The following is a 72,089-nucleotide window of genomic DNA, read 5'->3' as shown; positions in this document are numbered from 1 at the left end:
AGATGTACACCAGTTGCATCATGAAACATGTCATGTCTTGGAACAAATCTCTATCATGATATCAAAAGTGGTGTAACTCTCCATTTTCAATAAAATTATCAGTGGGATTCTGTGAACTTTTACATGTTGAAGCAGCAGCCAGCAACATATTGGATATTAGCCAGATGCTTTTTGCTGTTGTTAGGGAAGAAAAGGCATTACTAAATCACATTTTATCTGACTAATATTAAATCTGTTCATCAGAACGAGATGATGCGCTTTCTATGAGTTGCTGTTCCTTATATTATTCTACAAAAAGAGACAGAAGCATGCTGTTAGGTAGTTTTCTACAGTACAGATATCTATACTGAAGACATTTTGAAAGCTGCCATTGCTATTTCTGATTGTAAAAGCCTATTTTGAAATACAGCCCTTCAGAGAGAGCCATACCAGGCTCTTATGTACATCAGGTTGTTAAGTTGAATTACCAATTTTCCCTGTGATTTTCCTCAATTCACCAGACTCACCTCTTGGCCACTTTTCCCCCACAAATAAAGCAGATCACATCCCCCTTTCTTCTTCTTGTGAAAAACAAAACAAAACAGAATACAAACAAAAACACATGACTATATCTCTATGTGAAAAGACTAAAGGAAAGAAAATTAAACATAGAGAATTTTCTGTAGCAGACCTGTTCTACCAGTTTATTTGGGATAAACAGCCAGATAGATAGACAAATGAATTTGATGCATCTTCCCCAGGTGTAATCTATTGTTGCTATAACACTGAATTCTGACAAGAGGGTATGCTGCCCAAATAAGATTGGACCTAAAAGAAGAATGAATTAGATTTATATTCTCAAGGCCAATTGCCAGTACCCAATAGTATGTGAAATGGATCACGTTAATTATAGTCCAAAGGCCTTTGCTTGTCTCTTTTCCAAGCTACATAACTAAAGTATTCAGATTAAAATAAAAAAGAAAATAGATCATAAAGGAATTACAATCCCAAAGGTAGTTTACTGAGGCTCAGATGTTCTTGGCAGCACTACAAATGATGTGCATATGATTAGAAAAAACATGGAAAAGATGCAAAGTATAATGACATATTTTACTACTGTGTTTGTTTTTCTTCTTTTTTGTTCATTATGTACAAAATTAGAGCTAGAAGCCACAGCCAGAAAGCAGCATCTCAGTACAAAGTAAACCATACAAGGCTATTCAAATAGCTGGTTGAAATAAGCCAGGAAAACAGGAAGAGTGAATGAGCAACAACAACACAGTATAAAATAAAATAAAATAGAATAAAATAAAATAGAATAAAATAAAATAAAATAAAATAAAATAAAATAAAATAAAATAAAATAAAATAAAATAAAATAAAATAATGAAGAGAGGGAAGGAAGGAAGGAAGGAAGGAAGGAAGGAAGGAAGGAAGGAAGGAAGGAAGGAAGGAAGGAAGGAAGGAAGGAAGGAAGGAAGGAAGGAAGGAAGGAAAGGAGAGGGGGGGAGGGGCGGGGAGGGGAGGGGAGGGGAGGGGAGGGGAGGGGAGGGGAGGGGAGGGGAGGGGAGGGGAGGGGAGGGGAGGGGAGGGGAGGGGAGGAGGTGAAGCTGGGGGGGAACGTGGCAGGGGGGAGAAGGAGAAAGGAAGAGGGAAAGAAGGAAGGAAGGAAAGAAGGAAAGAAGGAAAGAAAGAAAGAAGGAAAGAAGGAAAGAAAAAGAAAATCTCATGCTTCCACAACTTTCATGACAATCAGGAAAATATGTTTTAAAAAGAAAAACGTTTGTACTTTAGCGATTAATTCTCATACTAGCTTCAAGACAAATTCCTAACTGAATTCTGGAAGAATACTTCAGCTTTCTTTCAATTCTGCTGTTACATCCTTCACCTGACTGCTCAGGTGCCCTTGCTGCAGCAAGCCCCGGTACAAGTCACAGTGCCAATCTCTGACATGGAACTGCATGGGATGAGAATTTCACCTCCTTTGTGGTGGCTGCTGGATGGCGGCTCCTGGTAAAGTTAAAAGGATTATGAATGCTATTTGTATAATTTGGCACTGGAGATTATAGGTAGAATTAGGTAGAACTAGTAATATGTTGTTCATCATATACAGTGAATCCAAAGTCTAATAAATAGGCTACAATAGCATCATATAAATTACTTTAATCCAGAAGGATCAAAGGTGCATTTCAGATCAATAAAAGTACACCAAGACTTATGGAAAGGATTTTACCTCAACTATCTCATTACAGTTTCCAGTTTGATTAATAGCAGCTGTCTTCCACCATCTGTCCAACAGAAAACTGATGAAATCATACAAACAGTCATTTATGCTGGGCAGAAAATTCTCTGATCCACCTGGAGAAGAGGTGTGCCTTTATTGTCAGTGCTCATGATTTTGGTGCTTGGAGAGGTTAGAAATGTTGCTTACTCACCGAGCACTGCTGTGAGCGGCTGATGCCAGGGAGAAAAATAGTTTTCCTGAAGAAATTTGAAGGATGAGCTTTTTCCTTCTCAGTATCACTTTTTTCTATGCATACGCTGAGTAATCATCACCAACACAGCCTAGCCACATTACACTATTATCTATGCATTTGTACCACTCTTCTAATCTGAATTTTGAGGTTGTTATAGAAACAGAATTTTCTTCTTAAAAGCAAAACCAACACGAATCTACAAAGAAAGTGTAAAGAAAGAAAGAAGAAATTTTGGACTTGGGACTCTGACTTTCTTCATGATCTTGGGCAAATCAGCACACAGATGTCTGATTTTGTTTTCTGACCATCACAATTTTTGAAGACTCTTTTTCTCTGTGATATGGTGATATCATGAAATCATATTGTCAGAAAGCCTGTCAAAGGAGTATGGGAAAGCAACAGAAGAATATGAGGCTGAATTGCTATAAAAATCACTTGAAACAGAGTTGGGGCTATTCCAGATCAGGGAAGATTACTCTGCCGGTGTCACATCCCTACTATGCATGTAAGGAGGGAGTTTTCTCCAGAAAAAAACTAAGTCACAAGCTGTAAGTTCACAAACATCAACAGATAAAATATTACGGTTTTTACTTTTTTTTCCACTCCTTCCTTGATATAGACTGCATCTGTAGCTTTCTTTTATCAGCTCAGCACTTTCCACACACATACAGAATTAAGGTGGTTGTTAAAGACTTACAGGTTAAAACCATAAATAAGAAAGAGTCAGTCAGTAACAGTAATGTATCCCATATTTTTCTTTTATCAGCCAAGTGTGAAACACAGGCACAGCCATTGAACATGGGCTTAATTGAATCACGGTTACTTAAGCAGTCTCAAGAGATGATAAGTGAAAAAGTGTTATGCTTGAAAGAAATAGGTTTCTGCAAGCTGGAAAAGCAATATGGCATGAGCCTAGTAATAAATTGTTGGTTATCCACTAACATCAAATTGCTACCAATAAAAATTATCTGTGAGCATTGTAACAAGGAGGGAAGAGTAAGCAGAGGCATACCAGGCATTATTTAGTTTTGTTTCCACTTTGTCAAATTAATGCCAGATTAAATGGAGATCTGGTCAAATTATTTATTGAAGATAATTAATCCAGTGAACCCAATTTATCTAGAATAAACATTCCCTGATAGCTGATTGGATGATTTTGTGTCTCCTTTCTAAATTTTCTGAAAATTTATTTTTTCTTGACAAAAATGTTGTCAATTTTTAAATGTATTGGCATTCAAAATTCAAGCTAGTACATTTGCATTCCTAAATCACATGGTACTAGATATATGAAGTTACTGTTTAAAGGTTTACAGGTTTACCAGCAAAAATCTGTTCTATGTTTTTTGGTATTTTATTCTTTCTTTTAGTTTCTGGGGAATATCATTACCTCTATAAAGGTAGTTGATTTCAGCAAGAAAAGACATTTCATTATGTTTCTTACAAATAATTTAGAAATGCTATGGAATAAAACAGGAATGGGGAAATTGAGATGTTAGAGTGAGAATACACACCTATAGGCTCCCAACCTGAAAATGTCATTTTGCATGTGTGAGTTTAGGAACAAATCATTCTGACATATGAAAGATATGTGTTGAAACATCAGATTTTTCTGTTCTATAAGACAAACAGCTAATGATCTTTGAACAATTCTGAAAAGTCACAGATTGGGAGGAATCTTAAAATTTCACTCAAGGAAATTAAAACCAAAAGATTCATACTTAAGAATAAATAAAATAAAATAAAATTATATTTATGTCACTATTTCAAAATGTAAGAAATTCAAGATTTTATTGATAAGGAACAGTATTTTCTGTGGAAAAAAAAATACATTTGTTAATCTCTCCTTTCATTCTGTATCTCAAGAAACATCTTTTGTGTATTTATCTGAGTGGTGGTACAAAGTTACAAGTGTTTCCAGCAGCCAGATATTAACTTTCCCATTTGAACTTACAAAAGAGGTACTTACATAGTGGAACATTTTATAACAAAACAGTAAATTAAGTATAATTCCATTCCATATTCTTTGGCCCAACATCTCAGGATTCATAATCAGAATGTATATACTTAGTATTTTGGGAATGTGATAAAAAACTGTTTCTGCTTTCACATTTATAAGCTTAAACAAAAAGTTTGCAGTTCCGCCCAGTTTAATGATGAAATTTTAGCTGTTAGAACTTCATGCATAAATTCAGCTGTTCTGAATGTGTGTGTGAGTGATAAAGTAGTCTTTCAATCACATATAGAAAACATGAGGCAAAGCAAAAGCACAGCTGTGATTCTTGCTAACACAGTATGTTTCCCTCAGTCCCATCCCTCTGCCCCAAGCATATTTTGTTGTATTCACAGAAACACAGACAGTTCCAAAAGGTAATTTGGTCCTGATGAGATCAGCCAGTCTCTACAAGATGTGGATGCCAATGCTTTCGTTAAAGAACTCTGGTCACATATTTCAGGAATGTTAGGATGAATTTAAAATAAAATTAAATTTAAAACAATTGTTCTCAAGTGGTATGATTTCTTGTATCTGTAAGTGGTTATGTGCTTATCTGACAGAGGAAATGAGTGAGCTTTTCAATTTAGAAAGTATTAATAGGAGATGCATTCTGCTGTGAGAATTCCCCTTAGATGATGATGGTTGCACAACATGTAAGAACAATACTCATCACCATGTACAACAGCAAACCAAACCCAAAAGATGGAATTAAACACCTATTAAGAGCTAATTAACTTATTTATTAAGATTAAGCTGCCATATGCAGAACAAAATCAGCTACCTCGTGTATGAAATGAGGAGTGTGACGTAAACTGAAATGAGAGGCGGATGGTGGACTTCAGGTTTGATATAACCTTGACTTGGGGAACTCTCAGCAGGCAGATTTGGAGTTATTCCTGCTTTTCAAAGGAATAAACCTTTCAAAGAATGATGTGCTTCTGGCTGCTTGAATTAGAATCTAAATATCTCATCATGGCAAAATGGTAATATTTTCAAATTGAAGTTTATAATTCACAGGATTATAACCTTGGAGAAAAGATCGTGATTATCTCATACATATCTCAGCTGAAAGCAGCAGGGAGATAAATACAAAAAATAAGAATGCTAGGTTTTAAAGGGACTTTAACTCTGTAAAAATACATTGGAAAAAAAATCTTTGCTATGAAACACGGCTAGGTCTCAGACTAATCTATCTCTTAGACCATACACAGCACATGCTAGTTTCAAGGCACTTCCAACCATCTAGAACATATTTTGGAATTCATTTCACCCAGCCTGACCATCTATCAATTGGATACCCATTCTTTGTGGTCATGGAGATTCCCTGTGAGAGGAGAGAGACTGATAAGACAAATCACCTCTGGGAAGTCCTGCTTCTAGGAATGATCCACAGGTGTAACGGATTCCTTCTTACCTAAGGAAAGCTGAATTGTTGTACAAGTGCCGTATTTCTAGGTGACTGAAGCATCGTAATGTAACTTCCAAGAATATGCAAATATAGGGTATAAAATGCCACCCAGCCTTACATTACCTGTATGGAGAGAAAGGCTCCTGCTTCTCCAGATAGCCTGCAGCTCAAATGCTTCTTTATGTCCCTAAACTGACATACAGGAGCTATTGGAACACTGGGCATGTACATGATATGTGCTCAGTTAGTTACCTTCTGGGGAAAGTTAAGGCTTCTCTTTTTTTTTTTTCCCCTTTCACTAACTTCTCCTACATATGCTGTTTCAAGTTTAAGGCTAAAATATGGAAACGGTACAGTGTAATTAAAATTACTCATGTGCTTTAAACAACTAACGTTCAGTACGAACAGAATGGAGATCAGACAAGCTAAAGTGTCGAAGTATGTTCTAGTTTTTCATTAAAATTCAGGTTTCTGAGAAATGACACATTTTGAACGTTGATTCAGCTGATTTATTTCCAGCATGTAATGCATCCAATTACTTGCTGGCTGTATTAATGAGAAATTAGATCATTTTAATAGAAAGATCAAAACCCAGTGTTCCGTTCCACTGGCACAAAACCTTCCAAGTAGTCTTGTACTCAACTGCTAGAACACTAAAAAAAACATAATGGGAATATTATGAACATTGTCACTGACTTCAAACAAGGCCAGCTGGTACCCAGTTGTAACACAACTGGTTTCAGAATAAGCCAGAATCTTTTCATGATTCTTCTCAAACAAAATTCATTTTTTCTTTTCTCTGACTATGCCAATTCTTGTGAGTCTTCAGAATTTATTAGGGTTGTGATATACATTTTATTGACATGATCTGGGTGCTTTTATCAAACAAAAAGGATATGCTTAAAGATTAACATTTTTTGTTGTTGTTCTGCTGAAGGGATTTCAATATTTAATCTTCTATTTTATTTTTTTATTTATTTTAACAAGAGCAATTTTTCACATTAATGCTCTATAGTGATCATTGCTTGAATGGGTAAATTCAGAACAGGCATCAGAAATGGATACTACGTTGATTAAGGAAATTACAGTCATATTTATAACACAGAAGTTGAGCAATATTATTGGGATTTTTTTGTGGCTAATCATTTCTGATCCTTGCAGTCCATACACATTTGTACTGCCCACTTCCTATATTTCTCCCCCATACACTCCTCTGTAGATACTTTCTTTCTCTTTTCATTTTATTGCTCCTCTCCATATTTATTAAGTCTTCCCACCTCAACTTCCTGATGAAAACAAACTGCTATACAAGCACACTCTTTTTTTTTTCCCGCCCATGCCACCTCTGTGCAAGCTAGAGGTCTGTTCAGGCAGCAGCCTTGCCAAGTGGAACAAGCGTGGTGTGAGTTCTTGACGTGGCCAGGAACAGAAGTAAAAACAAGAAAATACTTGTGAGAATCCTTCTTTGTTTTTTTTTTTGGCTCAAAGCTTGCTTCCTGAGGTAGTTTGTTGAGGAGGCAAGTGATGGGTGTTGTGTGGCAATCAACATTGCTGTGTGGACAATTTTACATCTTTGGAGCTGTTTGCCTTCGGAAGATAGTGCTCAGGACTGTTTACTGGCAGAAGAACTAGCCTGTGACCAAATAACTCCTGTTTGCTATGGGAGGCTGGGGGATGATACCATTGTATCCTGCAAAGGCAAGATGCAAGTTGGTGCCTCCCTGCTTCCTCTTATCTGCTGCCAAGGCCAGGAAGATAAAAACAAAGGAGTTTCCTGCTGAGGCCCCAGAGCCAGAAGCTGCCACTCAAAGGAGAGCTGACTCAACCACTTTGGGTTTGAGCTGTCACTCCAAAGACAGCTGACTCGACCACTCTGAAACTATTGAAAAGGGGCCATCATCACCATGGTCGTCGCTCATCGTGCTTCGTCGTCGCTGGCAACAGGACAACAATGCCTGACGACCCACCACTACTGAGGATCAAAGACTGAACTACGAACCACGCTGGATCCATGGTGGTGACTATGTCCCTCTTGCTTCCTATAAAGACTCCTTGCTTCTTCTTTTCTATCTTTTCTATCGCCCTCCTTCCCTTCCCCCATTACCCTAATTCATAATAGTGTCCGTTCTCCCCTTCCCCATTTCCCCTGATTAAGATTTGTAATAAACTGGTTGGACCAACATTTGAACCGTTGCTTCTTAATCTCACGCCGGGTATATAGATAATAAAAGAACCTCCTCTCCCTCCTATAAATTGGAGCGAGACAATACTGCTAGGAGTAATTGTGGTCTTTGGGGTCACCTTTTGGACCCACTCTTTTTCAGTTATGCAGGACATAGATTTGGGTGTGTCATTTTACAACATGCAAGATAATTGGAATTACTAAAATGATTTTGAAGCATGCTGGGAACACAGTTATGAACGTTCCCTAAAATCAGGTATTTTGCTCACTGAAAGGATCTAGGTTTAACTATGCTCTGGTTTGGAAATTCAGGTAAGAATACGAATGACTCTATAAGAGTAGGTAGCAAAAACCATAGAAAATTTAGTGCTCAGTCTTCCAGTTAAGTAAGCTGAAGTATTCTGAAAATATTGAAGTCTAATAATCCTTGTCAGTGACAATTCTGTTCCATGTCAGTAGGTAGATTGTATCTGAAATAATTTTAAGTAATGAGAATACAATATTCATATACAACCATATATAAGAAATAATTTCTTTCCAGGCAGATAAAAAGAGAAAGCATGTGAAGATATTGAAGAAGTTAAATACTCATACTTAACTTCTGCAATAGCTGATTAGCAATAGCTAATCGGCTATTAGCAATAGCTAAACAATAGCTGATAACTGTAAAAGTAAAAAATTTTTTTATCATAGAATCACAGAATGGTTTGGGTTGGAAAAGACCTTTAAGGTCATCTAGTTCCAACCCCCCTGCTAAAGCACCAGTTTTGTGTGAAGATCTCTGTTAGTTACTATATCTGTGGATTATATATTTTAGTTTGTACCATAACTTGGTGCTCTGTTCTAAATCATGCCTCTCTAGTCATGATTGAAATAACAGCTAAGAAAAAGAAGCTTATTATTTGGTTGTTAACAGGTAATAATTTCTAGCAGTGATTCTAAGAGAGGTGATATTAATAAAACCGATGTCTCTAGAGCCCAGCACAACCAGCTCATCAAATTCTAGGATATTGCCAAATGCAAGCACAAGTTGTTCAGACAGTGCACATCCCAGCCCTCGTGAGGCATGGCAGACAGTCAGGATGGAGATCCAGCTCACTGTGCCTTGCTCTTGGAAGATAATGAGGGGCAGCTCAGCTCAGCCCTTGGAGAAGCAGCTGCTCCCAGTGGGCTCCTGGAATGGCTCCTTCATTGGCACTTGAATTGCTGCCACAAAGCCTGGCATGGCTCACCAGGGCTTGTCTCTACCACAGCTGCTTCTTTCAAATTGCACATGTATTCTGCCACTGAACCTTAGTTAGCAAGACTATTTTGATTTTAATGAAGGGATTTCTTTTCAAATTTGTTTCAAGTAGCTGAATTAAATCACAGACATGCAGAACCACCTAAGGGAACCCTTTAGGAAGAACGAGCACGTGAGAACCTCCACTGCCCATGCTCCCCACGTACACACACATGCACTCACACATTTGCACACATACACAGTTTATTTATGGCTTTCTTTCCACCTGTGCTGATGTGGCTGGGAATTTACAACAGCGCTGACAATGTTACAGGCAGTACCTCACAAATTCCACATTTTATTGAGTAGCATTATTATGGAACATTTGTCACACGGCCGAATGGTATGTCAGCCCCATAATTGATTTACAGCAACATCTGTAAGAACATTTGAGGAAGAGGAGGCAACCAATGTGCTCGCTAGAATTCACCCTTTCAAAGAAATTGTAGGTGGTAAGAGATTCACAAGGAATACACTAGGAATAAACAACATTTTTAAAGGAGCATATGCTAAATGTTGAAAAAGTATAAGTGCATTAGTTTTCATGCAGAAGAATAACTACAGCGTTTCCAGGAATGTTTTAACTTAGCCATGTAAAACACCTGGCCCTAAAAGAGCATTTTTTTTTTTTCTTTTTTTCCTGAGGAAAATTTGAAGCTGAAACAGGAAGCCCGCAAATCTCCTTTGTGAAAGACCCTATTTAAACAATGAAAAAATCTATCAGATTTATAGAATAGTCACTTTTTAATTACTATGTACCATATAAACAAATCTGTTTTTTCCATTTAAGAATGGAAGAGATGGAACAGTCTGGGGAGAAGGGGGCGTGCTTTTCCCAAAACATTTTCCCCTGCCTCTTTGCCTAGAATAACTTCCTTTTCTGTTTGCTTATTAAGCAGATTCTCTGCAAGATAGTAAGATGACAATTATTAGGAATGCTGGATATGCTTTCCATTATCCTGAAATACAGTGATTTTGAAGATTAAAAAAGAAAATCAAACTTCATGGTGATATTTGTGAATTCATCCAACGTACTTATTGAGAGGCCTGTGTCCTGTGGCCTTTTGGTGCCTCACTTTGATGGGAGTCTCATGCAGGCAGTGTTCACAACTACCCTGAATCTGGGTGCTGCTGCAGCAAGGCATGCCCACAAGCAGGGGCAGCAACCCTAAAAAGTGGCTATATGGGTCTTCCAGAGAGACAACTCCATGCTGCTTCAGAAACAGAGCCACATCAGGTTAATGCAGAAGGTACAGGGATCAGCTTTCTGCAATTCTCCAGGAGTACAGAGACTGGAAAATTTCTAATCATACAGGAAAATATTGAGCCTCACTCTCTACGACTGCAGAAACTTGTTGAGTCAGAACTGCTGGGAGGAAATAAGAGGAGAAACACACTCTGGCAGCAAAGAGAATCAATCCGCAGGGACCCATCGAAGTCAGATCAAACGGATTCTGTGGTAGGAAGGAAACAAGTGATGGCTCTGCCAACAGGAGCCCCAAGCCTGCGCTGTGTCGCCCCGATAACCTGCAGGGCTCCGCGTTCCCTGTATGGAAAAGCTTCTTGAAAATTAAAAAATAAAAATGAAAACAATTTTGTAACAACAAATAAACTTGAAGTGAAAACTTAAATCCCCTTTACATTTCTTGGAATTTTTGCATGTTCTGTTTGGAAAACTTTACGTTAAAATAGTTCAGTGGCTCTGCATCATGGAACTTCCCTTCATGATTTCATCAAAAAAAAAGGAAAAAAAGTTTTGAGTGAAAATGTTATTTCAGATGAAATTGCTGGAGTGTGCTGGTAGGTGAAAGGAGCACAGTCACTGCAAGCCACAGAGCAATAAACAAACACTCTTTTAAAATGAGGCATGTCAGAACCTCAGTTTATGCTAACTTAATGAATAAAATCGTGCTTAAATACAGTTTTCTGATTAGTCATATTTTCCATCATTGCCATCATTTTGCTGTTATACCCACTGTGTGGTCGCAGTTGTGTGGAATTTAATTCGTCCTAAGTGCTGTTTTACACATAGGTTTTGTCCTCGTGCCAAACTGCCAGCAGATTAACTTTTCCCTGCTTACAGCAAATACCTGCGAAGCCGCTGCAAGCACCCTTGACACTTTCCATTCTTCAGCTCACACGAAAGGCTGTGTGAGCTAATTACCATGAGGGCCATGTTTCCCCTTTCTTGAGGGAAGGTTAATAACTGCAAGAAGTTTACGCTAATAAAAAATACGATCAGTGTGTGGCAAAAGCCAGGCCTTGGGCAGTTGGCTGCTGTAGCACTGATGCTTTGTTAATACTGCAGGCGTATAGACCCACAGCAGGTAGCAGCACAAGTACAGTGAGCTAAGCCAGCAGAGTAACTAGCTTCCCTTCTAAGAGCTGCCTTGCTTATATGTCTTCTATCACTTATTTAAGCAACAGCCTCTTCCTAGCTGCACCAGCGACCTCCAGCCATAGAAAGCTATTGCGCAAAAGCCTTATTTGGAGATGCGTTGCAGTGGTCCACAGTATCTTTCTGCTTGCAGTGAGACAGATCACAAGCAGAGGGGAAATTCCCAATGCCAAATGGAGGATCAAGTCTTTTTAGTTATTTCTCAAAGTGAAAACAAACGAACAAACAAACGAGACTGAAAAGCAGTTTCAAAAACTTCTCATCTGTCTGGGAAAAATACTTGCACGTCTTTCAGATGCAGTTCTTCTTGCCACCTGAAGGGCTCTGTCAGCAGCAATTCTGCCATATGTGAATTGAGCACTACAGAAACTTCTCACCAAGTATCTCCATCTCAAACACATTCTGTGTCCTGTAGAAAACACTAGGTTTGGCCCATTCAAGAAACTTACTGAAATTTGTTATAAGGGAGCCAATGCTAAAAACTGCATAAATTATTCTGTTAGGATAAATGGATTATTCAAAACTACTTTATGATATGACAGGGATTTTAGCCATCCTCCCTTACTTACATTCACTTTACAGTGTCTCTAGCTCTGATTTAGAGAAGTGTGGCACACCAGATGGCAGAATTAGATAGTAATGTCACAAGTGAGCACTTCTGAAGAAATCAGCATGAAATCCCACCATTGCTGATGAATGCAAGGTGGAACTCCAAGTTCTCCATGTTATAGCAACACAAAACAGAAGGCAGTCACGTACAAAATATCAACACCAATACCCATTCCACCATCAGTCATTTTCAGTAGATTTCAAAAATAAGCAGACTGAACACTAGGATTAATGACAAAAGTAGCTTCTTTAACTAGATACGAACCGTGTTTTTGCACAGCAACTAGATAGGAAATTACATTTTTGCATCATTTTGCCTCAAATGGAGCTGATGCCTCACTGCTCGAGAATGTGTTCAGTTAGACTCAATAATTTTTGTGGGTCCCTTCCAAATGAAATCATTTTCTTTTTCTATTCTATATTTTAAATCAATACCTGAATTGAGATTATCCAGCAGTAGACCCAGATCATAAATCACAGCTTCGCGCACATCTACAAAAGAAGCGCTGACAGTAATTAAGACAGATTATACACTGCTATGGCAAACAAGGGGCTCTTTAGACTGTGCCACATACAAGTCTTACAGAGTAAAGGCATCACAGCCTCCATAACCTCAAAGCCTGTTTTATATTCGGGGAATCTCATTACCTTGGTCACACAAGTAAAATGTGATCACATTTGACATTTTTGGGGCTTAAAGACATTCACCATCCATGTCAGTTTATACAGGTGTTCAGATTGGAAACTCCCACGTTACATTTGTTGGTGAATAGCTCTCAGTCAACAGTCAAGTGGCATGGATATAACACGAAAGTGCTTTGAAGTGACTGTATTGACGTCGAAGGAAAACTGATCATGCTGAAGTACTATCAGAAGTCCATAAACTAGAGTAATTTATGCTTCAGTTCTCCGTTGTGTGGGAAATAAAATCCTGGATGCAAGTCACAAAGCCTAAATTTGTTTTACAGCCATAGAACTTAAACTACTACCAACTTTGCTTTCAGGTCCTGTTGTTCTATGACATTCCTTAGTCACACTGATCATCAGTCAGTGGACCCCACTGATCACGTGACTCTGGGAAACTATGCACTGCACAGCAATATTTAATCCTGGACACATGAACACACGGAATAACAAATGGGTCTTGTTTCTCAACAGCCAGAAAAGGAGATTTTAGAGGCAGTAAGACACAACACTCCAGATGACATGCTCTTGAGTACATAGCTGCTTTCTGGCATTTCATAGCATTAGAGTGGAACTAAATACACAGAAAGTATTGTAAACAGTAAGGAAATGCATGCATTCTATTATAAATATCTTAAACTCTCTCCTCAGTTATGCATTTACTCCATATTCAGAAAAAAATCTTCCTAAAGCTGTGGCTATTCTGTATTCCCATGCTTCCCCTCCTTCCCCCAGCACTGCTGACTTCTTGCTTTGAACTACACTGTGCTCTGCAAACTGAATGCATTTGTCCTAGCTTGCAACTGCTGCAACGGGGCAAGACAAGAAAATGGAAACAGGATGTCTCTAAAGGACACAGGAGGGGTATTGAACTGCAGTGGAAAAGGCAGCCTGGGGAACAGGAGAGGTGCCCCAGTAAGATAGGATACAGCTGTATATTGTTCTAGTGGAACAAATGAATCCTATTCGCCAGGGCCAAGAACCATGATAAGCACTTTCAGCCATGCATATGTCATCTAAAATACTAAAGCCTTTATTCTGTAACACTTCTAAATATAATACAGGAAGATATATGGAAAGCTCCTCATCTGATTTAAACCATATGTACAAGAAATGTACATAAAGAAAATAATAATAAAAAAGAAACGAAAAAGCTAGAGCATTGAGTCCTGAAATGAATTCTGGAAAAATTATTGAGGTAGAATTCTTCTTATGGTTTTATATGTTCTAAATTGCAACATCCAACTTTCATTTCAGATGCTTTGCAAGTATTCCTTGTGTTGCTTCAGACTCACACTTTAACCTATTCATTTAGGGAAAGTTTGCTCCAGAAAGATTTTGGTAAAGAGTTAATTCAGTTTATCTGTTTAAAATAATTATTCAGTGCTTGCAGAAACTTCTACCTTATCAATTGTTTGTAAGAGTTTAGTGGGTAGAACATTTGTGTAATGCATTAGAAGCATATTGCCTCTAAAGAACATTTCACAAGTTCTATATGAGCCCATGATGAAATTCCAGTTGCTGCTAGTCATAAGACTGCACAATGTCTGTTCTATCATTCAGCAATACTTGTTTCTCATTCTAAGAGTATTCTGAGCTTCAGTATAAGCTTTATTCACTGTTGGCCACAATTTATTTTCTCATCACATCAACTCAGGATTCAGCGTTCAGCTGTGTAAATATCAAACTACCAGCTACCTAATCCCTGGAGCTTCAGAGGAAAGAGAACGAAGGTAATACACTTGCATGGTTTTAAAACAGATGTTTGGTTACACCAAGAATCTATAAGAGAACTATTCAGACATTGCAAGTATCTTGCAGCTTACAATTGCCACTGTATTTCAGCTCAATAAACCTCTTAAACATGAAAGCTCAAACTAGGAAAAAGAGATGCTCATCATCAGCATTCATTTCCATCTCTGTATAATTAAGGCATCAAATAAAGTCACAGCCATTTGCATTTTTAGGCTGCTCAAAGAAATTTCATGGGAATGGTCTAAAATTCCAGTGTTGACCCTGAAAGCTTTATTTAGGTAGAGCGATACATACGCTTCAAAGATTAGGATATTTACTCTCCAACAGAAGGTCTAAAAGGAAAGTATTTAGAGATGAAAGAGATGTAAATAAGTGACACTGTCCCAGTTAGCAACATTAATTCTGGAAGGATGGATGTACTTACTGTTTTTATTTTATTATTATTTTTTAATATTTCAAAAAAGCAATCATGCCAGTCCTCTCCCTTAAAGAAAAAAAAAAAGCTGGGATCTGAGCAGGAGGAAAAACAAAGATAAATTATCTTGAATTATTAATTTAATCGAATTTAAGATTTCTTACCTCATTGATTTATAGCTTTGTGCTTAACTTGGGAAGAATTCATCTCTTTCAATATGCACTTAGTTATAATCAAATACTCATATCAATGTCTGTCACCACATCAGCACATCTGGCAGCAATAGAGACAAATTAACAACAAGAGTCAGAAAATCTGGCAACATGATGATCTAAAACACACAAAATCCTTTCTCTACACTTAGACCACCAGTGACTAAGGATGGATTAACTTCCTGTCTCTAATACTGGCGCCAAAATTAAAGGAAAATTACACTGCAATCTGGGTACCAGGTTTCAGACTACAAACAAGAAAAAGTCTCTAGCTCAGCTGCACCAGGCAGTGAAACCTTTGCTCTAGCTTTAGCTATGTCTGTGATGGCCCCCTCTAACAGCTGCTTTTAATTTAGTTTAAAAGAAGTGATTTGGCAAGCATGTACGTTTGCACCTTCAAAGGAGACAGACTGAAAAAGCCAGCGTCCTGGAATATTAACCATTTTGGAGTCCCACTGTTTTTTTAATACAGTGATGACAAAAGGGTTCACAGCTTTTTAAAATAGTAGGTATCAGTACACAGAAAAATAAGTGTTTTCACTTTGCTTTAATTACCATCTCATAGTAAGCAACCATCTTTCTCTGACTTTGTACAGTTAAAGGCATTGTGTTCCTTACTTCAAATTTAATTCAGCAAGAATTTACAATTGCTGAATTACTAAGGCACAGATTTCAATTATAACCAGAAAAGGACAGCTGAATAAGGAACAGAAGCATGAGTTAAACCAAAGAAAACATTATCTTGTACTTAGATTACCTTCTTATGCTGGGTGTGGCAGTGGTTGCAGAAACAAGAAAGAGGGAGAAAGGGTATGGGAAAGCAAAGATTCAGGCATGCATTGCATATTTGGCAAACATTTAACAGTAAACCCCTTAGAAAAGAGTGGTTGGTGCCAGGCAGATTTTCATTGCCTCTTTTTATTTTTTTAATATTGTTTTCTTTTACTAAGTAGCTCAGTAAGGATTTGAGAATCTACTATGCATATATCCTCCATCAGATGCAGGCGCAGCAGGCAAACAGCATTACAGCCTTGTGTGCATGAAAACAGAATGTGTGCAAACACATCTTATAGTTGGAATGCAGAAAGCGGCAGATCTGCTTATTTATTTTGGCATAAAGGGCTTCACAACCCAACTTACCAGACAGTAACTAAGCGCCTACCCTTGGAAGCAGAACACATTTAACACAGCTAAGTCCAGAGACACAAATGTCAGGCAAATGAAGGTGCAGATATTTAACAGAAGGAACCAGAAAATTTAACACTCCTTTTCTCTATTTACAAACAGAATTCACACTTCTCATTCTTCATACTTTAATGTGGGTCAGAGACCACATGGCAGCATAGTTTATTAAAAGTAATGTGCAAATAAGATGCATGATACCTGCAAACAGCGTGGAGTTTCCATTTGTAAAAAAGATACAAGTAACAGTATAAAATTAGAATGCTTACTACTCATTTCAATAAAATGAAGTCTGACATAGAAATACATATGCTGTATTATTTACACCATTAATTTACAAAAGATATTATTTGCATAAAACAAAGCTATAAAATAATTAGAAATATAGTATTTTTATAAGGAATGCTTTCCCTGTATAAAAATTTAGAGCATTTTGGCAATTATGTTTTATTTGAATAAAAATGCATTTATTTGTTCTGAATTCATTGCATCATGTGGTTTCTTTCTTCCCTTCTTCCTTTCCTTATTCCCCTTTTTAAATAAAATTCCACACTGAGGTAGTAGCGTGTCAAAGTATTTCTTTGGTTCCAGAAATCAATGGCAGGTCCAAAAGGAGCTATGTATCCAAATCACAGGATTGAAAAGTAAAAGTTCTGAAGTTTTCAAAGGACTGTTTGTAATTGTAAATGCTGTTTTCTCCTCTAGAAACTGTCCTTTCCCTTCCATCTTCATCTGCTTCTGGGTCAAAGTCCAATGAGGAATGAGGATTATTATGGAAGGTTTTCGGTTGACATCTTGCTGGCTGTCTACGACTTGAAAGGGAGTCCAGCTGAGGCCTCCATACAGGCTTTCCAAATGTTCCTGAAAGATAGTAAATGAGTGAGTATGGAAACACTGATGCAAACAGTTTTGTGTCACATTGAGGGCTTCATGTCAAAACAGAAGCCAAGGACTGACACAAGCAAAAGTTCAGCAACATGAGATTTTACTCAACTATTATTCTTCCCCTTCAAAGCAAACGTGATCACTACTATAAGGCAATATTCTGAGACATCAAAAAAAGGTAAATTACTTGAAAGCCACACATGACATAACTTCATTACCTTCGCTTTCACAACTACATCCATGCCCATTTTTCTATAGGGAAGAGCACAAAGAACAAACTATAAACAAATCACAAGGCCTGCTCTGATGCAAAAAATCACTTAAGAACAGGACTCAGAGACTCTTTTGAACAAATGACAGATGAAATGTGATGTGTAATTCAACAGAAGTGAAAAGAAACATATACAGTTACATAACACCCTCCATCATGCAACCTAGAATGCTAAAACATTCTTTCTTCTGGTTCATATTTCCCATTAATTAATAACAAAGGTTCTGTCAGCCAAATTCTGCCCTCATTCACACCTGCTCATCTTTCCACTCACAGCTGGCTGGAACAGACATAAGCCCAAAGAGAATTCAACATTTAAATTGAATCTTTATTAATAATAATCTGGATTCACTACCAAGAAAATAATTACTGTGCCCTTCACACATCACTATTGCAAAGGTGTTAGTACAAGCACCTCTGCAAGAAGGGCCTTCTCCGATGCCCCGGAACAGCTGATGAAAAGTATATCCTTCTTGATACTTGAATTATTTTCTGAGCAGAAAATGTGCCATGGGCTGATTTTGAAGCACTCAATTTTTATTACTAACTTTACACTACAACTGTTAACAAATTTTGCACTCAACTGCCATACTTACAGTTTCGCATATTTGCTAAGAGCAAAGGTTTCAAGTAAAACTGTGATTAGAGATGTTGGTATGAACTGATTTGGACAAGATCCATATTTGCATCAATGATGTGTAGAGCAATTTTGTTTCTAACACAACATGAAAAGATGTGCCTCAGCAGCAAAGCTACAAATTAAACCTGTCTTAAAAAAAGAAAATTCAAGCTGTGAACTTTCTGCCTCAGTTATCAGCAGCAATGTCAAAGTCAACTGCCTCTCCACACTGTGGTTGTAGGAGCAAAAAAGGGGGCCAAATTTGAAGACAGTGATGCTAAAAATCAGAAATATGTCAAGAGCAGCCATCTCCAAAATCTAACCACATACTCCTCTGAGCATAGAGTACTAAAGACAGACTGTCCAAGACAGTGATGATGCAACTTGAGTGCTGTAGTAGCTGAGGAAACTGACAAGCAACCTGCTCTGCGTAGGCTATTAGGGCAGAAAGGGCAATACGAGCCTCCAAGGTTGTATTAACTCCTGCGTATGTCTTCACACAGTAGAACCACTTTCTGCAGGAGACATGTGGGAAAGCCTCATCTGCAGAGCCATTGCCACAGCAATAGTGGCAGGCAGCCAGTAGGCTGTGTGCAATCCCAGGACGTCTGCCAGATATGGCATCTGCAAAGTTTTAAGTTCTAAACATCTGTTTCTTGAAGGGGGAAAACTTCAAAACTTTTATCCCCTCCGCCTCCTCCCATAGAACAAAGAGCTCAGTGATGCACATTCCCACAGGTTCCCCTTGCCTGAGTGGGCAGATCCTGGCCCTGGACAAGTCTGCTGACACATGAGCTGAGTCTGCTGACACATGAGCTGGGAAGGAGTTCATGATATCAGTGCTGCACTTGGCATTCAGATATAACAAGGATGAAAGTAGTACATGTGTTTACATGCATTTTAAACAAACCAAACTAATCAGTTCAAAAAATTAGTGAGCTTCAAAGCTAAAGGAACCTTTTTCTTCTTCCTCCTCTGCCTTCTGCAGCCTGAATTAAAACTGTAAACTTAGTTAAACTTCAGGAACTACTCTGTCATTCATACCACCAGAAGAAAGATGGGAGGGGTAGACAGGGCATTTTTCCAGAGTGCTTTACTTTGAAGAGCAAATAGTTGTGGTTGACAGCATACAATATATCCTCATACACCAGCATTGGTCTTGCCACCTGCTCTGAGCCCTCCTGCACACCTTTTTGCCTGGTAGGCAAAACTTCCAGTATGTCTAAAGTCTATGAAAATGTATTTAATAAGAGTTCTAGCATTTATGGAAATCTGCCAGCTACACTAAGATAAAAGATAAAAATCAAACCACTGAAGAGATGTGCAAGTAAGCTATTAAGATCTCCCAGTAATCTGAAATCTGCCCATTGTGCAGTTTTATTGTGATCACTTTTCCACTCCTGATCATCAAACATTTAAAACGTTGTATCAAATATTCCTGAGAAGTCAGGATTCCTGACAAGCAGAAGGCAGCTCCCAGTTAAGGTTCACTCAAGGGTGAACCAACTCTTTGGACCTTCACCTTCAACATGAGGACTACTTTGGCATAGGCCAGTGTTGCTTCTGAACCAGCCCCAATATGCCCACTTTGTAACACAAGAGACTGTGAGGCCTGCTTCCTGCCTAACTTCTGGTCCCATCCAAAGGGCAACACAGTTCAGGAGCATCCAACTGTCCTCATACCCTGTCATGGAGAGGCAGTCTACAGTACAATTCTGGGCACCTCTCTGCATATTGTGTATTTTAAAAATAAACTCTGTCATACAGTAAGTTACTCGAAAAGAAGAGGAGGAAGAAAATAATAACATATGCAAAGTGTAAGAACAATTCTCCAACTGCCTTTCCTCAGATACTTCCTGTCTCTCCTCCTTTCAATAAGTACTTATATTTCACATGATGCATTATCTTGTTCAATTCTCTGACATCTGATGAAAGAAACTCACACAAAATGAGCAAGAATATTTTTTTCCACAGTGCTAGTTACATAAGCATCAAAGCACTACTACAGAATTACTTACTGTAGGAGGAGAAATAAAACAGTTGAGAAAGATTTGCTTGGAGTTGCAACTAGGAAGTGAGAGACAACAAGGACATCAACAGCTAGAATAAAAAGGCGTGAGAACATACCCATGAAAGTGCTACTACTGATAATAGACGAGGGTTCCAAACTTCTGTTTAAATCAAGCTTGTCTGAGTTCAGACTTCTGCTTTTTAGTCCAGTTCCTTCATTTTGAGTATAAATGGAGTTAATCAACTTGCTGCTTGTAGCGTGCATCCCAATAATGCCAATGCACTGGTCAAAGGGATCTTCCAGTGGAAGTGAGTACTGACAGCATTCCTTTTTCTTTAAATATCCAGACTCATAAGGATCCAGGTTTGCTGTTCTTTGGTCAGGGCTGCAATCTAAAGAACATGAAATTACTTTTATATGCACTCATCACAGCACAAAAATTATTTAAGACTAATTTATTTTTCAACTTACTTGGGCTGCACGCTTCAAAGGTCTCAGAGCTGTATGTGTTTCCTTTTAAATACACTGACCCCGATGTACCCAGGTAGTGGCATAGAAATGGATCTGCAACACCATCCAAGTCTGTTTCACTGCCATTATCTAGGTGGCAAATGCCTTAAAAATATAATTGACACATCAGCACATGGTCTTATGATTAAGCTTATACTTTCCTAATTTTTGTTCTGTTAAGAATCCCATCTTTTCAATGAAGTTTCATAGTATATTTAGATCTTGTTTAAGTTTAGGTTAAATTTTTAATGAAAAGGCCAACTGTAAAAAGAGTTTAATTAATTCATCAATTAACAGAGAACATGTCACACTTGACTTCATTACATGGTCACTGGATAATAGAACAAATCCAAACACAGGGATCAGAATCAAGGAAGCCAGGCTTATACTCTGTTATACAGCCACTTTCTAGAGAAGAGAGTGGTAATGAGAAAGTTCTGGATGGAAAAGCCAGAGGGAGACAGTGAGTGTTCATATAGCTCTTCTGACTTTCAGGTCACTGGCTTGTGAAAGCTATGGACATGCTCCATGGCTCTTGCTCTGCAAACAGGCATACTGTCTAAAGACTTTCAAATCATTGCTCCATTCAATCCTGTCCCAACTGCTGATTATGTCTGTACCCCTAGCATTTTCCCAATAAGATGTATTTTCCTTGCTAACTCAGATATGTTTTGGACTCTTAGGCAACAGATGTGTTAAAAATGCTGCAGCTTCCATCATGCAATTATCTAAAATTGTTTATTAACTCTGGCCCTAACAACTTCTCTGACAGGAAATTTCATCATTTGCGTTACGCTACACTTATGCTGGTATTAACATCCATCTCTACATTCCAGTACAACCATTCCTTCCAAACTACAACAGAATAAAACACATTGTTACAACTCCTTCTGGTCACTCTTATTTTGGAAACGTGATCATCAGTTTGAATGTACCCTTGAGAATAGAGAAAAACATTTAAGCAAAGCCATAGTGTCATTTGGATGAGCAGAACTATGTTTCTGTTATTAGCTTGCTGATGCAATCGCATGCAATAAATCTCTCTGAAACTTCACTGAAGATGTTTCACTGGTGTTATTTCCTTAAGTTAGAAAGGCAACACGAAAACTGTAGCTACTCAAGCAAAATGGAAAATTTGCTTAACATTTCGCACTTACCATTACTGTCCCTCTGTTGTAAGAAATACCCTCCCACAGAAGATGTGAGGAACTGATGATGACTACCATTTTCAGATGAACCATATCCATCCTGCCTTTCAGCCAGTGTGCCCTGGGATGACAGGTAACTTGGAATGTCAGCAGGCAAATTTGTTTCATCTGTGGTGAAGCAAAACACGTACAAAAGCCATCAGCATACTTCAGGATTTGTAGAAGAATTTTTATATTTGTCAGAAGAGTGCTGAAAGTAACAAACAACTCACTCTTCAGACTGAGAAAAAGCATACAAATATTCCTACAAGAAAGTGACTGGAAAGCAATCACAAACATATATATTTTTTTCTTTTCAAGGCAAACCTTCAGTTTACATACCTGTATTTGTGATGCTGCAATCTTCATTTCTCCTTCTAGTGTGGTAGATGATGACCACCCACACCAAGGAAGTGCCCACCACACAGCAAACCACAGCTATGATGACAATGCCAACTGTGGCCCATCCATCATCATCAAGTGCTGGAGCAATGTTTTGAGGAGAATCACAGGTGGGAGTAGGAATTACATTAAGACGAATGTTGCCTCGTTCTGTTCCAAGTGTATTAGACATTTCACAAGTGTACTTCCCAGCATCTTCTACATCTGTATCCACAATAATTAATAACTGATTGCTTGCAGCAAAGAAATGTCTTTCTGTTACCATGAGAGGGCTGTCATCCTTGGTCCAGTTCAGGCGGGGTGGAGGGCTACCACCAGCAATGCACTGTAAGACTGCAGTTTCACCTTTTGTTACAGTTCGATCCAGCAAAGGCCGCAAAAATGATGGTGTTTCTGAAAAGAAAGCGTAAGCTTTATATTCTATATAACCTTGCAAAAATGGGGACATGCTCCTTTCTTTCACAGCTCAAGAGGAAAAGCTAAAGAAAATGCACCAGTAAGGCCTAATGAAGCTTACTGTCACTTTCAGAGAAAACACCTTAAAGAATTTGAAGTAAGAGTCTACAGCTTGTTTGTCAGTTGATCAGATTTAGACGCTGACTTTCCTCACAAAGATAAAAAGTCCAAATCATATACGCTTGAGAGTATAAAGAATTAGATTAAAACGGCTAACAAATCATCAGGAAATTAAAAGATAGGAAACTTATTCTTTTCATATATATTATAAATTGTTTCAACTATACATGAGAAACAAATAATTGAATGGCTAGGGTTGGAAAGGACTTTTAGGATCTGTTCCTACCCCCTGCTATAAGCAGGGACACCTCCCACTAGACTAGGTTGCTGAAAGCCCCAAGTGTAACTATCTTTTATTATTTTGCCTCCTAATAGTAATTGTGTGCTGGTGTACATATTTCTAATTCGTAACTATGTCTCAATGTGTAATATTTAAGAATACAGTAATTATTATACACCACTTTGAAAACAATGCAATTTTTTTTTTATCAGTATGTGATTTTAAAACTACTCAACAATAGTTCAGTCCTTCAAGAAGATTTATACTTTTAAGAAATGCCAGTTCCTTACCTAGAACTGTTAATGTCGCATTAGCCGAAATGCTTCCTGCAGTATTTTGAGCTGTACAGCTATAGACACCTGTGTCCTCAATTTTTACATCAACAATAAAGAATACATCATCTTCAGGCATGACATGCATACGCCTCTTGCGTGCTGCTGGAAAATCTGTTCCACCATCTTTCTGCCAAGCAATCTGTGGAACAGGATGCCCAACTGCAGCACATTCCAAACGTGCCATTGCCCCAGCACGAATGGTTAAGTCCATAGGAATCTTCGTAAATGAAGGCAGCACTAAAGAAAAGTTAGTGATACCAAAACAATAATTAATCATAAATGAAACATACTTTTAGGTAGGTTGCTCCAAAAGTAATGACTTCTATTTATTTCCATGGAAATTACAGCACAATAACACTATTGAGAGTAAATTCTCAGATGCAACACACTGCTTTTCAACAGTCTCCACCATTACCTATGCATTTTTGTCAGTAATGAACAAGAGCCTGCATGCCTTGCTCATAAAAAACTGCACCAGCAGAGGTGACCCATTGTTTCATACTTGCTATGACAGCACCATAGCTAGAAAGATGTTACCCACGCTGTCCATCTTTATTGTCCCACACAGACAGCATTCAGAAGGCACCAAATCTGGATTGTATACTGGGTGGATTGCATACTTCAGCAGACACTAGCAATATGCTCCATAGTCTTCAAACTGGCATGAGGCTCAGCATTATCATGTTGCAAGAGAAAGGCTGTCTTCTTCTCTGGCTTGACTCTAGAAGTTCAAGCCTTTAGATTAGTCAACATCACAATGCAGCAGTCTGACTTGGTGGTTTGTCTGGGATTCCAGAAATCTAGAAGGATCACCCCTTTCCAATCACAAATGACTACGCCCATCACTTTACCTATTGAGGGCTGCATTTGAACTTCTTCTCGATGGGGACTGCACAGATCACCAATCCAGGGATTGCTGTTTCGAATCTGGTTCGTAGTGGTGACACCACATCTCATTACCAGTAATGAAGAGATCCAAGAAACCATCACCTTCAGCCTTGTACTGGTCCAACAGGTACTCACAAACTTGCATATAGTATTCTTTCTGTTCTTGTGTAAGTATGTGTAGGACCTATCTGTTGCAAATTTTCTAATACTCCAACATTGTCACCATTGTTTCCTACTCACTGAAGCTGATACTCAGCTCTGTATACAGTTTCCTTATTATAATCCATTGTTTCGCATGGATGAGCTGATTGAGATGTTCTTCATTTCGTAGAGTGACAGCTGTGCATGCCTGAGCAGAAGATGGCTTCTCTTTTACACTGCTGTTGTCAGTGCTGAAACGCACCACCTCACTATGCTAACATTCATTGTTTGGTCTCCGTGAACATTCAGTGTAAATGAATGTCAGTGGATGCATTTTTGAATCTACATGGATTCAAATCCATATCTTTGCTTCATATGCAGTTCCATGTCAGACGTAATTTTGTCAGACTGCCTCTCTGCTGTGATCTGTTGCATGGCAACAAGATGTAATGGAATACTGGCAGCAAGATTCAACCTCTACTCCCTTACCACCAACATTCACCTCTGATGTTGTTGGCCAACATAATAAAATGGGAGTCATAACTTTCAGAACAGCCCTTGTACTTTTTGGCACAACATACTCATTATTTTAACACTCTTCTTGGATCTAAAAATGCTCGAAGCCCCATAACCTGAATTTATCAGCAGCCAGCAAAAAAGAAAGGCATAGTTGTGTAGTTTGTGAGACTACCAAGATCAAAATCTCATTTCTGCTAACACCTTCCTTCAGAATTTTGCCATTAATACTTTGAAATGGAGTATATGGAGTAGAAAAGACTAATATTTTACCATTGTGTTACACAGAGTTTATCACATTTACTAACATTGAGCTTGTTTTTTTTTCCCCTATACTGTGGTTCAGCACAATGGCTTAAAAGGTAAAACTGAATGGTGATCTTGAAACCAGAAACATTTTAAGCAAAAATAAATCAGCTTATTAACGGAGATTTTCTTCTTCAAAGGCTTTTTTTCATTCTTTCCTCAAAGATGCAGATGATGAGAATGCAAATAAATACATTTATGTATCTTGATTAAAATGACTCTATTATCTACAAGCAACAGGTAACATACTTACTGTTTACTGTAAGTTTGGCTTTAATAGAGTAGGATGAACCAAAGTGATTTGAAATTACGCATTGGTATTTCCCTTCACTGCTGAATTCAACATTGCGCAGTCGAAGGATGGTGGTATACTCCATCACTTCACCGCCTTGCGCCCGGAGGTGTGCATAATTCTCCATTTCAGCATCATGCAGTAATTCATTGTCTTTCTTCCATGCAAAGGTCATTGGGGAATCACTGCTGCTGGCTGCCGAACATACAAAACTCAAATTGGAGCCTTTAATTGCTGACTGTGTTTCTGGCTGGACAGTGATCTGTGGCTTAGGAAAATCATCTGTGCAGAGGAGAGAAGGGAAAAAAAGAAAAAGCAACACTGAGAAAGAGTAAAATATATGTGAGCCCTGAGAACTATTTTTAGAAAAGTTTGTACAACTTGTTTTATAGGTTTAAGAGAAGAGTCAAGCAAGTATTTCTAAAATGGATACAAAATGTTTTTGTGTTAAATTTTGTCAGCCCTAGAGCATTTAAAGATGCCATATTTATGAATTTATTGTGCAAAGTCATCTCTTATTGAAGACAAAGAACGTTTAAAAGCAGATTGTGTGTATAGTTTCTTCAAGAGAGAATGACCCCTTGACATCTGGAAGAATTATTACGAATGTAAGTCACGAAGCATACTCTTCATCTTTACAACACCTCAGTCTGCTATGAGTTTTTCTTTATTTAAAGCATAGTTATTCTGCTATCAGAAACAATGTTTAAGTCCTAGGTTTTCCCCAAACTTGCAACAACAGCAAAAAGTACAAAAGTTGCTGTCCCAATGATTTGCTGTTCTCCGGCCTATTTTGCAAACACAGCAGTGTTTAAAATCCCATAAAAAGGCAGCGCACAAGAAATTAAAGTAGTTATTCTCTGGAAGTCTTCTTACTATTGTTAAATTACCTCAAGAATGCTCGAGAATTGCTCGAGAATGCTATTTTGTGAGTTTGCAGAATTAGCTGCCTTCTGAACTACTTATTCTGTCAACTGCATGTACGTGTACAAAAGAAGTAGTTAAATACTTAGGTTCTCAAAACCAGAAGGCCTCAGATGTCTCCTACCTACCAACAAAGATGCAAGCTCAAATTTCATATGCAATGAAAGAAATCCCCCACCCCCAAACTCCTCCTCATTACGGACCCTGATTGCACTGCAGAGAGTTATACTTTACCTTGCCAATTTGTTCTTTTGTCTCATCCTTTTGGAAACTACATACCACAGTCAAATCATAATTTCCCTTAAATGATCTCAACATGGCTTGTTACAGACAGTCTGTACCTGAGCTAGAGGCCATCACCTGAAAGCCTGAAGGTAAGCTCCAGGTACAGAGAAACATGGATCCCCCTCCCTGATCTGAACCTTTGGCCTGGATCTTAAAAATTAACCAGGCCACTTTGTTTTTCTCCTTCATATCTATGCATTGAATCCTCCAAGACAGATCATACTACTTGCAAAATGAGTTGATATTGTCAAAACTTTGCATAAAGATGACTAACTTTTAAGTACTTTAATTAGCCATGTGACAGAGCAGAAGGATATATTTCATTCTATTTCAGTTGTTATCATCAATAAAATAATGAAATGTTTTAAAATGGTAGTTATTTGAGGGAGGGCATGAGAAAGTCAATCAAACAACAAGTAGATACTACAGAACATGAAAGACAAAACCAGTAATGTGTTTCTTCAGGACAGAATAATGTAGGAGTGTTTATTTTAGTGCGTGTCACACATAGATGCATCACAAACAGACACACACACACACTCTTTCACTTTTGAGGAAAGTATTTCTCATTTTGTAGAGGCCACTTGACTATTCTATAATGAAAATCTAGCTATTCATCACTGAGGCAGTACTCTTAGCTCAGCTTTAGTAATTAATTCAGGTCACAAAGACATCTATTTTTATTCCACAGATATCTTTGGTACAGAAATGCTTTGCAATTTAGCTCAGCTTGAAATGCATGGCTTTAGAAAACATAAATTAAATGAATTTTCTATTTTTAACTTCACAAATATGAAACTCTTGTCTAATGTGCTATCCTTCAAAAAATAAAGAAGAGTCTGTAAATGTGTTAAAATTCATTAATTAAAAATGTCATTCAGCAGTTTAAAGAAAGATCACCGTCCCCTGTGGATTAGCAAAGAGATATATATTTAAAACCTCCAACTGAATACGTTGCTAGAATTAACTTCTCATAAATAATTTTATTATATATATGTCTGTATCATTCATATATGAATGATATGTCATTCGTATATACTTCATTAGCTATCAAGCATTCAGTAATTTAGTGTACTATGTCAACTTTTCCTTTTCAGCACTAGCTAAATTATGCATCTTCTATTCATTACTTAACATTAATATATTAAAACATTTGACTGCTAACAGGAAGAGAGAAAAAAGTTTATATAACATTTTATGTTCAGTGCCTGCTTTGTCATTGAAAAAAAGGATATGAGTGGAAACAGTATAAGCTAAGCAATCATACTTGCAATGAAAGGAAAGTTACTGAGAATATAAATGCAGTGTTCAAATTTTCTTTAGTAACAGAAAAATAATATATACATATCAAAAACATCAAATCCAGATAGCTTCCAATATCCTTAGATTTTCAAAGTTTCCAATTAATTCATTAGGAGTACTAAAACACACTTGCATTGTTGCTCTGAATTCCTAGTATATGTACACGATTCTCCCTCATTCATGTAAAAGTCATAATGAATGCTACTCTGTGCAGGAAGAGAAATTTTATCTAAAGGCGGAAGCTATCATCTGAAATCCTCAAGCCTTAAGGTAAGAATATTTTATATTCTCTGTCTGGCATACTGAAATACAAAATACCAATAACATAATTGTGGCAAATTAGAAGTTTTAAAACACAGTTCAAATACAAGCAATAACTAGAGTTCCCATTTTTGAAGGAGACTTTTTGAAGTACACACAAAGAAGTCAGAGTATAGCTATTTATCTTCTACTTTTTTTCAGATTTGGAATAAACTCAAATTTGATGAAATATGAATATAATTTGCAAATAATCAAAAACAAAAATGGCACCTTAAGTTAGCCAAAATATGGCTCACTTAAGAAGTACAGCTTCTGAAATAATATCCATCTTTAGAAGTATATACATTTACCACCACAAACTGCTAAGCTTTCTGTGTGACGTTCTATGTATGTAAGCTGTACATGAAACAAAAGTCAGGAAAATGTCACTACCCATCTTGAAGAAAGCCACAAATTTAGTTCATCTACATCAGTTTGGGAACAGAGAAGAAAATGGTAACAAATATTAAATCCTTTCCATTTTACTAATAAATTCAAAACATATCAAAGAAGCCACAACCAAAATCGATCCATTCAGCAAATTCTTTTCTATGTAATGAGGAATAGAGACTATACTTACCACAGACAAATGCATCCAGGCTAACAGCAAAAATACTTCTCCCTTTTAGTAATTGAGGATGGGCACAACTGGCATTTACAAAGTTCTGAAAGTTGTTCTCTGACATCCACTGTGGTAGCCACTTTAACTGGCAGTCACACAGGAGACTTGATGTGTTTAAGTGCCTAAGAAAAAGCAATTGCATTCAAAGCCTGTTTGCTTGGATTCCTATATGGCAAGTCAATAACATAAAGCTAATTTTTAATCTAAATACTTCCATTACAAGAAAAAGTTACTAATGCTATTTAGCTCAAATGTGATGACACTATTTGTGTCAGAAATTGTGAAATTTTACAAAGCACACATGTTCTCCCTGAACTCCCAGTTTCTGCAACATATAAGCTTTCAGGCAGCTGGACACATTTCTAGTGTATTGGGTACAAAACTACAGTCAGCAGTGGAAGACACACAAAGAGCACTTAGAAAAGCAGTCCAGAGGAGAGGCGTTCTGAATGTTAACACCAAAACAATTCTGAGACAATTTCTTTCCTCATTCTCATTTTTGTCAGAATTTATCTTGTGGCACATACTTTAAAAGGGGAATGTAGAGATGAAGAATAGCCAGTATTGCAAAAACAAGTGCAGAAATGGTTATCAGTGTACCTAACTTCTGTGAATAAATAGCTACATTCACAGAGGAATGAAATAATAAAAAAATAAACCAGAGTGATATTCTGCGAAGCACATACAATCAATAGCTGAAGTAGGAAGTGTTCAGTTCAGTTAGAATGAAACAACTAGATGGGAATTTATACTAAACAATTTTACTTCTGGGAAAGTACTTTCTATCATTTGCTTGTCTCTCGTCTCTCTCATACATAATGGAGGACTACTACGAGATTTGGGAAAAATACAGAAAAAAAACAAAACCAACAACTTTTGACTAGTTACTTCACTGAAGTGTTCAGAGACTGCTATCTTGTAGCATCCCACATCTCCTAAAGCAGTGCTAGCCTGTCATTTCACCACATTTGATCATTCTTCAAATCATCTGAATCAATCCCTAGATGTCAGTCCTGGGCTCCCACTGCTTCTTTTGTGCCACATCTAGCAATTGTCCAGCAGCTGGCTGGCTGAGTTCAATAAACTAATCGATACAACCACATTCAAGCTAAGGAAGAGGAGAATGCCTGGCTACAGATAGAAACATGGCAGCTGCTTTCTACAGCACCTGCAGCTATGTCAGGATATGGTTAACATCAAATTGAACATTAAATGAACCAAACATATAAGGCTCCTCACTACTTTTTCTATTGCACCCAATACCATGTAACAAGAGCTTTATCTTCTTGTTACTCTTCAGTCTGTTGCCACACTATGCAATAGATCAACTCTGAACAACAGATCTGACTATGGAAGGCTGATTTGAATACAGGAAAAAAGAACACGTATTTAAGAGGAAGTATTAACGGTGCTCAAAAAGGAGTAATAGCTACATTTTTCCCTCCAGAAAAATATAGCTGTAAAATCTAATGCCTTGATCAAAAAGTAAGAGTGAGAAGACAAAAAAAAAAAAAAAATCAAGAAGTTCACTAAAAGAATACAGTCTTTCCAATGACCGCTTCATGACTTCTCTGAAGACCTGCCCCTATGCTGCACCAGGACTAAAGGACCCAATTACAAGCACTGACAACTTGGTCTTTATAAAAGAATTACTTTACTGCATTTCACTGGTCCAGTAAGCTTTAGCTCAGCAATAGCACTGCTGATGCTACAGCACATTACATCCAAGTCTCCCTTATCTAGCACCTATTGGAGATCAGCCAATTTAAAATCAGGACTCTAGATACCAAATGTAGCAGAAAATGAACACTCCTTACCCTATGCCATCTCACTTAAACATACATGTCACACAAAGAATAAATAAAAAAACACTGACACCTTCAGAGATATTAATACATGAGTTTATCACCGTGTCAGGCAACAATCTATGAAGCTCTTATTATATAGAATCATATAGTTAGGAATTCAATAGAGGTGAATTTTTTGACAAACTTACAATTCTTTGAGTTTCTTCATTTGTGAAAAAGCATTTCCTTGAACTGACATAATTGCATTATTGCTTAGATCCCTATAAAACAAACAAGAAGGAAAACATGAGAGTAAAGAGTAATTTATTGAACTAATGTATTCAACATGAAGAGTCCAGGAATAGTTTGTTATGTCAGTTACATACAAAGGTTTTTCTAGCTTAAAAACCAAAGAGACAATATTGAAGAGTTTTACAGCATGCTTTATAAACGTGAAGTTTTCTGTATTAATATTGAAATTCATGTTCAGCAGAACTCCATTAAAAACCCTCTTAAGAATACTCTATTTTTCAGAGTAAGTGTATTTCACTCAAAGTCGTAAGTAAAGCTCATCAGTCCTATTTGTTTTTTTCAAACGATGGCTTAAATGAAAGTATTTACTACTCACAGGTGTTCAAGTGCATCCAAGCCAGAAAATGCTTTCTTTGTAATAGATCTAATTCTGTTTCCTTGCAGTATCCTGGAAGAAAAATAAGTACATAATGCAAAAAAGACATAGGCTTTTCTGAAGTCAAACAATTGCATTTTTGGCATTTATTTCCAAACTGTGAATTTGAATATTTACCATTCAACCTTCCTCAACGTAGAAAAATGCCTCACCTTTAAAATAAACTGATTTACTGCACTTGACTAAATATCTTGATTTTACAATGATTTTAAAACTTGCTTAATGTATACAGTTCAGGAATGCTGATTATTTATATTTATATTTTTATTATTTCACAGATGAATATTTTCATATTTTTATGCACATTTTCAAATTATTTTTCCATACCAGTGAAGCCATTTCCATTGGATGCTGCACCACTTTATCAAAAACTATTCCTGGCACTATACCTCTGTAATATTGGATACACTCAGAAAAAAAAAGTTTCTATAAATAGCACATTTGAAATCTGTGCATGTATTTCAGATTAGCTTCACTCACTGAAAAAAATCAGAAATTGCTTTCATAGAAACTAACATTTTATATCAAATAAAATGTTAAGGGAGCAAAAATCACCTTAACTATGGAAAACACACCATCATATTGGACTGGTCCATCAAAAGTGGCATAATATAAGCTACTTAAGTATTTTAAAAAGAATTAGAGATGGTGTAGAGATGGTGGTACTCACAGCTTCCTAAGTTCATCCAGACCTGAGAAGGCACCATTCATATCTTCAATAGTCCATGATATTTCATTATTTTTCAGATCTCTATATACAAGGAAATGGGGCAGATGGGGAAATCAAACCATGAGAGATATTAGGAAAAACGAGGTATGTACTTCTTAAATAACACTTATTATTTAAAATAATTCCTGAAATCACTGTCTGGCAGCACATTTTTTCTCTTCCTTTTTAGTTATTTCATTCTCATTTTTACTGGAAGACTTTAACAACTACCAATTAACACTTTTTCCACTGATAATTACAAGGATAACAAAACAAAAGTTAATAATTATTAAAGAACAAAACGTCATTCCCTTGGAGGGTCTTCAGATACAGGACAGAAGGAGAATCAGAAGGGAAGAGATCAACTGTTGCCTCCTTCAAACTAAAATACATCTAGGCCTTTGTACACTGTGAACATTAATACACTGAGATTAATTAATAAGTAAACTTTCTACATTCTATACTGTTCACAGAGCTAGCTATGTTATCTGTGACACACAAAGAGATTAGAGAGATTTGTGAAAACAACAACGTATCAACAGAGAATCGATAAGATAAGGCTAAAGGAGAAGTGTGAGAGAAAAAGTTTAATGATTCCTCCTGTGTAAATTTAGAAAATTGACACAGTCTCTTGACTTTTTTTATGATCTATATATGTATTTAAAAAACACAGAATGCATCTCTGTAAACTACATCTTTGCTGGATCACTCTTTAAAGTCTAGAGGGAAAAGTAACTTCTTCATTCACTTGGCTAACAGATGAATCAGTGGTTCGCAACTGAAAGACTCTAATGAAGCAAAGAATTTTTTGATTCATTTACTTCTTTCTTCTCCTTCCTTTAAGAAATACTATTTCAAAATATGATCAAATGCTTAAAACAATTGCTCGATCAAGACAAGCAACTACATACAGGGTGTTATGTATGGAAGGTATGATGGAAAGTATGGACTCAGTTAAGACAGAACTATCAGGTCCCTAAGGCTGTAGATAGCAGTGCTGCTCGCTACCTCTGAATGGAGAATTGCTACCAGAAAGTTTGTATTAAAACTACCAGCATCCACTGTGCACAGCCTTTATGAAATGAGCCCTACTTCTCCAAACTAGAGTGGAAAAAAAAAACTTACTGGGAAAAAGAAAAAACACTATGCTAGGAAAGTTACAAAAGGCAAAGCAAAGGAAAACAACAACAACCTAACAATGTACAAAGGATTTCTTAATGTTTTTAACCTTAAAACTCAAGTTAGTCAACTTACAAAGTCTGTAGACTAGAAAGTCCCCGGAAGGCACAATCAGCAATGTAGTTTACTTTGTTGCTTCCAATGTACAGTCCAACTAGCACGCTTAAGCCAACAAAGCTTGAATCATCTAACCTTGCTAAGTGATTGAACGTCAAATCTCTGCAAGTTTAAGGAAAAATGGATTTTAATGTTTTTGCTGCATTAGTTGTTACTCGGTTCAACCCAGTTGAATCTTCAAGTGGGGGAAATGGTTTGGTTTTTTTTTTTTTTTTTTTTTTTTTTTTCCCAATGGTCACAAAACCTACCACACTGTTTTTGACCATACAGCTTATCTTTTATCCAATTATTCACAAAATACTGAAGAAGAAATTTCTTTCATTTGAAAATGATTGGGTTACAGCTCTAGAACAACTACAGTGAAATGAAGCAGTCATGGTTGGCTTCAACTTCTTCCAACAAAATTTAACTGTCTTACATGTAGAAAAGTTGCTGTCACCTTGGAAACTTTGTTATGAAAAATTCACACATCAGTGGTAAGAAGCTCATGCTTTGGCATGTACCCTAATTTCAAATCTGGAATAGAATAAAAGCTACTCACAGCTCACTGAGTTTTTGGCAAAATTCCCAGGCGTCAGGACTGATCCTGCTGATGGCATTTTGGCTGAGATGGAGTTGCTGCAGCATCAGCAAACCATAAAGCCAGCCTTTGGTTACCTCTGTTAAGTTGTTATGGTCCAGCTGCCTATACATACACAAACAGACAAAAAACCTAAGATTCAGAAACTCAGTGATGCGTGTGCTTTGCCACAGGTCCACATTCGACTTCATGACACTGGCCAGATAGCTGCAGCCTATATTTACATTTAAAGTTTTACGCATGCATTCAGAATGCACTGCTTTACATGCTTAGTGATTAACACTAGCTGCTTTTCAAACCACACCAGAATACCTTAGTTCAAAAACACTTCTATATTTTAGCAAGCAATTCTATTATGTACAATCCTACTTAGTGTAATAGCAGAATCTATGAAAGTTGGTACTCACAAAACTTCCATGTTGGTTAATCCCCAGAATGCACCATCCATGAGCCTAGTAATCCCGTTTCTCTGTAGTTTCAATGACTTTAAAGCTGGAAGTCCTTGGAAAGTAAGCCCATCTATTTTTTTAATTTTGTTGCGATTCAACTCCCTGCATCAATAAATTTTACAGTTTCAGCAGAAGTTTACTTGCATACCAACAACTCTTCCTACCTCCCTGGAAACAAATTTCACTGAAATACCTGCCCTGCAAATTGAACAACAGAAGCAAGATGTAATAAAATTCAAACCTTTTACTGTAATGCATTATGTTTAACTATGCTATTACTGTTTTGCCTTTTTGATATTGAGGACATGTACTTGATAGTTACTTGATGTTTAAAGAATCTAAGGGAAGATAAAAAGGGGGGAAGATTTAGGTTGGATGTCAGGAGGAAGTTATTTACTAGGGGAATGGTGAGGTGCTGGAACAGGCTGCCCAGAGAGGCTGTGGATGCCCCATCCCTAGAGGTGTTCAAGGCCAGATTGGATGAGGCCCTGGGCAGCCTGATCTACTATTAAATGGGGAGTTTGGTGGCCCTTCATGTGGCACTGGGGCTGGAGATTCATGATCCTTGAGGTCCCTTCCAACCCTGGCCATTCTGTGATTCTGTGAATCTTTCTAGACCTAAAATGTCATGATCGATCCCCTTCTCAAAAGCAAAAGCACGTTCCTGCTGTCCATTCAGAAGTAGAGTTGTTAATTTTTGTTTTAATTTGCATTCCAATTGATTATTGATTGCAAAGTTAAAATTTCTAGTTGCAATACTTAGCCAGAACCAATATCCTGGATAATTTCTCCCTCTCTTAAACTGGAATCAGGCAATCCTTTCGTAGGCCTGAGTTTGGGACTCATATGTAATAGGAATTATAAGTAGTGCTGGAGGGTAAGCTGCAGTGAGAGCAGTACACCATGTTTTCTATTTTCCTGCTCTTTACAATATCTCCTTGGCTTTGGTCCTTTTCAACTAGAAATCCAATCCTACCAACTCCAGGCAGCTTTCTAAGTTACGTGAAAAAGTAAGTCTACACTCATGCAAGTACAGAAAACAATGTACTTGCATGAAAATTAACTGTTTTTATAACAGTGGATTTTAAACTAGCTACTGTTTGCTAAATCAATAGTTGTATTTTCATTTATTTATTTATCAGAAACAACTGATATATAAAGTGACAATACTGGACAATACTACGAAAAGGCCCCTAAGAAAAATGTGGCAACGAGTGAAAATTTGCCCCTCTAAAATGATCTTTATCAGCCTGTATCCCATTTAACCAAGAAGAATCCTCTCCTTCCAAAAGTCACTTTGTTCAGATAAACAAAGACTAAAAATAAACAAAAAATTACTTCTCCATACTCATTACTATACAGTATATGAATATGTATACTATATGTATACTATATCATATGTATACTATTGTATCATACAATTATTATTCAGGCTCTCAGCTTTCTAAGACTTCAGCTGCCCTCTTAGGTACTCTGATATAAACACCATCCAATAACAAATACATAATACAAAACTCCTCTCATCCTCCCATATGTTTAAAAGTTCCTAAGTTGTAAAGAACATTCAGTGAGAACACCCTTCATTTCTTCTTATCGCATTATTCAAGTGATAATATGTGAAGATTGCTCCAAATGTAATGCCTCCTATTTTATTATATTGGCACACAACATTAGAGGTGGACATTAATGGCATGGCAGTAGAGACTGAACCTTCCCACTACAATTCAGTTCAATTTTGTTGCTGCACAACAGATGGCAGCAGAGGGGCAGGCTGACAAAATGGCATCTGATATGAAAGTGCCTATGAAGCAAAGGTTTTACTGAATTCCTTCATGAAGAAAAAACTGCATCCATTGCTATTCATGAACGCTTGCTGAATGTTTATGGAGATCAAACAGTGGATATGAGCACAGTGAGACAGGTGGTGCATTTCTGCAGTGATGACGGCGCCAGTGGGTCACCTCCACTCATGCAGATTTTTATGAGCACAGTACACAGGCTGTTCATAGCTGGAACATATATGCATAGCTAACGATGGTGACTATGTTGAAAAATAGCATTTTGTAGCTGAGAATTTGCTCTGCCAATGTTATTGTGCTCACACTCTTCTGTTGGGGCTTAATTCAAACATTTCCTCTGTGCACAGGAAAGACATTCACACTTCCCGTTCGTATCAAGCATTCTAACATTTCACTGTTCTTAGGGCTTTTTACTTTAAAAATTAATCTAACAGTTCATCTTGCCTGTTGAGAATGGAAAATAATTACTTGGAATTTAACAAAGTGCAGTCCTAGCCCATCTTCTTGTCAACTTATCATACTCTTCAAGTTTTCCAAAAGAGGGGAGAATATATTTCCCATATTCATTCATATTCAGTAGCTACATTTATTACTTATTAAAATAGCTATAGACTGTATCACATGAGTGAATATCATAAAATTCTACTTACTCAAGCATATTGTTTATTGTAATCTTTCAAAAGCAAATTAATTCCCTTTATAATGCAATGGTTGGATTTGATGATTTTAAAGGTCTTTTCCAACCTAAGTGATTCAGTTATTCTAAATGATTCTATGCTTTTACAAACATACAAAGAGACTGATGTAGTCAGTGACATAACTCTATTTCATTTATTAATTTTTCCAATGTTTTTTTTTTTTTACATAAATACTGCTATTTGCTATTAACCTTTTTTTTCTTTTCCTTTAATAAGCAGACACAATTTTAAACACAAAGACTATTCATATCTCACCAATATATAAGACTGGTTTTGTTCAGTATAAAGCTGCAGTTAGTAAGGGCTGTAGTAATGTTTTCTGTGCCTGTCTCTGCGACTGCTTTAATTAAAGGCTAGAGTTCAAGCACTACCAGTGCTTGGAGAGCCTGAAAACAATTAGTCAATTGTAGGCTGCACTTACAGGTGTTGCAGATGGGAAAGTTTAAACATCTTTTGAGGGATTGCTGAAATTCTGTTCCTGTTCAGTTTTAATACTTGAAGTGTGGTAGACAAATTGTCAAAAGTACCAGGCTCCATGGAGGTTATTCGGTTACTGTTAATGTACCTGTTGAAACAATGTCTAGAAGGTTAAATTTACAGTTATTTAATAAAATTTTAATACCAAGTAGTGAAACATAGAGTTCTTAGACTGCTTATACTGTGATAAATGAAATTTCATTAATCGCATTAATCAAAGCTCTTGACAACTCAGTCTACAGTCAAATAGTATTTTGCCACCAATATTTTTCTCTGTTCTGCAAGAGCGCATTATTAGCAGAAGATAGCATGTTGCCAAAATATAGTATGTTGCAACTCCATTACTTTCTTCACAGTGTAGCTCTCTCTTTGCAGTACTGCTATAAAAAACATTAAGGTAAATTCAATGAAGTCCACAGAACTTCATGCAACTCGAGACTAGACCAGCACCCACAGCTTAAATTCATTTTACTATGTAATTTTTCTCTCAAGAGAGACATATCCATTTGTTTCATCTCAACGTTGTTTACTATGAATTAAAACAGTTAATTGCAGCAACTGGTAAATTCAAGCCTACAACTTAGGTTAAGATCAATGGGTAAAAGTAGGAACATTTAGTAAGTGTCAGATTAAAAAATATCTCATTCTTCAACATACAGTTGCCAGCCTAAGCTTGCCATCAAGTTTTTTTCTAAATAACATGGGAAAAGAAAAAAAAAAGGAAAAGAAAATGTAAAGTAGGTTTTACTTACAGATACTTGAGCTGTAAGGAAGGAAATGATGACATTTTTAGCTCTGATATGTTGTTGTTGCTCAAATCCAAAGTTTCTAAACTCTGAAATGGCTTCAGATGTTCAGGTAAGATGTTGGCAATCTTATTACTGGTCCTGAAATTTAAGGATAGTAATTAAAAAAAAAGTGATTTCCAGAGCTTGTTAACTTGTTAACTAAGCACTACTCTTAAAATTAGTACTTAATTTCCCTGCTTGTTCTAATAGGCTGAGCATTAATTTCTAGTTTTCTTGAATTACAAACTAGAATGCTCTGAGCAAACAAGTCATCAACATTTCTTGATTCCTTGAAACATTTTCCCAGCAAACAGGGCAGGGGGGGAGGATGAAGAAGTATTATAATCCAAAAGTATTTCACTGTTTTTAAAATGTTAAAATGAAACACTATGTTCATTAATCTCTGAAAAAATTTAGACATATGTTATTTGCATTGAATATACTATGTCACAATATTGCAATGAAATCAGGTCATAGTTGTTTTTCATTTTAGTCAAACTAACATAACAGTACTCAGACATTCTGCTTCGTTTTTCTGAGAACTCCTACAGCATGAAATTCAAACTGAATTTCCACAAAAATAGAGCTATGTAAGATTGATGACAGTGGATTCCTTCCAGAAAAACATTCTCTAATACTACAATTAGATCTAGTATTTTATCCAGCAAATTTTTCTGTGTTAGCAAAGAATAAAATTTGTGCTTCTCACAACTCTTCACAGACTGTCTGGACATGTTCTTTGGTTAGATTTCAGCTAAGCATCGCTTTCAATTCCACAGTAAAGAATTTACAACTATTTAAAGACATGGCTATCCTAGTCTACTCTAAGAAACATCTCTATTTTCACTTCCAATTAAATGTACTTTTTCTAGCAATGTATTTCATGTTCATGCACAGCAACTACCATATTATTCATCCCAGTTGTATCATACATGGACATCAGCAAAGTGAATAGAGTTATTCGTTGGGGCTAATGGTATGTAGGGGGAAAACATACATGATTAATTAAGTGAATGCAACCCAAAATGATCCTTGTTACACTCTAAAGCTCAAGTCAGTTCTAGCTGTGGTACATTCTGTTCCTAGTAAGACGAATGATCAAAATTTAGGTGCTCTCCTCAACTTCCAGAGACTGAAAGCAAAGGCAATTTCAGGTTAAACTATCAACAAAAATGTTGATTCTGGAAGGTGTTTGCCTTTATTAGAAATAGTTGCTCTGGATCAAATAGTAAGGCATATACTTAGAATGGCATGGACAACCCTCACATAAGCAAGGGAAGGATTACTAAAGACAAAAAAATCCTGACTCAAAAATTGAACCATAAGTTAGATTAATAGGCCTTCTGACCACATGTGGGAATGGATAAATGATCTTGCAACTCCTCCAACGCTGCTCTTGTATCATGTTTCATTACTCAGGCTGTCTGGTAGAGCTATGCTACATTATCTAGGAAAAAAACAACCTCTTAACAGTAAGTTTTTATAATAAATGGAAACAAATTACTTTAATAAAAAAAACCAACAACAAATACCACCATGTGTCAGTTCCACTGTCCAAACAAGACTGTGAGTTAGATAACAGGTCACAGAGTTGCCTTTATGCGTTAGTTTGTTTATAAGGTAATTACTAGCAAGGTATTAAAACTGCCAATTACTTGAGTGACGAATAAAATTTTCCTTGCAGTAAAAGTGTGCTCCAGCAGAAGCCAGCAATTTCCTGAACTGCACGCCTCCTAAATTGCAGTGTGAAAGTGTTCACTTACAGACACAGCTTACACAGTGCTCTCTTTGTGTCAATACTGCTTCATAAAACAGAAATTCCTTACAACTGGCAGGATAATAGCCTCTGTATTACAAAGTTTAGTTGGACCTAATGGAACTGAATAGAAGTCTTACGCAGCCTTCAGATTAGCCCTTAAACTAACTGGCAAATTATTTGATGCAGACCAGATTGCAATAAAAACATAAAAACAAACAAAAAAAAATCAGCTAATTTGTTTCAGGGATTGTTCTTTTTCAGTGATGATAAGGTCATTTAATAGGCAGAAAGTAACTTCTTCACCAAAACAGAGGTCCACATCAAAGTCCTACTCCATCTCACAATGAAAATCAAATGAACCCTTCACCATGCCTTCTTGCCTGTCTGTATTTGTAGAAGCCACTCAAATGCAAAATGCCTAAATGCTTCTCTCCTTACTGCCCCAGCCTCCTAATCCAGTTTTCTCTTTAAAAAATTCAAATGCCATAATTACCCAGCACTGAGAAAATCTCAGTTTTAACGTTCAACCCTAGTTAAAGTGAAAGTCTACTTCTAATTTGACTTTTCTTCATGATCTCCTTTCAGAAATTCAAATAAATATTGTATTCATTCCTTTAATGAGTGCCAAATAAATATCAAAACTACTCAAAAAGATATGATTGAAAATGCAAGCTTATCTAATTGTTACAACAGATCCAAAGAATATCCTCTACCTTGGTACAATCATATGAGTTTGTTCACTCTGCAGAAAAATGTCCAGTTGCTGTAACTACCGTGTTCACACAAAAGGTCTGCATGCTGCACTGCTGCACCAGTTTCATTTTTCAGATCCCGAAGGGAAAATTAAAGCAAGCAGGGATCCCTTTGCAGTAAGTCAACCAGTGCATGAAGTTCTCACAGAAATATGTCAATGGCAAACAGATCACAATTTCTCCATTTGCAAGAACATGTAACTTCCTTAGAATTTTTCCTCATGCACCTGAAGAAAAAAGACCACTGAGGAACATAATCAAACCCACCAAAATATCCACATTAATTTGAGTATATCTCTTGCTGTTCAACTATTTACACCTTGACTTTCAGGTCATAAAGAAAAAACAACCAACCCTACCAAAATAGTGTGCACGTAGGTTGATTTAATCATTTTCACATAAGCCTGAGTGAATACCATCTCAAGACAGAATATTAGTTTTTCATTAGGGTATGAGAAACACTGGATTTTCATTTCCGAATTCATGACTTTAGACACACCAGTAGGTCAAAACATTTACAACAACCCCATCAATCATGATCTCAAGATTCATTCCATATAAACAACAGCTACAACATACCTGACATACTGACTTGTACTTCCCTTGCCTCTAAGGAAATACAAAGCAGGATAGCAATTGCCATATCCATTTTGTTAAGTATTTAGTTAACACTAATTAGATACAGTTCTTATGCGCTGGGGGGAAAAAAATTGTTTTTAAGATGTGAGGTACTATTATTATGTATCTCTTAATAAAGATTGCCAATATGCAATGTTTTTTTATCTCGAAGAAGAATCTACTTAAGCTTAAAAATGAAACTTCATTGATCTGATCTTATGATACAGAAATTGCATCTCCAGATCTGAAGCACTGTTTTTCTTTTCTAAAAAAAACCTCACTACAAAAAAAAAAAAAAAAAAAAAAAAGGCATTCTTCCACTTCCCCTCTCAAGCATAACTTCCCTCCAGGTAGATCTTGATATCTTGATCTGCTCTGTTATGAGAACCTCTTTGTCTTCTAATCCTTTACCATAATTCTAACAAGTACCATGTGTCTGAGTTTGGAGATGGAGCAAAGTGAGAAAAAACAGTTGTCCAAAAAGACAATTTTGGAGAGTTGTCTGTGCAGCCTGTTTCCTAAAACTGTATAACAATTCTCTTTTAACACCTTTGTGATTCTGGACTATCTCCTGTCCCTCATCTAATCATAACCAGAATATATTAAATTCGCATTAGAAACAAATAATCACAGTGAAATCTCTTGGTCACTTGCTAAATATCAAGAAGATATATAAGGAGAAAAAAACATTTTGCTAGGGCTAGATACATCTTTCTTAGCAATACTGAAGCTATGATACTGGGATACTGGGGTATCAGTATCCATACAGATGCTTAGTTTGTCCATCTTCTAGTTACACACTTTCAAGATTAAAACTGGCTTGGAGGTAGCCACGTCAGCACAGGCCAAGTGGATGTGACCATCCATGCCCATTCAAGTACATACACAGTCATCTCCATTATATTACAATATGGCACAAAGTCTACTTTTTCACAGGTTGCTTCAACCTGTTCTTCCTTCCACTCACCCCTTGGTGTCATACGACTCCTTTTACATTTGCTACTTGCACATTTTTCTCAAACGCCTCCAGACTTTTGGAGCTTTCTTGTGAAACAGTTGTGAAGACAATGAGGGGTAGAAAATTTTAGTAGAAAGATAGAAAATGATTGATAGTAAAGATAAAAGATTGAGACTGTAATAAGCTTAGCAAGTGATGGAAGACTACTGTCTTGTGGCTTTTTAGAATGAGAACTTAACTAGTATATACTACAAGAAATAGTAATTTCTATAATAAGAAAGAGAAAAAAAGATCCTTCTTTTTCCTCTGATTAACACACAGTTGACAAGTAAAATTAGCAACACTTTAATGAACAGTTACATCACTTAAAATTCTGTAATTGTGATGTCAAGTTTAATTCTCCCTTTATAATAACTCCCCAGTAGTAATTTGACTACACACTCAAACAACCAAATACAACCAATGAATTAAGATCCTCCAGTTCCTGGAATCTTTGCAACTAGTAGAGATGAAGGAAGAAAGGTTTCACTGGAAAATATTTCTGAGATGATGATGACAGATATAGAGCCAGGCTTACTTGGCAGTTCTACTGGTAAGTCTACAAAAGTCTGCTATCCAGTTCACAGAGGCTACAGGCCTTGAAACAAGTAGCTGTTTTCTTTTGAAGGTCTCCTTCATACCACCAATCCTTGTCCATCCACTGTTTCTTCAGGTCAGATCTTTTTTGTCTTTTTGTGGTATACAGTCTTAAAGCATAACATCAAAACTTGTTAAGTCTATACCTACTGATTCCTTCTCTAAAACTTAGACCAAAGGTTTGCCATTTCCTAAAACAAGCTGGAAAAAGGAGGAGAAAAACACATAGAATGAAACTACTCTAGGATTCAGAGATGATTTAATAATTAAAAGTAGACAGCAGCAAATCCATAGCTCCAAGCAGTTGATACTTTCAAAGCAATTATCTCTTGATTCCAGCCATAATACCAATATAAATAATTAAAATTTCCTTCCAAACTCTTTTCTTGATACTCTGGAGTCTGTTTCCCATTTCACTTTTTGGTCTTTCCGAACTAATCATACATTACTTAGCATGTGATAGTCAACTGAATGCATAACTTCACCATTTTAATGAAGGTAAACATAAACAATGAAAATACAGCTATTTCAGTAGGATCTGACAACAGAAATAATAGCCAACTGCAGACGGTGCACTCCATGACTATCATTTAATGCTAAAATCTTAAACAACTGTAGTTATGACCTAGATTTAACACAGCGTAACACCCTCCAATTTTATAAATCATATTTTTATCTGATTTATGAACTTATTTAGTAAAAATGTGTTTTTTGTTGTTTGCTTTTTTTTTTTTTTTAATTTGTTTAAAACAGAGCCAACTCTTGGAGAGTGCAGACTGAAGCCCAGGTGCTTCAAACTGTACACCCTTCTAGACCTACTCAATCTCAACTGTTGGGCAACAAGTTGAGAGATCTTCTCCCTGTCCACTTCTAGTTCATTCAAGATGCTGAGTCACCACATAACCTCTCCTCCCTTGCAATAACCATCTATCACAGTACTATGCTAAAAATCCAGCTCTTATGATGTCTGGCATTTAATGTCTTTCCAACTTCTCTTGTTCCCTGTACTGTCTCACAAAATATGGCATCGCTCTTGTGGTAAAATTTCCTACCATTCTTCTACTTTGTTACATGGGAGTAGTACTCTCTGTTTTTCTGAACCACAATTATTCTTTTTAATTCATCTTTAACACTGTTGATCAGAAAAACAAGCCTTTTTTTTTTTTTCCCCCACTATAAGTAGTTCATAAAATTTGCATTCATTTCCATTCTCATTGCAAAAGCATTCATACAGACTCTATATTTCTGCTACAGCAAATTCTGTGTTTCCAGATATTTCTACTCTTTACCAACACTCAATCTAAATTGCTGTTATAAAAATCTAGTTTCCATGTCTGCAAGTCTGACTAAGACAGGTTCCTTTTCAAATTCTTTCATTTACTTCCTCTTAGTCTCCACACCAAATGTCAAAGACTGCAGAAACTAATTCCAGTAAGTTTTCTGCTCTAATTTTTTGCTCACAACTTCAGCCCAAGTCACACATGGTTTACCACCACTCTCATTTTTAGGACTTTCTCCAAGCTGCCTTGTGCCTGAAGGCCAGTCTGGCATTCCTCTATCCTTTCTTTCAATCCTTCTTCAAAACAAACTCTTCCAGGCAGCATCCAAATCTTAATCCTTCCCATAATAAAGTGGTAACTGAAGAGATGACAAGGATGTAAAATATTTGACCAAAATTTTCTTAATATTGGGAACCAGACTACAGTTTAGTATGCTGACTTTATAAACACACAATACCGCTTTCTCTGACAAGCACAGAAGGGAAAGGCATTCACTCCTACTGAATATAAGCTTTCATTTTCAAGAGCAGTGTCTGAACTTCTTTCTCATGACTATAGCTTACTAAATACAATGGAGACAGCGTTCTGGATTCTAAACACAGCTGCCATTCCCAATCTACTGCAAGAAGACAGATTTATCATTCCTACCTCCATTACAAATAATCTTGCAAACAATGATTATGAAAAAAATATGTATTTTCCAAAAGCACTTCGCAGAAGTTCTCCTAGTTGAGGTGCCACCAAACTATTCAAATCATTGCTCTACTTCTACATTGGCAGTTGAGCAGATGTGTAAGATATTCTGTGTGTTCACTTCAACTAATTAAATTGTACTTCTCAAGACGACTACTTGAAGAATGATCTTGAATACTCCTTATCTGAAACCATATTGACATATACATTTCCTTATTTTAAAATGTGCACACAATATTAAAATAAGATCATTTCTAAACAACATGATACTTTTTTCACTAGCAACATTTGTGCATAAAGCTAGATAGGTATTTAACTATATGTTGATTAATCGACGTCAGGAGGAGATAGCACACATTAATTAATTAACAATGAAAATCCACAAGTCTGTGCTCAATTACTGCCCCTCAAAAGCAGGTTCACTCTTTTGCTAAAAAAAAAAGAATAATAATAAAAAAAAAAATGGAAGAATGGAGAAAGCTGCCATAGATGAATTTACAATTTTCAGCCGAATGGCTGAAAAGTTTTTTCAGGTGCAAACTGTAGCATGGTCTCTGAAGGGCTGGTTCTACTTGTTGCTCACCTAACCCACTGGAGAAGATACGTAAGTTTAATGTCTACTACGCTGTATAAGCAAGTTCTGAAATTTTAATTTTAAATTATTGTTCATGGCTTAGATAACCTTGCTGATTTATTTTCTCTTTGAAGAGAATGACTTTCCACTTTTTCAAGCAGCACTTTCAGCTTTGCTTTTCAAAAGTGTTCTTTGAACACCAAAGAAATTAAAAAATGACTAGTCAGAATCATTTTTGAAGAGCTGATCAGAAAGCTACATTTAAAGTTGGAACAATTTTAATTATGCAATCCCAGCACTCAACTAAGACTGGCAATTTCTCAATACTTCTGGCACATGTCATACCCTGAGTAGTATTTCTGTTAATAATTTTTTGTTCATTAACTTTTTTAAGCATCCAGGAAACAAGACTTGTACATGTGTCTTCAAAGGCAATGCCTTTAGACTCAGAACATACTTACATACAGACACTGCAAACTGAATGCTGTTGAAAGCCTTCAGAAAACAGATCTGTAGTTTCAGGCCAGCACTTAACAGACCAGCATGCACGCTACAGAAAGTCTCCTCCATGCTGGCCAACATTGTTCATCACTGCAGAACCCAAAACCAAACCTCCTTGCTTCAACTGCCTTAAGTGTTAACAGTTCTCTCAGGTTGCAGACAAAATCAAGCATAACATTGTATATTCTACATGCCTCTTACAAAAAGAGGCAACATTCTTAATTAAAAATAAATAAATAAACAAAACAACAAAAAAAGAACATAATACAAGTAATATACTAATGCAACATTTGAAAAATGAATGTTGCGTTTCCTACTCTGGCATTACTAAAACTGAATGTTTGTCATCTTTATTAATGTGAGTAATTTCTAGAACGTAATCTATCTAAATCACCTGCTCCACATGTACCAATAGTTTTAAAACAGATAATTTTTATTTAACTAAAAGTAAAATCCCTAACTACTTAAAGCACTCCATCATTCAAAGCTAGCCTAATGTTAGAATTTCACTATACACCATAGAAACTTTGTCATATGTGGCTTTTCTAATCTCTACTGATGATATGATTATTACACAACATACTCCAGATGTGGGGGCAAGAAACTTGTTGGTTTTTTTTTTGTTTGTTTTTTTTTTTTTTTTTTTCCATATTAATTCTAGTTATTTTTCTAAGAATAATAAAATTTAGTTATGGATGTTGGATACTCAAGAGTCACACCATCCCTCTAAAGTCACTGACTGAGGCCTTCCATTTTCCATAGAACTAAATACAGGAATACAACACACTGGCAGTTTTGGATGGCATCCATGAATTTTTTAGTGTGTGTGTGTGTGTGTGTGTGTGTGTGTGTGTATTTTTTTTAATTCAACACATGAAAGATAATGGGTTTATTACCCATACCACATATCCTTAAAATCTTAAGCAGTGATTTACAAATTCTGCAGCATTAAGTGCCTTTATTCCATACAAAGCATTAATTACATGAACTAGTTATTATTTTTTGAAGATTTTTAAAGTAGAATGTGTAGCCAAATGACAGTTAAAAGCCATATAGGACTTATGAAAGCCATATAAAAGAGTGATGCACTTATATTACTCAGTTTCAATCTATTTCTTCATCTTCAGTAGCATGGCTTTCCCCTACGATGGTAAATCACAGCCCCAAGTATCTTTAAATGTCCTTTGTCACTGACTGTACTGAGAGGTTTCCAATTATTTGTAATTAAAGAAGATTACATTCAGAGTAGTTTTTTTATTAACCCAAATAATTTCTTGAGCATTTAATGCACCCTAACAACACATCTTAGATCCACACTTTGGTATCATGTGTCACACGCACACACAAAAATGACAACACTGGATGAACTTTCAGCCTTGTGGGAAATCATGACTTGAGCCTGATCTGTACTATCAGCATTAAAAGATATAAGTCATATCAGTTATGTACATCTTCCCAAAAATGGAGCCAAGATCTCTAGAGTAGTGGGAGAAGATATTATGTCTACTGCAATAAACTCAGATCTTGTATTTTATTTTGTTTGGTTTGTTGATTGCTTTTATATGTTTGTTTGTTCTTTTTCCAGTGAATTGTTGACACACTGTGGAGAAGTTCCGGTACAGTTTTTGAACATTAATAGCTTACAACCACCAAAGCATCATGTTGATATGTACTTGATATATACTTATCTACTACCCTTAAACAAGCACATACAATGGACACCTTAATCACCTTAATTCAAAAATCACTTCCACTCTTTTAGAGTGTGAGTTTAAGAAACCCGGATTCAAACTTGGTACCAAACTTTACGACAATGATATACCTAAGCTACAAGGTCTTTATTCTCATGTATCAGTATCACAGATCCTGGTTCTCAGGATAAATAGGACAGGACTGGTACATTTCAGACAAAGAGCATCATTGAAATGGGAAACAACTTCAGAAATTTTCTGCTTCTCCTGGAAGAAATGCTTGTTAATGTCCATCTCTCGACACAATGATCCATCAATACAGAAATAATGAAAAATCACTCATTTTTTGTCCCATAAGTGCAGAATTTTCTAATACAAAACTAGTACAACCATTTAAGCAATTTCTACATCAATTTAACTGTTTTTTAAAAGCACTTCAGCATTGCCAATTAAGAGATTTGGAACATTTCAGTTCCAGGAAGAACACAAGAAGATCTACATCACTGTGGATGGCATCCAAGCACTATGCAGTTTTAAGTTACCAGTTATCAAATACAGCATTCTACCAAAATCTTGTTTTCTCCAGCACACTGGTAACCTGGTCACCTGACTACAGCTATTGTTCCAACTGGGGAGCTGGAAATCTCTGGCAAATAGCTGAACATTTTCTTTACACCTTGATGAACTACTTTCTGTCTTCTCTCCCAGAAGCCAGTGAAAACAGCTGGGTGTCTAAGGAGAATGGAGAGCTGAATAGTCCATTTCAAATAATTGACTTAAATGATCAAACATGCTGAAAGATGTTATCAGACCTTTGCAAGTAACATCACTGTAAAAATGGGCATGTGCAAGTACATTTGCTAGACATAAGACAAAATACATATTCATCACATGAATGAAGTATTAGATGCATCTCCAGCCACGTAATGAGCGTATCTGCATTTGAGTCTGTATTCCTTCCCACAGACATATATCTTTCGAGGGTGCTGGGTGATGGGGGAGGGAGCTGGAAGTGTCAGTCTGATACCCTTGCTTCTCCTGGTGTTCAACTCTCTACTGGTATCCAGGAAAAACAAGTTGTTGACACCACTGATTAACGTTACTGATGGACTTTGTCCACAAGACCAGGAACATCTATTGCTCCAGGTATGTTTTATCATGTGTAATTCAGCAGTATGAAAATACGTAAGCTAGATAAATATCCATTAGATAGCTATAAATGAGGTAGATCCAGAAATAGAAACTACACTAACATGACAATCCACCCATGCTTGTTTATACCACTCAAATGATTTACACATACAGTTCTGTATGGGGATACCCGCAGCGTCATTTATTCACTGTAGACATGTAATCGTTGTAAATTTCTTTGCAAGGAAAGAAAATTCCCACAAAAGAAGTAAAATTCTAAGTCTTCACTGATCAGCTGATGATTACTTGGAAAAATTTTTCCACCATGGAAAAAAATTTTTTAACCAATACAGATTTTGCCTAGAAGGGAGGCCATTCCACAGCATTCCTTGAGGACTCCTTGGAAGAAATAACTGGCTTTTCAACTGATACAATTAACAGATGTGTAAGGAATGCAATCAAATCAAGTTCCCAAAGACTAGCAATCTCTTTTCTGCTATTATTTCTATGTCAGAACAAAGACTCAACAATGAAACAGTAGTTAGTTTTGGAAAGGTTCCACAAGCTCTTTTCATTCTGAAAGTTGAAGACTGCATAAAGTCATCAGAAGTATATACGAAGAACAATTATTCTTTCAAAAGTGGTTTGAAAAATTATAATCGTTCCATACATGTCTTCTTCGCATGACTTAGATATATATATTAACCCAGTTTGATTCAACCTCTCCAATTAGTGAAGATATTTTGTCACTTCTAAAAAACGATCAGATTAAAATATGTGCATTTCATATTAGTTTGTTTTTGTTTTTTTTGTTTTTTTTTTTTTTTTATGTCAGACAATTGCTGCATGCTTATTCTGCTTTATTTCTCCTGTTGTAAAAATTAGACTTAACATCTTCCTACATAAATGATTTCTAAGCTGTAAGGTGTTTGAAAGAGAAATCTTTGTAAGCAGAACAAGATGCTTTATTTTTGGAACAATGCAATACCACTCTAATTATTTGTTCTCTCTACATACATTCCAATAAGACAAATTATTTATTAACTACTACACTCTGATCATTGGAAGTTAGCATAAATTACTTGAGGAATTAGTTCTACCACATTAATCTCAATGAATCCTTACAGTGGTCACACAATCTATATTAAACCTCAACTGGAGCATACCTACTTTCAGTAATCTCACAACATCATATAGAAGTAATTGAAATTAGAAAGAGAACAAGCTAGCGCTCAGCCAGACCAACTTTAAATGCATTAGTAGTATAACATTTAGAAAAACTTTTTTTTTTTTTTTTTGGTATCTTGTATTCATGAGTATAAAATAGAAGTATTGAGAACAGATCTACCAAAAGTTTTCCTACGTTTGACCACTGACAAATGAACCAAGCTAGTGACTTAAGGATATTGAACAAACAATTCAGTATTGATCAATTTTGGTTCTTTCAAAGGAGAACAAAAATCTTTGCACAGTTGAAGAAAGACATTTTTACATTCATCTGAACTATTTGTATTTCCATGAGAAGGACTACAGATGTAAGGACAAATTCTTGATTTCATATTCATCACAGATAAGGCAGGAGGATATCATATTCTTTAATACTTCCAACTTTGTGATAAAGGGAACCTTATTAATTTTTTTTTTTTTGGAAGAAATACATTATTTAAATTAATGAGATGCTTAAAATACAGAATGCTATGCCAGTGTAAAAATGATGTCAACTCTAATGCAAAATAGTAATAGATGACATGCTTAAAGTAAATAGTTATTAGTCAGACAGCATCTGCTCCTTCTTTCATTCTTTTCTGATCCTGATTTGTAAGAAACCACATCAGTATCAAATGTCACTTAGTTCTTATTCAAACAGAGCAGTCCAGACACAGTGGCTGCACCAGCTGACTTAGCTGACCTGGGTCTAAAGTAAAAACAAACCCCTATAAATCACCAGCTGTAAGCAATTGAACAGTGATCAATTTAATTAACTGAACAGCTTTCTGAAGTTTACGGTATTGTTTTAACCCTTCAGGCTTCCTCATGAAAGGTAACTTGCAATTTGTATTCAAGGGTAGGATTTGGCCAGAGGGCTACATATTACTAGGTTTAAACACTTTAGATTCCCACTGATAAAGCCCAAGTCCCACATATCAAAACATGTCCTTTTTCCACCTCCCCTTAGGAGTTGGATAGCAGGATTTTTTTCAGCATCTTAGAGAAATCATACCACATGGTGGAGAGGGAGGAGAACAAATTAAACGGATTTCAGATTTCCTCTAAAATCAAGTGTTTTAGTTTGGGGTCCTATATGCCTCTTACAATTTTACACCCATCTTACAGATGCCACATGAAGTAACCCAGTAATTTATTTCAGACAAAATAATGAACATGGACATAACTGTGTGTCACAACTACAACCACAGAGTTTTATGCTACACACAAAAGTGGCCTGAAAAATACATTTTAAAGAGACTTGCACAACATCTTTTAACATAGATAATTGTCCCAAAGTTGCATGTCAAGGGGATTTCCCCACACTGCCCACTGAAATTAATGGAATGATTCTGCCATGATTTAATGCAATTGGGATTTCAGCCAAAATGCATAACAGTAGAGTATAACTCCTGTTATACAAACTTGTACAACACAGACTTTAGAGCATTTACTAATGTTCATTCAGTGCCTAGGACAACAGAGCTGAGGCTTCTCAGCACTACCACAACATAAATTAATTCTAATACAGTCTTTGTATCTGAGGGAAGCATAAAAACTACAAGGATTAAGCTCAATTATACACATTTTAAACAACCTGCTAAATAACATGACATAATCAACTTCCTAACCACAAACCACTCTATTTCCAATTATTTTACTTTAAAGTCTGTAATGCATGTATTTCCACTAACCCTGCAGAGTCAGTTCCACTAACTAGGGACAAGAATAGGATCTACTTACAAAGACAGAAGAGTTATATTTGCAGAGACTGGTCCCAGATTTGGAATGATCTCCAGTTCATTGTTGTTCAACTTCCTATTTATATAAAAATAAAGTTAATGTTGAAGTAAATCAGAAGTACACCCATTGGATTTCCTAAATTCCTGAGCAGTGTCAAAATTTGAAATTAATTCCAGTTTCACATAATGTAAGATTTCAGAATAACAAACATCTTTGCCAACAAATTTTCTCTAGGTATTGATATCCCTGCGAAACAATTAGCCTATACAAACCACTTTTTTTTTTTTTTTTTTTTAATTTTTTAATTAAGACAAATGAACTTACACTTCCCGAAGACTATGAAGGTGATCCAAGAAATTGGCCTTGATTGAAGATAATTTGTTGTGACTCAGATCCCTATGAGGTTACAAAAATAAACAACCTGTCAGTTTTGCCATAGACTGTTGAGTAAATCAAGACAATTACAATTAAGAATATGTTATAATTTGTTTCCAAGTACATAAAATTATTTGCTTTACGTTAGTAAAATTAGAATACAAACTCACTTAAAGGGTTCAAATAAGTGCAAATACCTTAATCACATTCTTTGGCACTATCAAAGAATTTCGTGAACAATTTAAGGGAATTGTTCATTTGGGGTTTTGTGTGTGCATATGTCTTTAAGTGTTTAAGACAGATGACAAACATTTCAACACGCTGACTTACATAGAGCATCCTCCCTACCTTTCCAGGGAAAAATCTGGCTGAAGCATGCAGTTGACTGCTAGGAAAATTCATAAACCAAGACTCATTGCCACCTCAATCTTGAATCAATTACTGCATCGGTATCATTCTACTCTTCCTGCTTGCTTCTTTAAAGCAGCTCACAAGTCCTAGCTACACAATGAGGACTGTACATCAATCTCAATTCTATTTTCACACAATTCAGGGCCAGCAGAATCAAATCTAGTATAGACCTTAAGTAGCATCAGAAGAAAATATACACAAGAAGGCATCTACTTTGAATTTTTAAAAGTTTATGTATTATTGACATTAATATTACATTCAAATGCACCTGAAGTAGCTCCCCCACTTAGCTTGTACCACTCTGCACTAAAGATCCCAAAATATAATTTTGATACAGTTTACAAGAAACTTTGCTAATGCCTTTGCAGACAAAGGTGCTTGCTGTGAAACAAGCTAGGGTACTATGAACGCAACATGCTTTCTTGACCATTGCCAAGAAATTCATTTCCCTACAGATACCATGCATCTCCACTGTACATCCTCCTGACCATTTGAAATCATCATGAAATACAGTCCTAAGAAACACTTTCTGTGGTCTCACAAGTACTGAAAAGATCATGGAAATAGGAGAGTAATTGCACAACAGAAGACAGAGAAGCTGATCACAGAAACTCAAACTGTGGAGATTAGCCAAAAGATTTCCAGCTGGCCTCATTATCAGAGATAGCTGTGTTGAAGGCCTCCCTCCTTTTTAGTCATCCACCCACCACAAACTGCAAGGTCCTACTCCTTGTCACTATCTTATCTGCAGTGATACAGCTGTCTGCAGAGTGCTTGCTGTACATTATAACAGTTAGTTTATAACACAAGCTCCACTATTTTTAAGGAGCTCTTAATCTTATGTGAGAGTTTGCAATTCAGGCCCACATAGAATTGCATCAGTGCACTTCAGCAGCAAGCAGCTTCAGCATCTGGTTAAGGGGCATAGAAATTTCTCACACTTAACACTTTTTCCAGTGCTAACTGAGCACTGGATCCGAAACACTCAACAAGATGCCTGACCATGATATAAGGGCTGCTCAGAAAGTAATGCCTCCTGTTTCTGGCCCACGGCATCAGAAGCAGATGTTGGCAGTGTAGTAGTAGAGGTTGAACCTTCCCACCAATATTCAGTTACATTTTGTTGCTGTGATGGTAGCAGATGGGCAGTCTGACAAAATGGCACCTGATACGGAAACACATACAAAGCAAAGGTGTCACTGAATTTCTCCATGCAGAAATGCATGGAGATTATGCATTACCATGCACTTGTACCCACTGACACACATGGGCACCTACTGAACAAATGGAAACCAAACAGTGGATGTGAACATAGTGAGGTGGTGGGTGGTATGAAAGCAGCAGTAGTTCACCTCTACTGGTGCAGACATGCTACAAGCATGGCATGCAGGCTCTTGCTCATCACTGACAAAAAAATAAAAAGTAAAGCAGAACTAGTGGTGACAACTATGTTGAAAAAGAGTGCTTTGCAGTTGAGAACTTGCTTTATCAAAATAGTTTTACCATGCTCTTTGTGTCTGTTGTAGTTTCCATGGAAATAAATAGGAGGCATCACTTCTGGAGCAACCTATGTAAAATCTGGAAAAATAACGCCAAGAGTGACAAGAAAGCACTGGAAATCAATGTCAAGGCCACCACCAAGACAGGTACTCATAAGGCAATTAAATTGTGAAGTGTATTTTCAACTGAATCTTGAGGAAACTCCAGGAGACCGTACTTTTTGGGGGAGAATATGAGTCAGCACAGTCACAGATGATGCCTCGCAGAGGGTTCTGTGGCTGTCACACATTATCTGCTCTCCATCTACAGTCTCAAAGCAATGACCCCTCATGATGTGTACCACATATGGATTAGAACCACCTCACAGCAAACCAGTTTCAGGGTACACGTTAGGTGCTCCACTTTATGACTACGCCTTGAGCAACTCCAGATCTAGAGAACAAGTTTATATGCAAGAAGCACTGTAGGTCCTTGGACACAGACATAATCCTGAGATCCAGTCATGCACCTCTGCTTCTCAAGGAGCACAAAAGACAGCAAAACCATGTTTTAAACTCCTCCTTTTGGTGACCTATGCAGTACCTTTTGCCAGGACTGACATCTGTTCTCTAAGACTTCTCATCTGCATCTTCCCAGCTCCACTCCAGCTGGCCACAGTCAGCACACAGTGAAGGCAGTCTCCACAGAAGGCATAGCTGCCCACCCCAGGGCAGCTGTACAAGGTCTTGTGGGACTGGCTTCCCTGCAGAGGGGATACCACAAAATCCCTCACATGAGTAGGACTCAAGTCACTCACTTCCCAAGTTAGAAAAAGCGAGACAATCCTCACCTCTGTTTTGTTGTTTTTAAACCAGTTAAAAAAAAAAAAACCTAAAAATAATCCCAGCCACATACGTGCATTACAAACAGCATTGATCAGACCCAGGCTCTGGGGTGCTGCTGCTAGGTTTTCCAAACTTGTGCACCATAAGAGCATGCTCAGAACAGAACTGCAGGTGTGGCAGGCATTTATGCAGCACAAAGAAGGTGGGGGCAAGTGCTGAGGGAGGCCCCAGAGAAGAGGCACACCCTCCACCACATGCAAGTGACCACAGAGGGATGATTTCTGGGATCCAGCTCAGGTTTCGCACACCTGATATTGTACACCTGTGTCTTCTTCCAGGTGTCTGAACTCCTAAAGATTTTCCTCTTAAGAGATGGAAAACCAATACAGTGCTAACATTTTCAAGAAGCCACAAATGTTAGTTTCATCACTATGATTTTGAGTTCTCCTGTAAATGAGGTTAACCACACTTGAGTTAGAGGATTGCATCTTTTGCTGCTTAAAAGTCTAGTGCAAACATTTGTCTGGCCATAGACTTCAGAAAAATCCAGTTGTTAACATTTGAAGACACCAGCTGTACAGATTAGGGATTCTCATACTGACTTCTTAAATGAAAAAATATGCTGTAACAAAGACCTAGGTTTTATTAGTGATGGGAATCTAACTTGTTGCCTTAAAGCAGACAGAGTAGAGACAATTTTTACTCTTAAACATAACCCAGTATTTGGCCTTAGTCTGTAGGGATTATAAGAACTATGCAAATAAACAGCCAAAGTTTAGCGAAGTTATGGCAGCTAGTGCCTAATTTGTTACTGTTCCTCATGCTTTAGAAAAGATTTAGGAATCAGCAATTATTTCAAAGAGGTTTCAGTGTTACTTCTAAAACCCTGCATTTCTTCACCTAAAAACCCTGCAAAAGCTTTATTTAAAATGTCTTTGCCTAAAGGACCTACCAGACAGTAACAGACATGAGTAGATTTGTTCTGCTGGAGTTATAACATGTTAAAAAAAAAAAAAAAGAAAAAAAAACCTGGCAGAGTCCTTAAACTATAAAAATCCTGCAATTACAACCACTGCTGTGCATGATCACCACACTGGAGCCAGACACTTTCACTCATAGCTCAAGTTCACATCCATCTGGAGTCTATCAAGGCAACCGTGAGCGTAACAACTTGCACTAGGTTTCAAACTATTATGTTGTGCTTGTCTTTAAACATCAAGGATACTCTGAAATTTTCCACATAGCAAGTACCTTAAAAAACACACACAAATTCCTCACTCCTGGTTTACTCACAACAGGTTGTCAAACTCAAAGCAAAACAATAAGAAAAACAGAAACTCCAGACTATATCAAATAGCCACTTTCACACAGCTTCATACGTTGTTGGGCAAACTATGAATTGGAGACGTTTTAGTAGACATTATTTCAATACTGCTGACATAGGAAACTTCAGAAAAGGATTCTTGCATGTTAATTTGTAAGTTGAATCATAGTAGCTGAAAGTGAACTACATATTACAATATATATCCTTTACTAGTGTTTTAAGTGAACCTTAAACCCATAGAAATTTCTGAGATTTATAAGCCCTGGATATGAGGTACACCTTAAATGTAACATTTTAGCATCCCTGTTCCAAAGCTACTAATGCACATCAATTCAATACATTTCTCAGCATGTCTCAAAACAGATACAAAGAAAAGACTCGAAGGAACAGTAGTGATTCATTTTCATTTGGAAAAGAGCACTGACAATACCGAAAATACAAAAATCATTACTATGCATTTTTCCATTTCTGAATTTTTCCCTCTCTGTTGAAACCACATTACAAGGGAGGAGAAAATCTCCACTGTGATTACTTTTACTACTAGAATTTCAAAATCCATTACAGATGCAATAGTGAAAACTCTCTGAAACTCTATTTTTATTAAGAAATCTTCATAACAATAAAATATATATACCTGTTCATCTCAGGTTCTAATGAAAGCGATTAAGCTTTTATCAGATTGCCCCCTCTTTCAAAAGCTTGGCATAGTTTTTGAGGCCCTTTAAAAACCTGTTTTATTAAATACTTTATACTCCCTTTTGTATGAACACCTCTCATAACTCAACCTCTGCCTTCAAAAATGAAAATGCAACTCTGAACATTGATCTTGATATGATAAAAAAAACCTGAGGCCTAATGAATAAAGGGAGAGAGCGAGCATTTCTTCACACATTTATAAACATAACTTTTAGACTCTACTTAATTTACAACACTTAGTTACAATTATCATCTTCTTCCTTAGAGAACTCAGAAACCTGAGCCCCAAGTCAAATTTTAAAATGCAAATCCAGCAACAGCTCCTTAATCAGTCCCACTGGGGCCTATAGAGCTGCTAATTCAGCAGAAATCAAGAGAGCTGAAAAACAAAAAGCCAGGCTGTAGCTGTTTTAAGACACTGATCCAAAGTGACTCATAAATCAGTTTGCTATGTTCAACTTTTAGTCTGGAAAATATTGAAAAACAGCTGTGAAAACCATACGGCCCTTTTTTCTGGCAATTCTGGTAAAGAACTAGAGGATTTATAAAATGTAAATACTAAAGATGTAATACAAACACAAGTGAAAGCCATCTTTCAGATTTTCCCTTCTGTCCTGCTGACAGTTTTAGCATTCCTAGGTGAACCTGGCACGGAGAACTCAACAAAGCCTCTGAGAATTCACAAACACTGAGGACGCTGGCCGCCATTCAAACTCTCTTCCTCCCTCCACTTCTGGCTATGAAACATCAGCTCTAAAGCAGCAACATTCTCTCCATCTCAAGACACACACACACTAGAAGTAAATTGAAATCTAACTTTAAAACCATTTGTACACAGTCATTACAAATATTTATCAGCTTCCAGTGAATTGTTATCTTCTGCAGCATTACAGAGGATGATATTTCTGGCTAAAATCACAGCAAAGCTGGCAAGCATACCCTGTTTACACCCTATTTCATGAAGCCATTTCCACACATAGCAGTAACCTCACATTTGCTATTAAAAAAATAGGAGAACTCAGTATACAGGTCCACTTTCTGATTTTTTCCCTTGCACACTCTATGGTCAGACAGCACTTCGCAAACTCCTGTTTTATCTCAACAGGGATACAAAATGAAGGAAAGGCTGAACAAACTCAGAAGCTGACTTCACCGGATGCACTGTCTGCCTGGGAGTGTAGATGGACAGGGGAAGGTGTGAGGTTCGGCGTAGGCCCAGACATTCTCATACAGAAAAGCTTGCACTGTTCTGCCTGGGAAAGCTTGCCTGCCTATGCTGAGAACATTGTGTCACAGTTGTTTTCCAAGGAGTGTTGGAATCCCTGCAATTAAACAGCTAGCCTTTGGCTATATATGCTATGGACTTCCACGAAAATACAGTAAACATATAGCAATAAAATTCATAAACAGTCTTTTACAGTTTGTAAATGCAGAGTTTGTTGCAACAATAACTCAGCTTATTCAAACCTTTTTTGTATATGTAAAACTGAACAGCGTTATCTTACACGTTGTGCAATCAAAGCTCCAAGTACTTAAGCAACTGGAGGTGAAAGACAATGTTAGCTCTTCCTCTGCCACATTCTTAAGACGGGAAGGAAGAAAGAGTTGGATACTTCCAAGTCATTTGACACAAACAAAAGAAATATTTACACAAAAGCAGCCAGACCACATGGTTGAAGACACCTACAAAGACATACTCCTGTGAGTTTAAGACCAAGTGACACAGCTGTCCAATGAGTAATCACAGCAGGGTTTCTTACAACAGACCAAAGCTTATTTATACAAGTGGAACTTATTTTCTCACACTTTTGAAGGAATGTGAACTTACATGAGGGTAATTTACACTACCAAGGGAATTCTAATTAGGAAAAAAAAAAAAAAAAAAAAAAAAAAAAAAAAAACAAAAAAAAACACCACATCCTTGTGCTAGCAAAAAAGCCCTGCAATGTGTTTTATTCTTCGGTAAAGTAAGAGCAATAGACATATTTGGATCACTGCTAACATAAAATAACTTGAAAGCAGTTCCAAGAACAGAAGTTCTGTGCTCTTCCCCCCCCCCCTTTTTAATTTTTATTCAGCGTGCTGTCACATCTGAGTTTTATCTTACCAGCATTAAACTAAGAAAGCAAGCTGCAAAGTCCAGCCGAGTATCAAAAATACCTTCCATTTTGTCAGAAACCTTATGTTTGCATACTAAAACAGTTCAAAAGAACAGGAGAGATGAAATTTAATAGGAAGCCTAGCCAAGCTGTTGAATGTAAAGCAAATCTGGCACTTGATTCATATCCTTCGATCACATAAACCAAAAGAAGAAAAAAGTTTCTTTCCCCTCACACTTTCCTGATCTGCTCATGGAAATATTCACCTCCTGCAGCCTTTCGTGTGCTCAGTGCCATATGGTGTCAATACAGCCATCCACATTTCATGAGCAAAGCAGCATGACCTCCAGACGAGGCAATTGAGCAGAATTAGCCACAACTAATTGAAAGTCTTCCTGTTTACTTTAAAGTCCTTATCTCGATCTGCTTTGGAAATGTAATAGAAAATTACGGCGACTAATACAGAAGATATTTGAATGACAAGAGATTAAAAACAAATGTGCCAAGTGCCCCGGCTCTTTTCAGGTCTACAGAAAGCTCCCATAATTCATGCTTTGTCCATAAAAGTTTGTCACAGGAGGCAAATTCCCTACACATGGCATTTCACTAACGCGTTACCGAGAATTCCATAAATCCGTGTCACCGAACCACACGTGGCAACTCCCGGCGTTAGGAAAGTTATTGAAACTATCGGGAATGAAAAGCGAGAGCTACAAAAATAACACCGAGACCAATAAGATATAAGCTTCGTGGGTTTGGGGTTTTTTTTAGGGTTTTTTTTTTTTGCTTTTTTTTTTCCGGCGCAGAAACGAACGCCAGCTCAGAGATTCCGCACGTTCTCGTTGGGAGAAAACTTTTTTCCCCCTTCCCAGAGCAGCAGCAGCAGCAGCAGCCGCCGCCGCCCCCCGGGGCCCAGCGCGACGCAACGCCTCAGCCCATCGCGGAGCCCCGCAACCCCTGACAGCCCCCTCCCTTCTCCCTCCTGCCGACAGCCCCGACGCGCACCGCCGCAGCATCACGCCGCCGTTTCCCTCCCCTGAGCCCTGCCCTCCCCGGCCGCAGGCGGGCAGCCCCCAGCGGGCGGAAGATGGCGGCCGGGCACCCCCACACCCCGCGCTGCCGAGACCCCATACTCACAGCTGCACCGCCCCCCGCGGCAGCCGCTCGGGCAGCCGGCTCGGCTCCAGCCGGCTGCAGGCGACGAGATGCCCGGCGCAGCGGCAGGACGCGGGGCAGCGGGCGGCGGCGGGGCCCCCCAGCAGCAGCAGCAGCAGCAGCAGGAGTAGCGCCGGGAGGGCGGCGGACGCGGCGCGGGGCATGGCGGGTTCGGTGCTGCTACCCGCGTCCCTCGCGCTGCCTCGTGGACAGACAGACCTCCCGCCTCTCTCTTTCTCCTTCAGCGCGGGTGGCGGCTCCCGCTCATGCCCCGGAGCTACCGCCGAAGAGGGAAGGCGGTGAGGGGAGCAGGAGGAGGAAAAAAAAGGGAAGGAGCGGGGATGGGGGGCACGCGGCACCGCCAGCCACTCCGCAAACTTTGCAGCGCCTCAGCCCGCCCCCGCCCGGCCCGGGGAGCCCCGAGCGCCGCGCGGCCCGCCCCGCCCGCAGCCCCCTCCCCCTGCCGTGTGACGACTACAACCCCCGGCCCGGGCCACCCCGGCCTCGCCCCGCTCGGGGGGGGACGGCCGGCATAGCTTCTTTGCCAACTGGCCCCAGTGCCCGCTTTCCACTCGGAGGCCGCTGAGCGAGCGCCTCAGAGCGTGGCGGGAGCGGACGCGGGCCCCGCTGCTCAGACGCGGGGTTCCCCCCGGCGGTGCGCTGATGGCGCGAGTCGGAACGGTCTCGGAGCGGCTCCGGAGGCTCCGGCAGGTTCCCAGCCAAGGCTGGGGTCACTGGCATGTAAAAGGTGAGGTGAGGTTAACTCCTGCCTTCCGGGTCCTGCGCGGCTAGTCCAGACGCAGTAATTAAGCCCATTATGTTCCCCACAGGATCCAGCTCCCGAAGTTCAGGGAAGTAGGCAGGGCGTGCAGATTCCACATCTCTGAGGTAATCTATGTAATTTAAGTAAATACCTATTGTTCGAGTACCATATGTAAGCCCAGACCCTGCCTGGATTCGGTTACTGGAGGCATTACGCAGCCCCATTCAGCAGCAGAAGAGTCCAACCAGAGGTGGATGTCTGCACATTCTTTCACACCTTTATGTACGTAACACATCTCGCCTACAGATCTGGAGACAACACGAGGTGCCTTGCGAGCTTGGTAGCTCCAACACCAAAACATGAAGGACTCAAACTGTCTTATTGCTTCCATATGCATTTCAGGAAGCCAGTTGAATTATACAAGACTACATTTTTAGCCTGGAATCACAGCTTTGCAAATCTAGCAGGCAAATCGGAAGTGGAAACGTTCTTGTGCTGCTGTCAACACGGCTATTTCAGGTGGACAGTGTATGGTGGTCCTTACGGAAATCACTACAGGAAAACAAACAAATGCTGTAGAAATGCAGTGTTCTACACATAAAAGCAAGCAAGCCAACAGATGGAACACAGGATAAAAATTAGTACATATTTACAAGCTACTCTTACTTATTTGTTATAAATGAAAACTGTCTTGGCAACATTGTCTTGTCATAGATATTCACCCCTTCTGCTGCCATTTAAAACCACTAGGTTGGCATTAGATTAACAAAGCCAAAGGAGCAGGGAGCTTTTCTATACAGCCAGTAGGAAAAAAGTAGACAGTGCCAGACTCAGATTTTCAAAACTATCCACCACTAGCCTGTACCTTTTCCTACTGAAGTAAGTAGGAAGACTTTCATTTCTTTTGAAAGTGTTAGCATTTCTTCTAGCTATGAGATTGTTTCACACTGTTATATCAACAGTCAGATACACCTAAACATGTTTTGTTCATTTTTTAGGTAAAATATGCTATAGTTGATAATTCTGCAAAGTAAATGAATATTCAAAATGATGATCTTTGTATCACGCTACAGAATTATTGCACACATTACTAAAGTTAAAACTGATTCAAAGTAGCCAAGCTCTGTACTACAGTTCCTACAAAGTACCACTTATTTAGGAAAAGTGAGCATATCTTGAGTGATGGCAAGGGCAGTGGTTCGCTGGTGAATCACAACAGAGTAATTAAGCTGTCCATTTTAACACACAAATGTAAGAAAATATAGATGCAAAGCATATGAATAATGTATCTGATGTATATGTGTAGTATGGAACAAGAGAGCATATGAGGAAAGAAAGAAAAAAAAAAAAAAAAAAAAAAAAGAGAGAAGATGAAAATATCAAAAAGGGCAAGAACTTCTTTTTAGTTTGAAAACCATTCATGTAGTCATGGAATACTGTGCCCTTAGAAAACCTAATGCATATTTAGTGCTAGTAATATATGAAGCTGTTTTAAATTAAGCAAGGTAAATCAATTCAGAAAATTAATCCATTTGTCTTTGCAGTTTCTTTTCTCTGAATACTCAATAAAGCATTTTAAAACATTATATTACAAATTGTAAAATGCCTATATGCTATACTTCAGAGCCCATGACAGGAAGAATTTCTTCCCTTTGGGGAGATTTCTTCTCTTTGGAAATCCCAGGCAGCAATTCAGGAACTTATAAGAATGTTGCAAGGTCTGTCAGCCTCTACACCCAGGGTCTCTTTATTGTTAATTTTAGTTCAAGACTACACAATAATTATATATAAGAAAACACCAATGGGAGACTTCTTGTATGTTTTCTTCATGGGTTTGGCTGGACTGTAGCTGCTCTAAATGAGCTTCCAATGAAAAGGAAGGGCTCACTTTTCCCTACCCTGATATCTCTACACGCAGCAAGATATTCCTAGCGACCCTTGTTTGGCATCACAGTTAGTATAACTGCAAAGTCAACAGGATTAAGATAATGGTCTTACTACAAAACCATCAAAACCAAAAACAATTTTCCACAATCCCTCCACCATTAGTTCTGCTCTGGAATAGTTTCCTCATCCAGTTTTCCATGTAACTGCACACAGGAGCTGTGGTGATGGCTGCTTAGGCAAAGACAGGCCTTTTCCATGGCAGCTGGAATATAGGTCAGCCTGAGGGGATGATGCTGAAAAGGGGAAAGAATGGTGGCAGACAAAAATTCTTGTAAAACTAGATCCTCAGACACTCTGGTTGGTTGATGAGATTTTTTTTCCTCCATGAGACTACCAGCATGGTAGCCTGAGTGAATTGAGAGTGGAGGAAAGGAAGCTGTGAATTGGACCGTAGATTCTTCATTGGGATGTTATGGGATGAATCCAGTGGTGTCTTTTGAATTCTCTGATTATTAAATTAGATAAATGCACGCTTACAGATACAAGTCCAAACATACGTTGTTTAAAAGATGCATTAGCTTCAGGCAAAAGACACACCCAGAAGCTAAGATTTTTTTTTTTTTTAAGCATATCATTAACTCATTTAAACAAACACTGCTTTCAAGTAACCTGGTTCTAGAAGGTGTCTACCTCAAATCAGGCTGGTTTTAACAGGTTACTGAAAGCGTTGTATCTGTTACTAAGTTAAGCAAAACCAAATTAAGATACTATACATTTTCTTTTCTGTGTCTTAAATAGTATTAGTAACTTCGATGGTTTCATTAATCTAAAATAAATTTAGTTAGTTAGTTTTCATAGGAGTCAAGCCATTTTAATTACATATAGTTAAGTTGTATATGTTATGTGTAGTTAAATCTGCAGGACTTATGTTAAAAGGTCAAAAGGAGTGAACAGTTTCATCTACTAAATAAGTATGTCCATTCTCTATCCCAGAGAATATCTGGTATCCCAGAGTCTCCCTACGTACTCCTTGATTACCAGGTAATCCAAAATTGTGTCTAGTATTTGCTTCAGAATTTCTACTTTACATGGATAAATGATGTGAATTGAAGTGTTCAGCAGCAAGGAGCAGAAGTGGAGAAGAATAACATGGCTTACACTTTGATGCATCTCAGTTCAGATAGTGAGATAGAAATCAATAACCCATCTATCCACCTTTCTATCAGTAGGAGTAACTGTAGGAGTAACTGGCAGAATTAATGTCCTATTTATTCCTAAATTTTCCTAGCTCCATTTCTAGTTGAAGAAGATGCTTGTGACTTTGGGAGAAGGAAGTAAGAATTCATCCTCTAAAGTTCACCACTCCCTATTGCAGTTTCCCCTACTTACCCCCGTTTAAAAAAAAAATTATTAAAGCAACAACAACAAAAACAACTAGGGCTTACAAAATTTTTTCTAAGGCCACAGCTGAAGGGAGAGATTGACTGGTGACACCCATACTGCTTAAAAAACCCACGAAAGTGGAGCATAACATGTATTTTGTGGAGACTGCTTGCATACATGAAACAGCTTGCAATATGCTCTAGGAGGTTTTGCCTCAGGCACCTGTCTGGAAGTTGCTAGAGAGTCACAGGAAAGCTCCCCTGTTGAGCAGAAGGCCTTTTTCACTTCTTCCCTTTATGTGTTTAAACAAGAATCTCATCTCATATAATGGGATATTTATCAAGGAAATATTTCTAAATGCAGAAGTTTCCCACCTTCCTTCTGCCTACTGGGTATAGCAATTGCTTTTACTTTTAGTCAATATTAGCACAAAGACTTCATGATCATTTATTTCAAATTCTGTGATCAACCATTGCAATTTCACTTGCATTTGAGGCAAACCCATAAAACGTTCTTAAATGATTTCTTAGCAATTGTGAATCTCCTACTAGTGTGTCATAAGCCCATGGTGAACATACCAAGGTTCATACAGGAATTTATTTTTGGTAATAATTAAACTTGACTTTATGTGATCCAGCTCTGAAACCATGAAAACCAAATTATGCATAATTTTAGTGCACTGATTACAACCAGAAAAACCATATGAACTCTTTCCAAATACTTTGCCTAAGGTAGAAAATGTTCAGCATTTATAAAACTCATCCAAACACTGAGTGTTTGCCTCTATTACAAATAAACTCAAATGTCCTAAGGCAATCCACATTAATGACGACTGTTAATGTCTTCAAGTCATATCCTGCATGGGGCTAAGTGGGAAGTTAAGTGCATGATTGGAAGGACAATTAAACAATCAACATCTACAATGATGTAACTTCAAAGGGGAAAAAAAGAAGAGTTAATTTTATGTCATTAGGGAGCACTCAAATTGAAATGTCATCGATTTGAATAAAAATAAGTGGAAGTAATTTCAGGATGGTGCTACTGTAGTAAAACACCTGCCAGCTCTGTTCTACTAGTTGTTTTAGTATGTTGGGTTGTGCTTTTTTGTTCTTCTTTTTTTTTAGTAACTTTTTAAATAAATGCAAGTTTAGAGGCAAGAAAGATCAAGAAGTGGCAAAAAAAAAAAAAAGAGAATGTAAAAGACATGCTCTGTTAAATCTAGCTGTGGCATTCCAAGACACCACTGCCTCTTGTCCTTCTCTCTTTGTGGTGGAGTGGGTTCCTCCAACTGAAGCATAGACACGATCCCTTCCGCTCTGGAGATGGAAATTTCTACCAGAAGAAAAGCATGGATATTTGAAGACATCACTTACTTAAATCATCGAGGGAGATTTGGTAACATTTTTGTCAGCGTTCCGAGGCTTCCAAAATTAAACATGCACTGTGTTTAGGCAACTCCTGAAGTCAGTGACTAAAAGAGCTTCACAGTGTGAAATCAGTGAGACTTAGAGCCTCAATCTTTGAAGAATTAAGTCTAATTGACTGTTCCAGAGGGAACAAGCTGCAGCTGGGACTCATCTTGTGTAATTTTAGCAATTTGGAAGTTTGGTATCTATTTTAAAGCAGTTGTCTTGGCTCCTTCTGTAGTCAGTAGAGAGGGGCAGACACCTCTAGAGAGTGATTACTACCTTTCTGAAATGAGCAATCAAGGCATTTGGAGTGAATCAGCCATTGGAGGTTTCTTTTCCTCTCCAGTAAGTGGAAAAATCCCTTTGACTAATTGAGATTAAACCTTATATTTTTAGATGTTTCCCATTGTACACCTTTATGCATACGATTAAATAGCTAAATATACTATGTATATAAAATATATACATATATTTACAAAACATTATAAACTGTAGCTATGTTAAAAGTCATTGCAATAATAACAAGTGACACTTCTTGCTTCTGAATTGGTATAGTTATTGGAACATGTAATCATTTAATAGTTTTCTTCTTGTATGCTGATGTAACAAATTCTATTATGGAAATATTAACAGATGAAATTTTATGAGGCTTAGTAAAATTGAGGGGAAGTGCTGTGCTTAAAAAGAAATATCATATAAAAATACTAAATGAGGACCCTGTGAAAAAGTACGTTCCCTGCAAACTAAAAAGTTCCAAAAATGAAACATTACAGAAAGCATTTAGGATATATTAGTTGAAGTTTTCTATGTGAAGAAAAGAAATGATGAGTCTGCTGTGCTGCTGAGGGCTGAGATGAATTATAAAGTCCTGTTTGATGTCAGATATGAAAGGAGGATAGGTTAGTATTAGAATGGAGAAGTAAAGACTCAGGAGGACATAATTCACAGCTCTCAGAAAATGAATGCGCAGTGTTGCAGCACAGCAAGCAGTACTGAGATTTTGCACAAAATTATCATGTGAATATCACCGGGAAGCTGGTGAACCAGCAGACTGTACATCATCCATCTTTGCTTCCCTTTTTTTGCTGTTTGCTGCCTATTGCTTTCCTCATTATTATATAAAGCTAACTAAGCATGCTCTGTCTTGGTAAGAAAAAGGCCAAATTCACGCTGCACCACTTCCACAGACGCTCAAGCAGTTACTTGCCATAGCCATGTTTACCAACACTGGCCAACTTCCTGAGCTGGAGCACCAAGGAGCAGGCTGCCATGTACTGATCTGGATGGGCAGGCACCAGCTGGAGCTGCAGAAAGCACCAGCACTCTGCTCCAATAGGCTTAATTGGTGAATGCTCATCACCAACACTTTCCTTGTACTGATCTTGTTAGAGATCATTGAGAGAAATTGCAAATAATGGTTTTTTAATCACTCTGACACTTTTTGTTAATCTTATGCAAGCAAAATTTCCTATGACCTCTTAGATATCTCCTACATTTGGGCAACATGGTTTCAGAAAACTTGGAAATGCAAAGTGCCTTCCAAATAGCCTTGCTAGCCATCAACTTTCTTGGAGCAGCAAGCAGTAAGGATAGCAGGCTGAGGTTTGCCCATCTCTTACTGGTCACAGTGCTTCTCCTGGCCTTCTCCAGACTTTCTCAGATAAGTTTTCTTCCAAGGCAAGCTGTGCAAACAGTCAGCACACATGTACATGTATATTGTTCACAGTGAGATTTTTTCCTTTGCTGTTTTCCTTCCCAGGCATGCAGCTTAGACAACTCCTCTCACTTGCTGTTTTCTTTCACAGGCGTCTCTGTACTCTCTGATCTATCAAAAGGAAATAGCAGTGTAGAGACTTGCACATGTTGAATCTCAAAATCCTTTTCTGGTTGTGCTGATATTGTCAAATGAGAAACTTCTGGTTCAGGGACCATCCTTGCAGTTTTGTTCTCTATTGCTGTTTCTGGAAAGTAAGTAGAAAAATAAATAGGTTAAAAGTGTGCAATGATTTAGCAGTACTACAAGACAAATAGTTCAGTGCCTCCCTGGACTGATTTTCTTGGAATGTAATTGACTTGAGCCCTGCAAATAGCAACTTTCTAGAGAGAAGTCAGCATCCTACTACATCCAATGCTACACTACTGGTTTTTAGATGCTTTGGTCCACATGTGCAATGTCAAAATTATGTCAATTACCACCTGGTCAGGATGGGCCCAAATCTGGCAGCAGTGGCAAAGAAACCAGGGCTTTCATTGAATTGCAGGTATTTGATAACTGACTTTATCTTTTCAGTGATCTATAAATAATTTATAAGCAATAAAGAAGTCTCCATACGCTTGGCTAAGTTAATTCTACACTGTGAATTTCTCATTTTTGTGAAACTGAATTAAACAGGAAGAGGTTTGTTGATCACTTTAAACATAGGAAAATTAAATTTTATTTTAATCATTATGAAAAAAAATCCACTATTTTTTTTTATTCTTTTTTTTTTTTTTAATTTTTGTTGTTATATTTAGAAAAATACTGCTCATGATGAACACTAAATTACTTTACTATAACTTTGATAAATTCATACGTACGCTCCCTAAATACCACATGTGAGTAATATTCCAGCTATCCCACTGATGTCACTGAGATGGAATTGGAAGTGCCGAAATGTTCAGTGATGGATATTCCACTGCAGCTGTGAGCAATGTGTTCTTCAGAGGCTAATTCTCCTGGGACAGTGTTAAATCCTTGGACTTGCACATTATTAGTATAATAATATAACTTAAAATAGTATCAAAAGATCTAGCTAAGAAGCTTAGTCTTCTGTATATTTCAGTTTGTATAAAAATTAATCACTTAAATTATAAATAAATGTGCTTTTTACACATGTATATGTCTATGTGTCATAAAAAAATAAATAATAAAGTATGTTAAAATAAAATCAACAAAAAGGGCATTCAGAGTTAAAACTAAAACCATAATCTCTTGCATGGCTTTTGTTGTTTAAAAAATGGTAACAGCTTAAGATTAAGTGGCAGGATTTTTTTATTATTATTTTTTTTAATCTTTAAGTATCTTTAAGTATAGCTGTCTGACTTTTTTATGCATTGTCTCTTAAACTTACTGTAATGCTTTTCAAATATATATATATATATATATATCATATATATATATATGATCAGAGGGCTGGAGCACCTCTCCTACGGGAAAAGATTGGGAGAACTGGGCTTGTTTAGCTTGGAGAAGAGAAGGGTCTGGGGAGATCTCATTGCGGCCTTCCAGTACTTGAAGGGAACGGATAAACAGGAGGGGAATGGCTGTTTATGAGGCTGGATAGTGATAGGACAAGGGGGAATGGTTTTAAACTGAGACCGGGGAAGGTTTAGGTTAGATATTAGGAGGAAGTTTTTCACACAAGGGTGGTAACACACTGAAAAAGGTTGCCTGAGAAGGTTGTGGATGCCCCATTCCTGGAGGCATTCAAGGCTGGACTGGATGTGGCTCTGTGCAAGCTGGCCTGGACATAGAGGGGGGTTGAAACTAGAAGATTGTGATTCTTTTCAACCCAGGCCATTCTATGATTCTATGATTCTATGATTCTATGACTCTATGACTCTATGACTCTATGACTCTATGACTCTATGACTCTATGACTCTATGACTCTATGACTCTATGACTATTCTGCAAATGCCAAATCCCTTTGTTGCTGTTGTTTAATGGCATATACTGATATTCAGAGCTCTCTGAGCTCCAGACTATTGCAGAAAGCCCTGATTGAGTAAAGCATTTTGGCATGTATTCAGGAATACATAACATGTATTCAGGAACATACATAACAAAGCTTGTTGGATGGGTGGTGGGCATCCTTCCTTCCTGACCTTTCCTTATCTGTGGACAACTTTTCAGGTGAGGAAGATAGGGAATGCTACACATCAGGGAATCCCTAAGAGCAGTTCAGCAGAATCATTTTCCCAAGCAGTTGTGGCTGAAGATTTTCCTACTCAGTTCTGCTGCCTGCTCAGACCTGCTCGCTCCATGATGTGAGCACAGGTGTTTGTGGTGCCTTACAGGAAGGCAGATCATGAAGTGCTTTTTTTTTTTTTTTTTTTTTTTTTTTTTTTTTTTTTTTTTTTTTCCTGGGGTTATTTTTAACCTTTAATTCATGAAGTTTGTCATGTGGCCTCAAAAACAGCACCATGCATTGTGATATGGAACCAGTGGCAAGGGGTCCTGGTTGTACCAGGATAACAATCAATTGTGGCTTAAAGAATCTGACTTATTATGGTGATAAACAGAAGTTTGGGGCATTGTATCTGAGATTAGGAACAGCACAGCCATTTGAAGCTATAAAAACCTTGCTCTGCTTCTTGAAACATATTCAATTTTTTTTCCATGGGTATCAATGCCCTTGAAAAGGTGCTGGCTCAGATATTGTCACCCTCCACGGGGTTAACTCTGCTTGATCACATTTGATCTGTCCACAGCTTGCACAAATGTAGCATAAAATCTTGAAGATAGCATTAAACAGGGCATTGTCCACTTTTGCAGAATGCAATAACATAGTCACACTTGATCTCACTTCTGTGTGCACTTCCATTTACTTCAGTAATACACCAGTCTGGTGATAATGATCACAGAATCAACAGATCAAGAAAAACAAGCTAATTTTTGTAAGTTTAATAGATGTTCAAATTCACAGCAAAAGATGCTTAGGGGCTCAAAAATTGCAAAATAGTTGAAAGCAAACCAGACAACATATGTCAGTGCTTATACTTTAAGTTCTTCCATTTCTGGTGTTGTAGAAGCTTGTCTAAGCCACAGAGTTTGCATGTGTGCTATGGTTCTCTAATGCATATCTTTTATCCTGTTTGCTTGATTTGAATTACGTGCACTTAATGCTCAGACTTCCATTTATATTATACCTGTAAATTCATATACACACATGCACATATGTATGCATGTACACACATATTTTATATGTACTTTCTGCACACAAGATAACATGTATTTAACTTCTCATACTACTTTTTTTTTTTTTTTTCCTGTTGAAGAAGGAGCACAGGCTGCTTCCAGAACAGTCAGTGTAGTCTTAGGTGTTGTTTTCTGTAGCAGCCTCAGGCTTAACAACCTGGCAGGAAAACCTGCAAATCCTGCTGCACCCTGCAGGTTTCTGTGACTATCTCTTCTGGGGTGTCAGAAGTTCCCAAATGAGGAACCTTCCATTCACCCTTTCTAACTCACTGCATTGTTACACCAACTGCAATTTTTGGTCTTTTTGATGTTAAACTTGGAATGTGTGTTATTGCCACACACACAGCAAATGAGCATCAAATAATGGGGGTAATAATTGAAGCTAATGGGAGTTTTATCGCATGGCTTTAAAAAGGTTGGCATTTCTTCTCAGGATTGTGAAATTGTCAGCCTTTACAAATGTTATTTTAAAGGAATGTTTAAATAAAGTCCGTAGGTCTAAGTAAGAGAGATAGTCAGAAGGATGATGTTTTGTCTCATAGTTAAGAGCACAGTGCTATCATATAGTATCTAACAGCTTGAAAAAAGTTGTACAGCTGATTTAGATTTGGTGAATTATTCTGGTTTTGTTCACTTCTGGGAACGAGGTAGAGCACTGAGTCCTCCAATCTGAGATCTAGTTTTTTGTTTTAAGTTGATCTGTTATAGCTGTTGAAAACTTCTGAAAAACAAATGAACAAATAGAACAACAAATGGATCGAAGACACCGGAAAAAAGTCCTTTAGGATGTCAGGTCAGTGCTTGTATTTGTTGTTCACATTGGTGATCTCAAAGGATAGGCAAAAAATGAGAGGACAGAAAATAATACATGCAGCCTGGAGAAGCAAAGACCAGTGGTAATTTCAGCCTTTCTTCTGCAAAGAGTTATGCACACTTTGCAAAATTTCAGAAGTGTGAGAGTGAGAGTTGCTTTAATTCCAAAAGACACCTCCCATATCTAAAGTCACGCAAAGACATAAGAGCTGTGGGTCTGTTTTCTGAAAGAAGTTATTGATCTAAAAAGCTAGATCAATTTACAGGGAAAATTGTATCCTGAATACAAGTTGCATGAAAGGAGAATAGTCAGAAGGCAGGAAAATTAACATAGGAGTAGGTGTAAAAGTGAAAGATAGAGTAAGTCTACTTCTGAGCTTACCAGGAAGCACAGAGAAAAGACTCACTCCTAGTTCACCCAACAGGACATCTGACATTTTCATTTATGAAATGCTTATAAAGATGTGGGAGTGGCATGCCACTTAAAAATTTAGAACCTTTGCAAATGATT

At 37.5% G+C, this 72,089-nt stretch overlaps 1 protein-coding gene across 2 annotated transcripts; it reads right to left on the bottom strand.

Annotated features, from left to right (window-relative positions):
• Nucleotides 1-16,462: 16,462 nt before the first annotated feature.
• On the bottom strand, nt 16,463-60,755 carry LRIG3 (leucine rich repeats and immunoglobulin like domains 3). 2 transcript variants are annotated; one of them, XM_052669184.1, is made up of 19 exons: nt 60,348-60,755; nt 52,306-52,377; nt 51,982-52,056; nt 38,404-38,538; nt 37,596-37,739; nt 34,636-34,779; nt 34,190-34,333; nt 33,607-33,750; nt 32,314-32,394; nt 31,584-31,655; nt 31,165-31,236; nt 29,127-29,290; nt 25,697-26,017; nt 23,548-23,829; nt 22,402-22,854; nt 22,030-22,188; nt 20,834-20,977; nt 20,479-20,754; nt 16,463-17,437 (listed from the first exon to the last, which is right to left on the bottom strand). In XM_052669184.1, exons 1-19 carry the CDS (start codon nt 60,527-60,529, stop codon nt 17,193-17,195), a joined length of 3,309 nt encoding a protein of 1,102 aa, XP_052525144.1. In that variant the 5' UTR covers nt 60,530-60,755; the 3' UTR covers nt 16,463-17,192. The 2 variants fall into 2 exon arrangements, with proteins under 2 accessions (XP_052525144.1, XP_052525145.1); XM_052669185.1 differs by lacking the exon at nt 60,348-60,755 and adding an exon at nt 59,477-59,958.
• Nucleotides 60,756-72,089: the final 11,334 nt, after the last annotated feature.

The sequence above is a fragment of the Tympanuchus pallidicinctus genome, unplaced genomic scaffold (genome assembly GCF_026119805.1).
Source record: "Tympanuchus pallidicinctus isolate F22 unplaced genomic scaffold, pur_lepc_1.0 scaffold8, whole genome shotgun sequence".
Taxonomy (NCBI): domain Eukaryota; kingdom Metazoa; phylum Chordata; class Aves; order Galliformes; family Phasianidae; genus Tympanuchus; species Tympanuchus pallidicinctus.
The sequence above is the reverse complement of the archived record's forward strand: the minus strand, read 5'-3'. Positions and strand labels throughout refer to the sequence as shown.

Excerpts from the sequence above, each read along its gene's own strand:
- LRIG3 (XM_052669184.1), bottom strand. The coding sequence starts at position 60,529 with ATGCCCCGCGCCGCGTCCGCCGCCCTCCCGGCGCTACTCCTGCTGCTG. Across the intron at positions 34,780-37,595 it reads CTTTCCCATCTGCAACACCT|GGAGTTGAATCGCAACAAAA; the intron begins GTAAGTGCAGCC and ends TTATTGATGCAG. Across the intron at positions 20,978-22,029 it reads ACAACAGAGGGACAGTAATG|GCATTTGCCACCTAGATAAT; the intron begins GTAAGTGCGAAA and ends TATATTTTTAAG.